Source organism: Leptodactylus fuscus, chromosome 1 (assembly GCF_031893055.1).
Source record: "Leptodactylus fuscus isolate aLepFus1 chromosome 1, aLepFus1.hap2, whole genome shotgun sequence".
NCBI lineage: Eukaryota > Metazoa > Chordata > Amphibia > Anura > Leptodactylidae > Leptodactylus > Leptodactylus fuscus.
Window position 1 is genome coordinate 315027389 of NC_134265.1, and position 72089 is coordinate 315099477.

The window sequence follows — 72089 nt, forward strand, 5'->3', positions numbered from 1 at the left end:
CAAATCCAGTACCTAATGGCAAAGGTCCACGGCCTATATATTCTGCCATGAGGCAGGCCAAGGGTAGGAGGAGTGCAACAGCTAATGTCAGTCATAGGTCAGGGAGGGAGTTGTCCACGGAGGATCGTGTCTGGCTCACTCCTCACCATTTTCGTCTCCGGTCCAGAGACGCGTGGCGTCGTTGCGCCGTGGAGAGGGGGGAAGTGTTAGGACTGTTCAGCAGGTGCGGCCATGATATTAGCATCACAGCTTGTTCCGCTGTAACGTTTCAGTCCAGCATGCATATGGTTAATTCTCTTCCAGCCGATGGGGTGGTCAGTGTGCTGACTGACAGTGGTGTCAACTTATGGACACCTGGCTTGAGCACATGGGCTGGTTGTTCAGAACTGCCTTCCATCCATTTAAGGAGGCTGGTTTGGGCCATCCATGCTCTAGCCTTAAACTTGTATACCACATGCTGCACGTCTGTGCAGTACTTAGTTTGGCAAAGTGCTGCCTTAGCTAGGTATGGCTTTAGTCAGAATTGTCCCTAGAATTGCAGAGGGAATTCCCATCTAGCTAGCTTTACCTCTGTTGTTTCATGTGCTGTGGCTGTGTGTTTGGCCCAGCACAGTTATATGTTCACAGTCTGTCAGTACCTTAGGCAGGCTGCTATCTATGGTACTCCACAGCGGGGGGCAGTGGTGTGGGTGTGGCCCAGTAAGCTGCAGGGAGCACATGGTCACTTGTGTTGTCTAGTGGTGAAGTAACCACTAAGACTTAGTATTCATTTAGCGGCTGCTTGTCCTGCAGTGGCAACTTCCCTTCGAAGTAACAGGGAAGCCCCTAGTTTGAGGTGTAGCCTGGCAGTGAGCTTAACTGTCGGGCCTTGTTCATACCTGTACGCCCTGCAGTTCAGAGCCCAGTGGGCTCCGCAGGATATTTGTTTATTTTAGTTTTTTTTTAATATATCCTGCGACCCTAACAATCATTTAGTTGTCTGTGAGAAGAGATGTTGATAATACAGCCCGACTGTGGTTGGAGGACACGAGGAGGGAGGTCACAGTATGTGGCATAACAGGCAGAAACAGGTTTTTTTGCAGAGGTTGGGGACATATGGAGTTATCACGATAACATGTGGTAGTTCCTTTGGTAGGTGGTGAGATCTCATACTCTCACAGCTGATAGTTCGATATCTTGGATAAGCACTATTATTCCTTAACCACAAAAATGTCCCAAAAAGTGCCCCATCCTTTGTCGCAAGTTCTCCTCCTATATTTTTACCACCCAAAGAAGTCTGAAGCCATCCAGATAGACAGGGTGCTGCTCTCCTGCCATGCTTCCTTAACTCATAGGGGAGAAGATGGTACGTTCCAAGGCTGTAAAAGAGTCCCACATGTCCACAGTAAAAGAAAGAAATACCAGTCAGCTGACTGTAGGCATTAAGGATTCAGTAATGACTGGGTCTGTTCCACAGGATTGGCACATAGCAAATATGGTGCCAATTTTCAAAAAGGGGTGTAAAAGTGAACCTAGAAACTATAGGCCAGTAAGTTTAACTTCTGTGGTGGGTAAGATATTTGTGGGATTTCTAAGAGATGCTATCCTGGAGTATCTCAATGTAAATACGCTTATAACACCCAATCAGCATGGGTTTATGAGGAATCGGTCCTGTGAGTCTAACCCTCTACATCTGGAGAAGAGAAAGTTTCACCAGCAACATAGAAAGGGATTCTTCACAGTAAGAACAACGAGGCTAGGAAACTCTCTGCCCCGGGAAGTGGTGATGGTGGACTCATTGTACAAGTTCAAAGAGGGCCTGAATGTCTTTCTGAAAGAGAACAACATTGCGGGTTTTGGTTTCTAGATTTTAAAGACCAAAGCTTCAGTGTTTTATTCTCATTGACAAATTGGTAAACATATTACCCCTGATATGGGGCAATGGGCATAAGCCTCATGGATTTTTTTTTTTTTTGCCATTCTCTGGATCAACACTGTAGGCTTATAGGTTGAACTTGATGGACCAGTGTCTTCATCCAACCTTATCTACTATACAACTATGTGTGATTGAGAAGCAAAGCATAAGATAAGCATAGGGCATATTAATGGGAAGTGTCTAAACTAGACAATCCCTTAAATAACCATCTTTAAATAGTATTTTATTTCTTATAATCCAAAGTAGATGGAAACGGGACATACATTTTATGAAAATGGATTATCTATGTTATGTAGCTGGAAAACCCTTGAATATATGTATTTGGAGTCCTATAGGGTCAGTATAGTTAAGCGGTGAGCTTCCTCTAGTGGCCACTGCTGGCAGACAGGATTCTTCTCATTTTAGTGGATGGCTGTGAGATGAAGCAAAGGGTTTGTTGCTCTGTCTTGGAAAAAGAACAGAATTTACTAAACAAACACCAAAAAAGGATATTAAAGTACATGTAGAAAGATGACACAGTGATTCTTATCATAAGAGCAACCTTATGTAATAGTAGGCAAAAACCTGTATATATATATATATATATATATATATATATATATATATATATTTATATATGTTTGATCCAAGTCGATAAATTGTAGGGTGAACCTTTAGGGAACATTTTGCAAATTTTTGATAGTAATTGATGTTTAAGATTTTGGAATGATAGCTTTAAAGGAAGGACAATGCATTAAAATATTACTTAGAGATAATATTAATGGGGCCTTAGCAGACAATATTTAAATGGTTAATGCAAATAGAGAGTTAGAAAAACGACTGAAGTAAACATAAAATTAAGCGAAAAATAATATATATAATTAGGTGAGTCCATAAACCAATATATACAGTCATGTATGCTGGCAGTAAGTGCTGCTTAATAGAAGAACGGAAACACTTGGGGAAGAGTTCCATCTTGTGGACAGATCTATAAATCATTTGGAAGTCTGCTACTATTTGCCATGTTTGTCTATCTATCTATCTATCTATCTATCTATCTATCTATCTATCTATCTCTCTCTCTCTCTCTCTCTCTCTCTCTCTCTCTATCATCTAATTATCTATCTATCTATCTATCTATCTATCTATCTATCATCTATCTATCTATCTATCTATCTATCTATCTATCTATCTATGTAGTAGTGTAATTAAGTCAAAAATTCAATTCTCTACAATAGATATCCAGATTTCCAACTTCTTATCCCCTTTCCATCACAGGAATTTTTCTATTTTCTTTTTGACTCCCTGCTTTCAAACCCCCAAACTTTTTTTTATTTTTTTCCATTCACAGAACTGTATGAGAGTTTAAAGGGACTCTATCAGCAAAATCATGCTGATAGAGCCCCACATATGTGTGAGTAGCCAATAAAAAGGCTATTCAGGCACCGTAAATGTTGTATTAAACTACCCCCCCAGTTTTAAAATAATACCCTAAAAAAGAATGTGATCTACTTACGCATCGTGCACGATGGGCGGGCATTCAGGGTCCGCCGTCTTCTTCATCCACGCCTCCTCTTCCTCCGATGTCCTCGGGTCCCGTCCTCCTCTGGCGTTCGTGAACTGACATTGATAAAAAAAAAAATGGCCTGGGCGCATGCGCGGTAGCATGCGGCTTCTACTACGGCTACTGCGCATGCGCCCAGGCCATTTTTTTTAATCAATGTCAGTTCGCGAGCGCCGGAGGAGGACGGGACCTGAGGACATCACAGGAAGAGGAGGCGTGGATGAGGAAGACGGCGCACCCTGAATGCCCGCCCAGCGTGCACGATGCGTAAGTTGATCACATTTTTTTTAGGGTATTATTCTAAAACTGGGGGTAGTTTAATATAACAATAGCCTTTTTAAAGGCTATTCACGCATATGTGGGGCTCTATCAGCATGATTTTGCTGATAGAGCCCCTTTAATGTTTGGGCATTTTGATTTTTTTCACACTATGGTATTCATCATTTAGGAAAAATATTTTTATAAACTTGTAGATTGGGCATTTTCAGACACATGGATATCTTGTGTGTGTGTTTTACATTTTTTTGGACCTTTATATGTGTTCTAGGAAAAGGAAGATTATTTGAAATTTTATTGTATTTTACTTATTTTACTGCATAGAGCAGCATGGAATAGAATGCATACAATGACAAGCCTGGGAGCCTCATGTCTGTTATAGTAATGGATCATCAGCCTTGGATCTCACTCCCGAGGTCGGCAATCTGTGGGAAAATGGCACCTCAGTTAACTTTGCGGAGGAATTAATGTCCACGATCAGTAATTCAGCGAAACCCTGGTGGCTATGGCTATGGTAGATATCAGGAATGGAATAAAGGGGTTTGTGCAAGAATTTGGTATTTATGACTTATGCTCAGGGTGAAGCAGTTCATCCCCCACCTCAAAGACTGTGAATCTGTGGAACAGCCTACCCAGGAGTTGATCACAGCAACAACAGCTGATACCTTCAAAAATTGCTTAGATGCCTTTTTACCACCAAATAGCATTGATGCTCATAGAAATATATAGAATACTTATTTTCTAGATTCCTTCAGATATGAGATCCCCTTTTGAGAGGAGAGTCACACTAACCCTGCAGTCACAACCAGTCATTGATTTTATTGTATTTGGGGGGATAAACAGGGTGAAATTTTTTTATCTGTATCAACAGCTACCAGGTGCCCATTTTCTGAGACACTTCTTGAACCTTGCGAGCAGGTGTTGGATATGATACACTTAGTTTTCCCATCAAAGGCCCAATGACTGTTGCAACTGGTATTCATAAGTAGGGTTTAAAAGACCAAAATTGTTCCATAGAATGGGTATCAGACGAGATTCTAGATCTATAGATGATTCATGAAGATGTAACAAGAAGGAGGCAAGTTTGATACATGTGTATAGAGATGAGCGAGTAGTATTCGATCGAGGAGGTATTCGATAGAAATAGAACACTACGGTATTCGAAATACTCGTACTTGTTGGAATACTACTCCTATTCGCAGTAAAGATTCGATTTAGAATCAGCATTGATTGGCCAAATGCTATACACTGTATAGCATTCGACCAATCAACGCTGGTTCTGTAGCAGGCTCGTCTTTGCTAGTCGGGAATGCTGGCAGCTTTTGGTTATGTGGCAGCTAACTTTTTCTCATAGGAATGCATTGACCAGCATTGATTGGCCAGTGTACAGCATTCGGCCAATCAACGCTGGTTCTGCCGGAGGCTCGTCTGTGAGGAGGCGGAGTCTAAGATCTTACCACAGCAGTCTCCATTGTGGTCCGATCTTAGACTCCGCCTCCTCACAGACGAGCCTCCGGCAGAACCAGCGTTGATTGGCCTAATGCTGTACACTGTATAGCATTTGGCCAATCAACGCTGGTCAATACATTCTTATGAGAAAACGTCAGCTCCCGCATAACGCAAGCTGCCAGCTCTCCTGACTAGCAAAGAAGAGCCTGCTGCGGAACCAGCGTTGATTGGCCGAATGCTATACAGTGTATAGCATTCGGCCAATCAATGCTGGTTCTGCAAGACGAGTAAGTTCACATTAGCAGTTGCCTCCCGTCCGGAAGGAGTCCACAGGATGACCCCCCGAACGGAATATCAGTGCAATTGCAAGCGCTGTGCAATTAAAGCGCACATACCCGTTATAGTCTATGGGGTCCGTGCGCTTTAACTGCACAGCGCTCCTCCTAAACACTCTCCTCCTGCTACACGTGGACTTGGTGACTCTCCTTTAGTCGAATAGTGGTTTCCCCTGAAACGAGCATTTTTTCCAGTAGACTATAATGGGATTCAATATTCGATCGAATAGTCGAATATTGAGGTTCTACTCAAAACGAATCTCGAATCTCGAATATTTCACTACTCGCTCATCTCTACATGTGTACTAGGAGTGCAGTGCTATGGGAGACTTTTGAAGTCTTTTTTAACCTTATTAAAAAGATATTAGGGACAGATCTGCCACTTGAACCAAAGACCTGCCTCCAGGGGATCTTTGTGTCGCCAGTGTGGATGGTATGACTTCTTTGGGCATACAGAAGATATTATATCAGACACGTAAATGTAAATTATATCTCAATGCAATAATGTTTTCAGATTGAAATGGAGTTATGAATCATAAATACATTTGAGGCCATTTATTGGAATCTGAAAAAAAATTCACAAATCCTGGAAGCCTTACCCCTTTATTTACATGCGCCTTTGTTTGTACATTCAATCATTTTGGTTATTTGTTCTCCCTTACAGAATAGTCTTATAGAATTGTCCAGGATTTTTGAAAAAATGGTCTTGAAGCGAGAAATGAAATAAAATAACAGGAAATCAATTACTAACCTGGTAAATCCTAGTTGGTCTGCTAGTCTTTGTCTTTGACCAAGAGATTGTGATAGGTGAAACCTATTATTGTACATGTAGCTCAAGCATGACCACTGCAGCCACTAGAATAGTGGTACGCACACTGACGTGGTATGTCTACCATGCCAATGGGTGACTACAGATAGGGCGGCCTAGTCACTGGCTCCCTTTATGGCTCTGTAGTTGTAGGATGTGTGGCTTTAGAGGAATGGGTGTAATATCAAAGTATACATAATATGGGTTATCAGTATGGGGCTATCAGCAATCTACAGCTTCTTCCTAAATGTAATGTGTCCTTGTTAGGGAATTTGCTTAGATGACAATTCCCCAGTAGCTGCTGGAGAACCCTGGAGGAAGGGGCACAAGAGATAGCGAGCCCTAAGCTGAAGCCCCCCACTGTCCCTTCCTCTTGCCAGGCCTTATCCTACGTAATAGGCGGCAACTTGGAGACGATCCCTTCCTATATATGTGACACACAAAATGCAGACAAGACAAACAACAAAGGGAGGTCAGCTAGCCAAGGTTCGGTAACAGTCGAGTAATGCAGTGCCAAATCAAAGTCCAAAAGAATAGTGAATAGGAAATGCCAAGGTCAGGATTAAGAGTACAAGTAAAATAAAGCAAGAGAAAGCCAGCAAGCATGAGGCAATAACAGGCACCAGTGTGAATGTGAGCCAAGACTAAATAGGGGAGTATGAACCCATCCTGGACCTGACAGGAAGTCAGGCTGTCAATCACAGGGCAAGACCAAATTTAACTACTTCATGGACAGAGGCAGACAAGGGCAAAAGATGGGTGTGGTGCAAATTCAATTACAGAACTAGAGCCATGTTCACACAGTGCAACCAAAAACTCTAAGCAAGGAACTAAACTGCACACGCCTCCTGCACCGCCGCATGCGAGCAGAGGGTGGCGCAGTGACCTGAACAGGCAGAGATGTTACAGTCTTAAAAGAGAATCTCTGAAATAGCAATTCATTAAGATAATGTTACTTTTCAAATCCAATAGGCTGCTTCCATGTTAATATACTATATTAAAGGGGCTCTATCAGCAAAATCATGCTGATAGAGCCCCACATATGCGTGAATAGCCTTTAAAAAGGCTATTCAGACACCGTAAATGTTATATTAAACTACACCCCCCCCCCCCCCGTTTTAAAATAAAGCCTTAAAAAATAATATTATCTACTTACGGATCGTGCACGCTGGGCGGGCATTCAGGGTGTGTCTTCATCTTCATCCCCGCCTCTTCTTCCTCCGACGTCCTCCGGTCCCGTCCTCCTCCGGCGCTCGCGAGCGGACACTGATATAAAAAAAATGGCCTGGGCGCATTTGCAGTAGCATGCTTGCTGGCTATTCACGCATATATGGGGCTCTATCAGCATGATTTTGCTGATAGACCCCCTTTAACTATATGTTGTTTATGATTTTAGCCAGTTTTCCGGGGGCACCAAGATACCTTGCCCTGGCCAGTAAAGCACTCTGCTCATAAATATAGCAAACTCAAAGCCATATTGAAGTTGACAAACCTGACAGGTCATGACCATATCATTTAAATGTGGGATATAAGACCCCTGTTCTTATAATTTATTGGTGGATTCAATCACCAGACACTCAGTGATCAGACAGGTATCCAGTAGATATGTTTATTGTGTTTAACAAAACCTGGATAATCCATTAATATTCTTGAGTGTCATTCCATGGGAGATCTATAGGAACCACATTTCTGTCCATCAGCTCTGTCAGCAGTAGACATCTTAGCTGGCTTCTGTATGGTTCCTCTGGAAGGAGATGTGCTGGTTCTTGGCCTATATCTCTGAGCTCAGCAAATGTCCTGCTATACAACTGGCGATCTGCATTGATCTACATCATGTTTGTGCTCATCATCCGGATGTAAGATAAGCAATGCTCCCAGAACGGCGTCTCAGAGTTTCCCACCATGAATGGCATCATTGGGTATGTACAGGGGTGAACCTTCCCCTTTCGCCGCCCGAGCTAACTGCAGAAAGCCGCCCCCCCCCCCCCGCCGGGAGGAGGGGGCGGATCGGGGCGTGACCGGGTGGATCGGGGGCGTGGCCGGTGGATCGGGGGCGTGGCCGGGCGGATCGGGGGCGTGGCCGGTGAAGGGGCGGGGCTTAGTCCCGTTCGCCGGCAGAGAGTAGGCCCGGAGACTGCCTGCTCTCTGCCTGAGCGTGAGGGGAGGCTGCCGGAGCAGCGCTGCTCCAGTGGCCTCCCCAAACCACCGCTCGGTGATAAGCCAGTCCAGGACAGCTTGTCCTGGACTGGCTTAGGTTAGTAAAAATGCCGCCCTCCCTGAGGCCCTGGCATAGTGCCGCCTGAAGCGCTCGCTTCAGGTCGCCTCATGGGAGGTGCGGCGCTGGGTATGTAAGGCCATGTCCAATGTAGCTGTAGGAGAGGTAGAGGATTGTGAAGAGGGCTGCTTTTAGTTCTTCCACGCTGTCTACTTCTGGAGAGATGAGGTCCCAGCACATCATACAGAGGAATATCACACCATACCTCCCAACCGTCCCGATTTCCGCGGGACATTCACGATTCCGGTGACATGTCCCGCGGTCCCGGTTGGAGGCGGCTGAAGCAAGGCTGAAGCAAGGCTGAAGCAAGGAGCTGACACAGGTCAGCTCCTTGCTTAGCTGCTGAACGCCGCCTACTGGCTTGTAGACGCCACATCGCGTCTACAACTGTGCGCCAGTGAGAGAGAGAGGCTCGCAGAGTGCAGCGGGGGAACGAGGAGAAGGTAAGTGTAATGTGGAGGTGGAACATGAAACTGGGGGCAGATGAAGGAGAGGACGCCATGAAACTGGGGGCAGAGATGTGGGGACATGAATCTAGGGGCAGAGATGGAGGGACATGCAACTGGGGGCAGAGATGGAGAGGACATGAATCTGGGGGCAGAGATGGAGAGGACAGCATGACACTGGGGGCAGAGATGGAGGGACATGAATCTGGGGGCAGAGATGGAGGGACATGAATCTGGGGGCAGAGATGGAGAGGACATGAATCTGGGGGCAGAGATGGGGGGACATGAATCTGGGGGCAGAGATGGAAGGGACATGCATCTGGGGGCAGAGATGGAGAGGACATGAATCTGGGGGGCAGAGATGGGGGGACATGATTCTGGGGGCAGAGATGGAGGGACATGAAACTGGGGGCAGAGATGGAGGTTACATGAATCTGGGGGCAGAAATGTAGGGACATGAATCTGAGGGCAGAGATGGAGGGGACATGAATCTGGGGGCAGAGATGTAGGGACATGAATCTGGGGGCAGAGATGGAGGGGACATGAAACTGGGGGCAGAGGTGGAGGGGGGACATGAAACTGGGGGCAGATGAAGGGTGTATATGAAACTGGGGGAGAGATAGAGGGGGGACATATAACTTACGGGTGACTGTAGGAGGATTATACTGTGTGCGGGCACATGAAAAATCAATGAGAATGGGCGGAGTCAACGCAAAAGTGGGTGTCGTTAAATGTGCCACGGCGCACTACGCGCGCCGCACATTTTGTCCCTCTTTCGGTTCTTCAACAGTTGGGAGGTATCCCACACTACCTGAGCTGAGGAAACTCTCACTACTCTTCCAAGTACAGACAACGTTGTCAATTTCTTTTTGCCAAGTCACAGAATGTTCAGGTAAAAATTGTTCCAGCTTATAACATCTCTGATACAGAAAGTGTCCAAGACAATTCAGTAGCTCGCTGGGAGGTGTGTACACCACAACATGAGAGGACTGGAATGCACACGTCTGACCAGTCGGGGCTTCAAGTCGACGCGACTGGGAGGGGAAGTCATAGGCGCCATGTTGTCTCTTCCCAGACTCTTTAGGTCTGTTATCCGCCATTGCAACTTCCTTCAAAGACAAACAGATACATTATATCATTTACTAAAGGATACATTTGGAAGAGAACAAATGGAAGAGAACTGATAGCAAAAAAGCAGATGAAGTCAATTGACCTTTTACCAGACACATTCTTCTCCATTTTTCAATTTGACAGACAGATCAGAAAAATAATGTAAATAACAGAGGTAGTGTGAACAGGGCCACAACCAGATATCTAAGTACATATTACGGTATATTAAACTCATTATATGAGGGGGGGCCCAAAAGTTTCCAGAAAAGTTGTTTTTGAAGTGTTTATTTATTTATTTTTTCAAAATTCCTTCAATCTCCTTCAAAGTACTCTCCTTTAGCAGCAAAACACTTGGCAAATCTCATCTGCCATTGTTCAAAACATTTTTTAAACTCATCTACTTTGTTGTGTGCAAGCGCCTCCATCGTTTTCCTCTTCACCCCCTCCTCATCGGCGAAACGCTTCCCCTTGAGGTTCCTCTTCATTCGTGGGAATAAAAAAAGTCACTGGGAGCCATATCGGGTAAATATGGTGGGTGCCATGCCATTTCTTGCCATGAATCGGTCACCGAGATGGCAATGTGGGCTGGGGCATTGTCGAGATGGATAAACCAATCACCAGACTGCCACATTTCGGGCCTTTTTCGCCGCACACTGTTGCACAACCTCTTGAGAACCCCCAAGTAGAAAACCTGGTTGACGGTCTGACCTGTTGGAATGAATTCTGAGTGCACAATCCTTTTTGCATCGAAAAAACAAATGACCATTGTCTTCATATTGGACTTCACTTGACGAGCGACGGCTGGACAAAACAGCTCTTGCAAGAAAATTCACTGCGGGTAGTCGAAACCTTCCGCATCAACACCGCTTGGCACACTGACTGAGAAGGCGTGGTTGAACAAATAACTAGCTGCAGAATTGCGTACTACGAAGACTGTGCGTGCGCAGCAGCCTCATTCTGGAAACTTTTGGGTCCCCCCTCGTATTGTACTTACTTGCTCCACAGACTATTTTGTCGTAGTAAAAAGAAGAATTGTAGTACAATTTGCTAAAGTAACAGTAGATATACTTGGACGTTTACTGTCACTTCACCTGTAAGAATGAAGAGTGAGGAAACACTGCAGGAAAGTCTCATGGTCTAGGTCTCAGTGTTCTCGAACCTCATACACAACAACTGGGATTCCTATGCAACCTCACCGCTCATCTCTTAACCCCTTCATGACCGGGCTGGTTCAGCTGTTTTGTTTTTTCCCCGCTACAACATTCATGGTATGGGAAAGATATTTTTTTATAAATATGTAGTTTGAGCATTTTCAGACACAGCGATACCTAATGTGTGTGTGTGATTTTCTCTTTATATCTTACGGTATCTAGGGAAAGAGTTGTAATTTAAATTTTCCACTGTTTTTATTTTTCATAACTTTTATTTTCAGTAATACAGTGCTAATGCATTGTAGTATATTGTAAAATACATAACAGTCTGTAATAGAAATACACTAATGACAAGCCTGGGAGCTTTAAATAGGCTACCAGCTGTCATAGTAACAGGTCTCCACCCCCAGATCTCGTTCATCAAGATGGTAGCATGCACATGCTAACACCGGTTAGTAGATTTCTGACGTTTGACCGAGACATCTGTAAGCTTAATGATCATATTAGTTTAAAACGCCGACATCCACCATAATAGTAAGACGGATGTTGGGAAAGGGTTAATGTCCTATGCCCTATAATGCGCCACTGCATATTTAACTCCACCCACTTATACACTGACTCCGCCATTTCTCATCCATTTTTCCATGTGCCCCCACAGTATAATGCTCCCCACACAGTATAATGCACAGTCAGCACAATTTTAAACCACGAAAAAGATTCAGCTCCCCCGAAAAATGTAGACCTTTATATACAAGATTGTGTTCCTGGGAGGCTCGGAGTACTGGTGGGACTTATCCAGTAGATAAATAGAAGTAAATCATGGTAAAAATCCAGCTTCAAACCAGACAGCACGGTGAAGAATTATTTAAAATATAGCTTTTATTCGTAGATTCAAATAAAAATGTTACATAGTAACATGAAGTAGACAATCAGTTTATCGCATAAGAGAGGCTACGCGTTTTCAGACATAGCGTGTCCCTTCTTCATGGCCTACTATAATGCACAGTCACCCTAACATTATATGCCTACAAATTATAATGTTGCCCCACAGTATGAAGTCCCTCTCCTGGTGGGGGAAACTAGAGGGGGACATTAAACTGTGGCAGCTGTAGGGGACATTAAACCGTGGAAGTAGTTGCATCGAGACATTAAACTGGGGGCAACTAAAGGCAGACATTTCCCTATCCAGTTACTCCCACAGTTTAATGTCCTCTTCCAACTTGCCCCCAGTTTAATGTCCTCTTCCAACTTGCCCCCAGTTTAATGTCCCCATCTAGCGACCCCCACAGTTCAATGTGCCCCTCAATTTGTTCCCAGTTTAATGTCGCCCTCCATCTGCCCACAGAGTTTAATGTTCCTCTTCATCTCCCCACAGTTTAATGTCCCCCTTTCATCTGTTGCCAGTTTAATATCCTCCTTCATCTGTCCTCAATTTAATGCCCCCTATATATATGCCCCCAATTTAATGCCCCCCTTCATCTCTCCCCAGTTTAATATCCCTTTCATCTGTCAAAGTTTCCCTCCACGTGCCCCTAGTTTAATGTCCCCTTCATCTGCCTTCAATTCAATATCCCCCCCTCCATCTGCCCCTAGTTTAATATGCATCCGGAGAGGACACTAATAACTTGATACCGGGATATACCTTCTGCCAACCGGGACAGAACCCAGTATCCAGGACTGTTCCACTGAATCTGGAACGTTTGAGAGGTATGGCAGACAAGTACAGTATGATCCAAGGAAAGGATGTTTTGAGAGACAAGTGAAAAGACTTGTACCTGCAAAATAGTCTGTAACAGGAGGAACAGCGAATTTTCCTATATCTACCCTTTACCTGTTATTACAGGGGTGAATAATCTTTAGGGTAGGTCATCACTGAAGATCAATGGGGGTCAGACCCTTGGGACCTCTGTGGATTAGCTGTTTGACATGGCAGCGGTGTTCACTGAACTTTTGTATCATTTCCCAGGCCGTCACATTCATTGGTCAGATGAGATCACATTATTCAAACACTGTGGTCTTTTCAAGCATCTGATCTATGGGGTCTTGGGTGTCAGACCCCTGATAATCTTCAATTCCTGATAGATCATCAATTATTAATCTTGACACTGAAACCCGAATATTCTAAATTGTTTGGGATTTGAGATTCGCCTTGGACAAACTAAAATGGCCATTGATAGTAATTTATTATACACTGTTGTCTCTCCAGACCCCAGGGTATAATAGGTGGAGGCGCAGGGGTGGTGTAAAAAATAAAAAACATTCATACTCATCTTCTGTCACCTCACCTTGGCCCCCAGCTATTATACTCTGGGGTCTGAAGAGACATCAGAGTATAATAATTCACCTTCTGATTCTATCTGAACAAGGATGAAACAAATCTTCTGAGGTCGTCCCATCCTTACATACAACCGATTCGTATTATAGGTAACACAAATAAGTGGGAGAACTACTCAAACAGTTTCATTTGTTATATTGCCAGTTCAGACTTTCAGTGACCATTCCAGTAACATACTGAAAATTGTAAGTTTGTCCACTAGATGGCAAACCATGACTGGTGCCTGGTTATACATAAAACCAGAACATATCTGTAATATAAAAAGCCCAGTATATCTGTTATATTGTGTTTTATGTAAGTATTTAATGACCTATTTTATATTTAGTTTAATTATCCAGTGCAATATTATCTGCATAAAATTCTAACTATACTGGGCTTAGGTGATAAAGTCAGGAGATAAAATGACCTCCAACGCATACTATTAAAATATGGGGATTTAGGTTGTTTTTGCAAAGTAAAATACACTATTTAACATGAATGCAGACTTGTAATATAAGCTAGTGCCCCGGTGCTTGGAAAATAATAAGGGCTGTCAGTTAAACTTTGTAAAGTAAAACTATCGATGCTAAGTATAGGAACAAAAGTCTTATTTTACTGTGCACGTTACATAAGGTTGTCATGTCAGTCTTCAAAGCAAACCTCCAAAATTGTCTGTTCATATATATATTTTTAAATACATTTTTGCTTTTTATAAATCGGGGTCTTTAATATGGCCCCCACATAGCCATAAATGCAACATTATCCAGTCTGTCTGGGATTACATGAAAAAAGAGAAGAATTGGCGCAGCCTTCATCAACAGAAGATCTGTGCTTAGTTCTCCAAGATGGCTGGAACAACCTCCCTGCCGAGTTCCTTCAAAAACTGACTGCATGTGTACCTTGTGGCCCCTGAAGTGTAGGGAAAGGGGCTGGAACTGCAAGGCCTAGAATTTATATTTGAAGTAGCCTCTGCCCACGGCTTCATCTGCGTGTTGTTGGTGTTGTTGATCCACCTAAATTCAGCAAATTGATGGTTTGCCCGCTCCAGCGTATTGGCAGCTCTCAAGCTGTCCTGCTGCTGAACTTGCTCCTCATGCCATGCTTGTGATTGTTCCGGCATCTCCACAGCTCGCTAGGACACCATATAATGAGCGTGTTGTTAGCATTGATGATCCACCTGCTCCGGCATTTTGGCAGCACTCAAGGTGGCCTGCCGATGAACTTATTCCTTGCACCGTGCCTGTAATTGTTCTGGCATCTCAGCAGGTCACTGAGATGCCATATAATGTTGTTGGCATTGATAATCGGCCTGTTCTGGCATTTCAGCAGCTCTTAAGCTGAACTCATTCCTCGCACTATGCCCATTATTGTTCCAGCATCTCAGCAGCTTGCTGGGAAGCCATATAATGAGTATGTTGTTGGCGTTGATGATCCCCCTCAGCTGCGCTTGAGGAGCACTCTGTTGACTTCTGGCTACGTTCATAGCTCTTGTTGTTTTAGAATTTGCGACAAATTAGATTTTCTTTTTCCCAGAATATTTAAAAGTAGCAAACTGCCAATTTGGATTAAAAGTATTTTCCCATCCAGTGTGTCAGCACTACCTGGAGTAGATCAGATAATATGCAAATACATATACACAATGGACTGAGGGTTAGCTGAGTGTTTACATAGAGATAACGGGCCTGGTTTTATCAGCAATATCAGATAAGCTGCAGCCAAGAGCAGTGTAATATAGTATGTGAACATACATTCATAACAATTGTGAAGCCATGTCATTTACTGGGATAAAAAGTAGCCTTTATGTTAATCGAGGTTACACTCTATCTGTGTGCCAAATTTCATTCAAATCCGTTCAGCCGTTTTTGCATGATTGAGGAACAAACATCCAAACATACAAACTTTCATATTTATAATATTAGTAGGATAGGATAGGATAGGATATGAGAGAGAGAGGATTACCAAAGACAACCAATAGCAAGTCAGTATCTGAGGGGACAAGGAGTCAGTAAGGATCAAAACTTTGTAGAACACAGGATGGATTTATCTTCTTTGTAGGATAGGTCAGAGGAATATCCAGCCTGCCTGCCCCCATGGTGTTGCTTTGCTGGCTTGGGTTGGTGTGTCTGATTGAGTTAGACATTGTGTAACCTCTCTGCCTGTTCTGGTCTCTGCGCCACCCTCCACTCGCACGTTGCGGCGCAGGAGGCGTGTTCAGTTTGATTCTTTGCTTAGTGTTTTTCATTGCACTGTGAACATTGCTCTATTTCTGTAATTGAATTTCCACCACATCCATCTCCTGCACCTTGTTTCCTTCTGTTCATGAAATGGTTAACTCTAGCCTTGCCTATGTGACTGACAGCCTGTCTTCCATATCAAGCCTAAGGTCTTTGGCTTCCTACATACAGGACATTAGCCCACACAGACTTGCTGGCTATTGTGTCCTTAGACTTTGTCCCTGCTAAGCTCCTCTTCTACTACTATTGTATTACTGATCTCTGACCCTTGGCTTCCCTTGTGACTATTCTCTTGTATTTCGATTTTGTACTGCATTGCTGAACTGTTACCAGACCCTTGACTAGCTGACCTCCCTTTGTTGTTGTTTGTCTTGTTTGCGTTCTGTGTTGTCACTAATATATAGGAATGGCTTGTCGACCAGTTGTCGCCTGTTGCTTAGGACAGGACCGGCAGGAAGGGACATCGGGGGTTTTCAGCTGTCTTATTGTGCCCCTCCCCCAGGGTTCACCAGCAGCTACTGGGGAATTGCTCTGCTAGCAATTCCCTTACACATTGCTTGTGTTTTGATGCTTTGACTCCATGCTCCTCTTCGGCCTACATGCCCACAGCCTCACATCAGTTTCAGCATTCAGACAATGGATGGAAGAGAATAGAAGAAGGATACCTGAGCATGGAAAGATTAAGAATTCAATGGTTACTTTTGGGTTATTGTTTTCTAAATATAAAGCTTTAGCAAACCCCCACTTAACCCATATGGTTTTAGGTGTATTATATTTGTGGAATGGTAAGTTTGGGAGTAGAGTCACAAGGTGGTTCTTGACAAAATGGAGGAAGTCCTTGGAGTGAAGAATTGATGGAAGGGAAAGGGATGAGATGGGATTTAGATTAATCTTTTGTTAATTTACAAAAATGAAACTACTAACATTTACTTTGCAGAATTTGTTCCAAACCTGCTTAAAACCTTTGCACAGACATTGGCACTCAACAATATTCTGTCGTCCTTCTCTTTTTGTAGAGAAGCGCTGAATGGTTAGGCTCTGTTGTACACTTTGTTTTATATAGATACCTGGAAATTTGATGGTGTATACAGCCCGCTGCACAGGGCCATGTGCGGACATTTGTGTGCCATCTGTGCACTGGCACTGGCCAATGAATCGGGACGTGTAAGCATTACCGCAAAACCAGACAGGAACAGGACCTGGCCTGAGTTTTTCATCTCACAGTGTCGGCCCGCACACTAATACACAGTCATGTTTTTGGGCCGACAGAAATGAATGGATCAGTGTGCAAGCCGGGAAAAATATGCATAGCACACTGACCGAGCCCATAGTTGTGTGCAAGGGGCCTTAGTTAAACGTACCCGTACCCACATTTTTTCAAACTCAGAAGATTTGCCCATTCATCTAGTAATCCTAGAGGTCTCCTATTTTGTCGGGAGCCTCCGGGATGTTCTTGGAGAGTTGGCAAGTATGATTTAAGTGTGCTTTGACTGCATTTTACTTGACTGACTTGGATGTAAGGATATAGGTATATATAGTACATAAAGTACAGCATAGATATAAATCTAAATATTATAAGTAAAAGTCATCTTTATACAAGAGTTACATATACTGTAAGTGGAAAAAAATGAAAAACATGCACGCAAAAAATAAAAGCAATTTTTTGAAATAAGTAAAGATTATGCAAAATAAATCCTAAGACACCAAATAGCATTGACATTTTCAGTATCCCCAGAGCAATAATGTAGCTGTATAACATCATAGAGTTAAGGTCCGGGACACATGTACGTTCGGGCCATTCCATCTCCCTATCTGCATGAAACATGCGGAGAGAAAAGTCCTACAAGCAGCATTTTTCTCTCCACATTTTTTATGTGGAAACCACACGGACCCCATTATAGTCTATGAGGTCCACCAGTTTCTTAAGGTAACTGCTTGTTTATGCGGATTAAGTTTCCTTTCCGGGGATCCCCAAACGGAAATCCGAACACAGATGTGAACCGGGCCTTACATCCAATTAAACATGTCTAGATCTAAATAGTTAAATTGGAATAATGCATCAAGTTACACCCTACAGCAATGAGATTTTTCCCATATATAATGATAAACCTAGCTCTTCTGCACTGTTCTGCTATATCTAGTACACTATATCTGTATATTGTCAAATTCAATCTAAAAAATCAATCATAACAAAGATAGAAATAATAATATATGTAAAATGTTCTGTTATTGTTGTAACCAGTGGTGACCTTTTAGGGAAATCCCATACATTTGATATCTCAGTCATCTGTGATTGATTTCTATAACATCGAGGGATTGGTATATTTTCGGTGCCCTTTGTCCACCATACAAGTCACAGATTTAATTTCTAAAGAAAACACAGTACAATGTTTCCTAAAAATTTCCCAGTCTGTTCTCAATGATAATCCAAGACCCTGTGTCCTGTATTATATCTGAGAAGCTGATATTCCCTTCCTTGACTTTTTTTTTTCAGATGGGTTTTCCCGAACACAAGTAACTATTTCACAATATCCTCATAATTTGAAGTAAACAGATGTAAAATGTCTTGTAGACGGCCAACATTTTTGGAACAGTGCAACATTGAGCTAAGGAAAACTTCTAACAAAAAAGTTGGTCATACACATTAGATGTATTGTTCAAATTTGCTGACCTTGTATTGGCCAAACTTGCTAACCTTGGAGGGATCGGTCATCCTGGTATGTATGAAGTGTCCAGTCAATGTTTGTTCAGAATATATACCTGAATTTCAGGTTATCGAGCAAGTGGATCCCCCTCTCACCAGTGAAAACACATGCATGCATGGATGAGCCAAGAGTTTATGTCTATTGGACATTTTATAGAAATAGATGTTGACTGAACGAGTGTTTGGCCAACAGTTACTAAATTTTTGTGGCCATAAAGGCAGAGAGTTACCATCCAATAGAGGGAACTCCCTTTAACATCATGCCGACCTTCTCAGAGGTCTTTGTTTGCAATGATGTTGGGATTTTACCAGATACAGTCTCTCAGCCAATGACAGCTGTTTCGATGTATTTGCATCTCATCAGCATAAATTGATTAGCGACACAGCAAGAACCAACCAGGTATATCAATGTAAATCTCATCAATATTTGGTGTGACCTTTGCCCTTCGCCTTCTATCATTTCTTCTTGGTACTTTCAGACAGTTTTTGAAGGAAATCGGGAGGGAGGCTGTTCCTGGCATCTTGGAAAACTAAGCACAGATCTTCTGTGGATGTAGACTTCCTCCAATCCTTCTGTTTCTTCATGTAATCCCAGACAGACTGGATGATGTTGAGATCAGAGCTCTGCGGAGGCTGTATCATCACATATGGACTCCTCCTCCAAAGGGCGGTCACACCAAATATTGAAGGGATTTAGATGTCACTTTTCTTCACTCACTTCATTTTGTAAATTGACAAAAATAGATTATTAAAACTTCTATTTCTAAATGCATTTGCAGCATTTTTACCTCACCTGCCTAATACTTTTGCACAGGACTGTAGATTAGATGCTCAGGCTGTCCTGTTTAAATCAACAGTTAACATTCTTCCAATGTAAAGGCACCTTTAGCCTGACTCTCTAGACCAGGGGTCCTCAAACTTTTTAAACAGTGGGCCGGAGGCAGAGCAGGTCGCACAGACATCGGGAGCGGTGCCCTCCAGTAGGTAAAGTGAAGTGCGCTCCATGGCCTGGCCCGAGCTCCTCAGAAGCCAGACAGAAGTGCTTGGCGGGCCGCATGTGGCCCTTGGACCGCAGTTTGAGGACCCCTGCTCTAGACCATTGTCGAATCTGCCATTCGGACAGTCTGTATAATACCTATTGGTGTGATATATTAATGTTAATGATATACTAATGATATTAATCTTTAGAACAAAGGGAAACATAATACACTCATTTTATAATTCTGATAATTCCAGCCCTGCTAAATCTTCAAAATTCTAAATTTCCTCAAGACATTAGATTGTATAACAGTAAAATCCGAACTATTTTGGGAAGTGTGAGACAAGCCTTCTGTCCCCATGGACATGCACAGAATTGTGAGTTATCAAGGTCCTTCAAGCAGCAGGTTAAAATCAACTGGGCTGGCTTAACATGGAAGCAATTAATAGTGATGTCCCTTAGGGCCACTTCATTAAGGCTCCATTCTCTTTCATGTGATGATAAATGAGGTGTCATTACCTAAATGGGGATAAATGCTCATTGCTTGTTTTGTAATTAGAATAAAAGCCGAAGGATTGACGGGAAAACTGGTCTATTGCCTATACAGATATATTCAGGTATTTCCACTGATACGGTTACAAAAAGTTTAGATAATAAATGGCCTTGACATCGTCTTTACAACTCTCATTTGTTATCTGGTAAGAACCCTGTGTGAAAAACCTTGACATAAATATGAATTTGTTTTGCTGTATATATTTTTATTTTTACATGTGTACGGTGTTTTTTGATAAACATATACCATATTCTAGACAAGCATTCTATATACTTAGACCAGGGCCTTGGTAATGATAACTTATATTGTTATGTTATATGCATGGGATATGTGATAAATACAGACAAAGCAATGGCGTGACTAAAGTCTGGTGGACAACGATGCAAATTTTGACTGGGGCCCACTACCCCCTCCCTACAGCATATTTGTGAAGGCTATGGTTATGGGTGCAGCAGTATTCCAGATACTTGAAAGGGATACAATTGTAGTACCCACAACGGTGGCTATCAAGAATAGAGTGAATGAGTACCATAGCACCCAGTATGTAAACACTAAAGGGATCTGCGTGCTGTGGGAAACAGATGATCTGCAGGGTCCCAACAGTCTAAGAGATCAGTGGGGGTCCACCACCAGGACCTCTTCTCAGCAGCTGTTTAACACGTCGGAATAGCCTTAAGAAAGGCTATTTGTCTCCTACCTTTAGAAGTGGTCTCTGGCCCGCCGTTCAGTAGAAATACCGTTTTTTACCAGTATGCAAATGAGTTCTCTCGCAGCACTGGGGGCGGGCCCTTGCGCTCAAACAGCACTAGGGGCAACCCCAATGCTGCCAGAGAACTCTCCAGCGCCACGTCCATCTTCTTCAGGAATGTCGTCTTTCTGTGTCTTCTTCCGGAGCAGGCTTTGAAAATTGTAGGCCTCGGGCAGAGCCTACTGCGCATGCCCACGGCCACAAGAAAAATGGCCACTTACACAGTAAGTAAGCGGCCATTTTCTTGTGGCCTGTGGGCATGCACAGTAGGCTCTGCCCGTAGCCTACAATTTTCAATTTTTCTTAAGACTATTCCGTCGTGTTAGGCAGAAAAAAATTACTTCTGAATGATAGGATCCCTTTAAAGATAAGATTTATGGTGTCACATAAAAGATGTGTTTGTTTGTTTGTTAGATGATCGTAGGCACCTTTATACCCATGTGCACCAGGGATTCATTCTGGGGAATCAGGGACCCCCATTCTCATTACTGCAGGGAATCTGATAATTGTCCCCTTTGTACAGTATAAAAGATAAGTGTCATCAGTGGAAAAATCCCTGAAACTGATCATCCAAAATGCATACCTCCCAACTTTCAAAGGACAGAAAGAGGGACAAAATATTCAAATGTAGCTCCACCCACTTCTAAATTGATTCCACCCATTCCGATCCATTTCTCTTTGTTCTCCCCACACAATAATCCTAATATTATATGCCCCCACAGTATAATGTTCTCCTCAAATTGACCCCACAGTATAAAGTCTCTCTCCTGTTTCACCCACACTTTATTTTCCCCCTCCAACTTCCCCAGTTTAATGCCACCCTCCAGCTGCTCCATAGTTTCAATGTCCTCCTCCAGCTGCCCCGGTTTAAACTGGGGCAACTAGAAGGGGGCATTAAACTGGGGTAGCTAGAAAGAGACATTAAACTGGAGGCAACTAAAGGGGGACAACTGTGTAGATAGCTGGTGGGGACATTAAACTGGGGCAACTAGAGGGGGGACATTAAACTGTGGGGAAAATTGTAGGGGGACATCTGCCAACATTTAAAATAAAAAAAAACACTGATAATTACCGCTCCTTGCTCCCCTGCTGCTCTGTCTCAGTCCCACAGTGTCTGTCTCCGTCCTGTAGTGTTGATGGAGCTGAAGGTACGATGTGAGTAATGTCATCACATCGCGCCTACAGCTTCCAGAGCCGGAGCACATATGGAAATAGTGGTTAGACAGGAGCTGTGTCCGCTCCTGCTTCACCACTGTATTCAACTCCTCTGCGTCCTCTCCGGACACAGAGGAGTTGAATCCGGGACATACCTCCCGCTGACCGGGACTGCGGGACAGGACCCCGAAACCAGGACTATCCTGCAGAATGTGGGGTGGTTGGGAGGTATGAGAATGTGATTACCACCAATGATGTACCTAAAAGAAACAGGGCCCCCATTCCTGGTGTCTACTTAGGGCTCATTTGTAAATCAAGTTTTTAAGGCTATAAAATGTCACAATTGTGCAAGTGAGAGACTAATGAGGGGCTGCATTGGAAATGGAGTATTTTGCTGCTGCATGTGCTGGGGCCTCTTTAGAGTGCAAAATCCCCCCCCCCCCCCCACCCACACACAGGTTCCCTTTAAAAGCTTTCTATAAAGTAGAATTAGCTATTATGTGCTGTATGGAAGATGTCAGCGAGTCAGCCCTGCTGTGTGCTAAGTTAGGCCATTTCAGTGTAATGTACAAATGATATAAGCAGAAAAAGGTTCATGCCCTAAATACCAATTTCTACATTCAGTGCAAATAAACAGAGACATTCATAGTAAAATAAACTTGGGCACTGAAGAACTAACATAACCTCCTAAATTACAGCTGCATGTGTTGCATTAATACAAATATCCCCATAGTAAATGACACGAGTCCAATAAAATGCTTGGCTTAAATGGTATCATTAAACTGTTTTCAAACACAGTCACAAAAACCACATTCTGTGCGCCAAGGCAAACATACCCCATAGTAGCAGAATTTCACCAGATCAGCAGTAACTGGAAACAGACAAATACCCATCACAGGCTGTTTTTACTAAATCTTCCAGAATATGGAAATACCATTGAGTAACAAAGAACAAAATACAACATTTCTCAAAAGAGTTTAAAGGGATTGCCTACTATGGGAGAGATCTGTAGAGGGTTGTAAGGCTGTGGACAGAAGTGTAACTTGAAACTCTTGAGCCTCAATGCAAAATTTGTAATGGGGCCCCTACCTATTTGGTGCCATATAGACTAATGGTATGTTTTATGTGGCTGAGGGTCCCTTAGCGGTCCCTTCAGGCTGCAGGGCTTGGAGGCGAATGCCACTGCTGCACCCTCTATAGGTATGCCATTGGCTGTGGAGTTGGAGTCAGACTGGTGAAGAATTTTTTTTTTAAAGTTATCTTCTCCAAATCCAGCTTCAAAATAAAACAATTCATTATTTTTAATTAAACTATACAATTATTAATATTGTATAAATAATTCATTAGATACATTGTTTGTTACATATTTACTTTCAATTAATTCACTCGATAACATTTTAATGAATTACAGGAGTTTTACTGCTTCAGACTTACCATGGGTGTCAACAATTTGGTTAAAAGTAAGAGCAAAAGTCGAAAATAGAACAGTCGAAGTTGGTGGTTTGGCCTACCTACTCCACAGCCTGGATCACAGGATATCTTGTTGTGGTCACTTCTAGCTATCAGTTAAGCTGCATGCACATGGGGCAATCTGGAACAGAAGCCAGAAACAGCATCTAAGGGGTTAACATTTATACTGTCACCTCCAATGACTGCCACAACACAATTGCCTAACAATTGCCTCCATGGGTGGCATCTATAGAAGTCATAGACTGTGTCAAATAGGCAGCCCGTAGTGTAAAAATGCAATATAGAAGTATTGTATTGTATTACAGTACACCATCAATTGATGCAATATGTTTAGAGAGGACCTTTCACCACCTATACCAAGTCCAGCTCTTTACATCATTTAATAGCTACTGCTCTGCTGATTCCAGCACAGTTGGAATTTTATCTTTACCCTCCACCGTTCCTGAGCAATAGATGCTGTTAGTTTTGGTGCCTGATATACTATTTCGTCTCTGTACTGTCAGGAGGGCGGTGTCAGGCAGGAGCAGACAAGGGGTGTGACTATGAGCTCTTACACTGGCTGCCTCTGATTGGATCTCTGAATCACATCCCCCTGCCTGGCACCGCTCTTTTGACAGTACTGAGCTTTCATAGCACATCAGGCACCAGTGCCTATTAACATATGCTAAGAACTTACTTGAATTGGTGGAGTTAGTAAAGGGTCCTCTTTAAGTCTCCTAATGGGACTAAAATGAAAACTAAAGATGCTAAAAAATATTAAAAAAGGAAAACTGAAAAGACAAACAAAACACTTTTTTACATTAAAAAAGCTTTATTTTAAGAAAATGATGCCATATTATAATGCAAAAACAATCCCTCCTACTCCTCTGGTGATGGAAGAATAATATAAAGTGGATTGCAGAATATGGAGACACAAAAACCAACAATTTTTTTATTATATATACAGAAGTGTTTTACTGTGCAAAATGAATACAAACATAAAAACCTGCACATATTCAGTGCCATCATAAATTTACTGACCACAGAATAAAGGTATCATGAGTTTTATGCCACAAGGACTCGCTGACCAAAAAAAAATATGGTTCTTGAATTACAAAAAATAATAAAAAAAAAACAACAAAAAAACCCCAATAAAAATTGCTTGGACATTGAGGCTTAATTAGCCTGATGGTTATGGGTATTGCTCATACAAGTCCTATTTCTTAATTTAGATACTCATAGTCTCAGGAATGTTCCAGAAAACATATTACAATGTTATCCTCACATTAGATCATACTTTGCATAGACAAAGGGGGATGCAACATGAATTATAAGCCACCCTCTGGCGCTCTTGTACACTAGGTGCAAATATATGGCAGTCCCTGGGCTAGCCTAGATTCTGAGGGCATTTATGCAACTTTGTGACCTAAATTTTCATGGATAGTGTGATAAAATGGCAAGGTCAATGCAAAATCTCCACTTATCACTATTTTAGTCACGGTGGTCTTAAATAGTTACACATCATTGATTTTCAACTATCTTACTCCTCTTTTCTGGCTTACGGGATTTGATGAATCTGCTCCAAAGTTTGGGTCTGATCCTAAAACATCTAAGGATTCTGCTCGGCTCTCATCCTCTCTTCACACAACTGTCTCCAAGATTTCTCCCGTGCATCCCCATACTGTGGAACTCCTTACCAAGACACATAAGACTGACCCCCATAATTACAGGCTTCAAGAAGGCCCTGAAGACTCACCTATTCAGGAAGGCCTACAACCTCCAATAACACTATCACCACACCGCCATCTGTACAGTCTCCCCCTCACCTTCTGTCTCTATCCCTCTCCCCTCATAGAGGACCCTCTATCCCGCTGTGCCAGTCAGTCATTCTTAGCAATATATTTGTTTGTATATTTTGTGTACTGTATGTAAACAAATATAAAGCACCATGGAATATAATAATGTGCAGCAGCATGGAATTAATATAATAATGTCCAGTAGCATGGAATTAATATAATAATGTCCAGCAGCATGGAATTAATATAATAATGTACAGTACCATGGAATTAATATAATAATGTACAGCGTCATTGAATTAATGGCTATATAAATAAATAAATAATAATTTGCAGAATGAATAGGCTCTGTATCTTCATCTTCACCACAGCCTATCTTCATCTTCACCACAATAGGCAGCACTATACCCTGACTTATTATACATTGATGACCTATCCTTGTGGACTACTGGACCATATCAGCCTCTATAGTTCCACTGATTCCTAGAGCAATTGTAATTTTGTCTCTAGCCCCCAATGTTCTCAAGCAACAAGTTTTGGTGAATGATGTGCTATTTAAGTTCCTTACTGTCAGGAGGGCAGTGTCAGGCAAGGAGTGTAATTCAGAGCTCCAATCAAAGCAAGCCTGTGTCAAAGCTCAGAATAACATCACTTGTTTGTTTCTGCCTGACTCCTCCCTCCTGACAATACAGATCCTAAATAACATATCTAATAACATATCTAACTAATAGCATTGATTGCTAAGGAATGGTATGGACTAGAGAAAAAATTCCAACTGTACCGGAATCAGTGGAGTGGTGCCCATTAAAAAAGGCTACGACCTCTAGTTGGTGGAAGTGCTAAAAGGGAGTCTGTCTCTTTTGAACTATAAGCACAGTCCCATAGCCAGGTTCACATCAATAAAACCTTTTTCTGCTTCCTGATTGGAGCCTTGAGATCAGTGGCGTAACTAGGAAAGGCGGGGCCCCGTGGCGATCTTTTGACATGCCCCCCCCTTCATAACTGACACCAACGAACTTGACCGACCGACCCCCCCCCCCCGCCGCATTCCTGTGTGCTCTATTATGCCCCATAGTGGCCCCTGCACACTGTTACTTACCTCTCTCCGGCTCCCCTGCAGTCCTCGGCAGTGTCGGCAATCTTTAATGCCTTACGGACGTCACATAACCCAGGACGCAGGTCCCGGTCATGTGACGTCAGAAACTAGGCCCGATGCCTGTACGGAGCATGGAGAGGACACCATGTACAGCTTCAGTATCAGCTAATGAGGACTCGTGTGTGTTCAGGCAAATGCATTGATCAGGTGCACGATCGGGCCCCTGACCAGTGCATCTGCTTTGGCAAAATGAGGACAGTCCGACCCTGCGCAGGCGTAGCGGCTGTTGCCGGGCCACTAATGTCCCGGGCCTTGTGTCAGCCGCTACCCCTGCTACCCCTGTAGTTACGCCATTGCTTGAGACCAGTTTTTAACCCTCAGAAGTCAGATGAGGTGTTTTGACTTCCTGAAGCTTTAACACAGAATTTGGGTTGACCTCCAAAAATGTTTGGAGTTCAGAAGCTGAATTTTTTGGAAGATAGAGGAAAAACTCAGTTTGTTCATGTTGAGGTTCAGTCACTCTTCACATGAAGGTTACTCCATGACAATGACCGCAGTCTTTCTCCTGATGTTTGCCCTCCTCCTGGATGCAAAAACATTTGTGAAAATCTTACGTAATATCAGCCACAGTCATGCTATTCTTTGTGTCCAAATGTAACAGAGGTAATGAGAAAACACTGTTGGAGACAACTATTGGACTAAGTATTAGTAATGCCACAACTAGCAGTCAAAACTTGTTGGTAGAGCAGTACATGATATTTCATAGTAATGATGTCCAGGCGGTGTCCTTTTATGTTTATATGGGCACCTAGATATACAACATATGGCAGTGCTTAAGAGTTAGAATAATTTATTTTATAGTCATTGGCTTAGTGGCTACGGGCACTTGTTCAGTCTTGACCATATTAGCACTCATAATGTAGTATACATTGGAGAACATTTTCTCTTGATCTGGCATAGCCCCATAGTAAACCTATAACGTCTCCTAGATGTAAACATATACATATTTACATATGCATACAGAAAAGTCATTAGTAGCGTAATGATCCATTATATGGCTCCGTGGAGAAAGTAATTCATATTTCCATAAACAGAATTTTACAGTAATTGAAGTTTCTCTGTTGTCAATCATACTGTCGATTGCCTTGTCACGCAGAGCGAAATGTCTTCAAATTACCCATGTAATTCCGGTTCTAGTCATATATTTAGTTTAGAGAAGAGAGTGGGATAGAAATGTGTTTAGCTTGGCTTAGTATGTAGGTAGTGCATACTTTATATATAACTTACAACATAGCACTTGCTGGAGATTTAGGCTAAATTCAGATTTGCTTATTTTCAATCCATTGCTCTAATCTATAGGATCAGAACAACAGACTGGGGTAGATTTATCAATCCGTCTATGCCAGTTTTCTGGCATAGGGAGATAATATTGTGGCCCACTTTTGGCACAAGGCCCAAGCAGCACAACCCCTGGTAATGTCCCAAATCGCCCTGTTATGAAGCCACCAGTGCCCGCAATAATAATAAAAAGGCTTTATACTCACCCTGTACTCCTCATGAAGGCGAACTTCTTCACTGAAGCGAGAGCAGAACACCTGGGCTTAAGTGTACTTTTTCTGTACCTCCGGTACTAGTGCAGTGAAGTCAGGATCAGGGTGCACATCTTCGGCTTCACTGAGGACTATGATGGTGCTCACCATAACATTTTCTACAATGCACTGTGGCTGGTTTATATTAAATTCATATTAAATATCCTGGTGACTTCTTCTGGTCACTTCTGGCCACCTGGGTGACCTAATGTGGTCTAGGGTCACCACTGCGGCCTGTGATTGGGCCACAGCATTCACATAGGGCATGCTGTAATCATGACGCAAATCATCATAAGTGAAGAACCCCCAAAGTTTTGGGTTCCAACTAACCCCAAAACATTTGGAAAATTTGGGTCCAATCTGGTCATTTCTGAAATGGTTCACTCTCCTCTATGGACAATGACCGTGTCTTTTTCCAAACTTGTTTGCTCATTGATCATATAGCCCAAGCGGCAGCATGCTCTAGAGGTGGAAGAACTGAAAAGACTGATATATAGCTAAGTGGAAAAATAAATCTTTCCATTTTGACTCCTGCTTATTACCTGCCTAAGAGTCCAGTAGATGGCCCTACCAGTGACTGATAACTATCTTTATAAGTACACGTAACAAGGTTGTCAATCATCAATAAGACCACCCAATGGTATAAGCCCAAAATGAGCCCGGAATGAAAGGAATGAATAGTATGTTGTACTAAAAATTTTCCTATAAAACTATTTTCCACTCTACCTAGCTGCTCCTGTTCTATATCATGCGAACCACAGATGGGACTGCATGCTCAACATGATGAGTTCCCTTTCATCTTTGAGGATACGCCTTCTTGGAGATGCCTAAGGCTCCCTTGAGGGCAAGCAGGATACATACTGTAGTTATTATAAGATGCTTGCTTTTGCCTGTGACATGTCATGGTGAGCTTACCACCTCTGCTGCTCTTTGATCTATGGGCTGCAGTAGTGGTCACCTCATCTGCTCAGCTTACATTCCCATGGTTGGCTGAGCTGGTAGAAAGGCCTTTGCTTCTTCTAAAGGCTTCATAAATGGAGCAGTAAGGTCAGCCACCGAGGGACATAAAAGATTAAAGATGATTTTGTTAGCTTGCTCTATGTATTTGCATTTTAGAGCTGCTAGTTGACCCTGGGATGTTCTGTGCAACCCCCAAATCTGTCTTAGAAGAGTTTCTTTATACTTACTTATCTTGATTCTTTAACAATGTGAGCATCTATTATGTTTATTTATATATCTATATACAGTGCTGTGCAAATGTTTTGGGCAGGTGTGGTAAAACTATTGCAATGTAATAGTTTATAGTATTAATACTTTTTATGTCAGTTAACATGAATGAACAAATACATAACATCTAAATAAAATCAATATTTGGTGTGAACCCCCTTTCAAGAAGGAGTCCTGGAAGTGATGATTAGAGATGGGGGAACGTCTCAAGATCTCTTTTGTATCAGGTCCGGGACCAAGATTAATTTTTGTTTGAAAAAGTTTGGTATGAACCACACCTTAAATTGGCTTAAAACGCAGTGCAAAATACTCTAAGGGGTCCTTGGAACCTATCTATAAAACATAGTGTAGAACACTGTCAGGGCTCCTAGGAACCTATCTATAAAACATAGTGTAGAACACTGTCAGGGCTCCTAGGAACCTATCTATAAAACATAGTGTAGAACACTGTCAGGGCTCCTAGGAACCTATCTATAAAACATAGTGTAGAACACTGTCAGGGCTCCTAGAAACCCATCTATAAAACATAGTGTAGAACACTGTCAGGGCTCCTAGAAACCCATCTATAAAACATAGTGTAGAACACTGCCAGGACTCCTAGGAACCTATCTATAAAACATAGTGTAGAACACTGTCAGGGCTCCTAGGAACCTATCTATAAAACATAGTGTAGAACACTGTCAGGGCTCCTAGGAACCTATCTATAAAACATAGTGTAGAACACTGTGAGGGCTCCTAGAAACCTATCTATAAAACATAGTGTAGAGCACTGTCAGGGCTCCTAGAAACCCATCTATAAAACATAGTGTAGAACACTGTGAGGGCTCCTAGAAACCTATCTATAAAACATAGTGTAGAGCACTGTCAGGGCTCCTAGGAGCCTATCTATAAAACATACTGTAGAACACTGTAAGGTTTCCTAGGAACCTATGTATTAAGTTTCTAGTTCCCTAAGGAAAACACAGGCAAAGTTAGGTGAAAGTGAAAGTGCCATTATTATACTCTGTGGTCTCTCCAGGCACCAGACTATAATAGGTGAAGGTCCAGGGGAGGTGTAAAGCAAGAAAAAAAAAACAACAACATTCATACTCAAATCTGTTACCTCTTTTGGGCCTCCTTGAAGCATCTGATGTTCTGTCTGCCTCATTGATCTGGTGCTCTCCTGTGACGTCATGGACCCAAGGTCACCACTGAGGCCTGTAATTGGGCCTCAACGGTGACATGGTCACTGCAAATGTCATGGCGTCATGATGCTAGGCATGCCCATGTGACCACTGATGGGCCAATCACAGGCCTCAGCATTGTCCTGGAGCACATGTCATCACAGGAGTGCACCAGATACTGCAAGGAGACCCAAAAGAGGTAAGGGAAGGTGAATATGAATGTTTATTTTTTTTCACCTCCCTGAGCCTCCACCTATCATATTATACTGTGGGGTCTAAAGAAACTTCAGAGTATAATGCGGTTTTGTATGTTCAAAGCGAATCATCATTTCGTTTCATTTAAAACCAAACATTTTGGAAAAAAAATTTCAAAGCTGGTTCATTACAAACTGATTTGCCCATCTTTGACCCCCACAGAGCCCTGATCTTAACATCTCCCAGTCTGTCTGGGATTACATGAAGAGACAGAAGGATTGGGGCAAGCCTACATCTACAGAAGATCTGTGCTTAGTTCTCCAAGATGGCGGGAACAACATCCCTGCAGAGTACCTTCAAAAACTGTCTGCAAGTCTACTGAGATGAATTGATGGAAGGCAAAGGGCAAAGGTCACACGAACTATTGATGGAATTTAGATTTCTCTTTTCTTCATTTGCTTAATTTTGTTAATTAACAAAAATAAACTATTAACACTTTTATTTGTGACAGCATGCCTGAACCTTTTGCAATGCTCTGTGCATCGTATGAACATTTAGTTGTAACCATTCTATTTTTGCAACCCGCAGACTCAGACTCATAGGTAGTGAGGATTTACCACCTGTGGCTCGAGACGAGATAGACCAGATAACTGGAGTTTCTCTTGACATTCATTATTGATCAATCTCTTTTTTATGTGAACTTTGTTTGCACTTCAAACTTTGGTTCTGCTTGGGATTCATGACAACACAGAGAGATTAACAAATCCCACTGACTTCTTATAGGTCCATTTATTTTTTCTTTAACCATAGATCTCATTGTACCTTTACTTCAAAGCAGTTATTTACAGAGGAAATTCATAAATCTCTCCCAAACTAGAGCTTCATTTTAGTACTTCATTTGACTTTATTTTCTTCTCTTTTCCTGTATTTTTTTTAATAAAAATTAAAAAAAAAAAACTCAAACAAGGGGGCACAATTGTAAATTAGTTGGGGGTAAGATTAAAAGCAAGGGAGGGGTGAAGGAGGTACTTTTTAACAGGTTTTCCATTTAAGTCAGCGCATCAGATGTCAAATTGGTACCATGGAGTTTAAGCCAGGGTGCCCAGATTTTTTTAAAATTTGGTGTGAACGCCTCTAGACCAGCTTAACAACTCCTCAAATTGGGCTATCTGGTGTGTTTTTTCTATCCAATGTTCAGTTGGGGGAGTAATGGATTGCAGCTAGTAGTGTGGGATTGTGGATTTAGCTGTCTCCATTATAAGAGTAGTAAGGTCTGTTTTCTTGGGTGTCAGATCAGGTTGAGGGAGAGATAGGAGGACAAATGCAGGGGTCAGTTTAATGGGATTAGAGGTGAGACTGTCTAATGTCTTTTGGACTTGGGCCCAAAAAGGGGTTATCAGGCTGCATGACCACCACACATGAAGAGGGGTGCCTTTTTCCGATTGACATCTCCAAGTGTCTGACGAGGCTAAGCCTCTAATGTATAGCCAAGATGGTGTCCTGAGTTTCCTGTAGTTTTACACAGGAGTAGAATCCTTGGGAATTCCTAAGGATAGTTTCCACATCTTCATTTGTGAGTGTAATCTCCAAGTCTTTCTCCCATGAGAAAAAGTAGGCTAGTTTATATATATTGGTTGTGTGGAGGCGAGTGCTTTTTTACAGGTGGAAAGTTTCCTCATCTTGGGGGAGCGCGAGAGAATTAGCCTTTCAAATTGTGTAAGGGGTCGTCTCAAACCGGGGATGTTTGGGAGTGAGGAAGTACACCATTTAAAATGTTCGTAGTGTAAGAGGGAGGCCTTGATGTTTGGAACAAGTAGTTTAAGAGACTCAAGCGTGAGAGGTTTGTCGTCTAAATAAAGATCGTCAATGTACTTACCTTTTAACTGTTTCCAGAAATCTTCCTGTTGGTTAGTCTTTTTGCCTAACATGTGTGGAAGAAGCTCGGTGGGAAACACTCGAGAGGGGTGTGGAGCTAGTTTCTCTCTTAAGTTGTACCAGGTCTCGCATGGGCCCTTTAGAAGAAAGTCACTAGTCTGTGATCTAAAATGTTTTGTGGAGGGAGTCCACAAGATAGAATCAAGTGAGCCGCCGTGTTCGCATTTGGCCATGGTTTGTATGAGTGAGTTCTCTTTAGGAGCGCTTAATGCCAGTCACCTGGCCAGCATGTTCGCTTGGTAGTATGATGTCATATCGGGGATTGCGATGCCTTCTTTGTCTTTTTGTTTTATTAGTAATCTGTATGGGAGCCTCGGGGGTTTGTTTTTCCAAATGAATCTGTTAAATAAGGTCTTCAGCGACTGTAGGAAGGGTTTGGGTAGTAGATAATGGAATTTGACTGAAGAGTAGCTGAAGTAGTTGAACAAACTTTCAGCAGATGAGACTGAGAAATCTACAGTAAGGCTAAGTTCACACTACACTAGAGCTAAGATTTCGTTGGGGGTTTTCGTTCCCAATTCCACTAGAAAAATGCGGACTTTTCTCAAGCAGGACTTTTCTGACTGCATTTTTCAGGCGGAAGCCTGGCGGACACCATTATAGTCTTTGTCTATATGTCTATAGCCTATAGGTTCTGCAGATAACTGCTTTTTAAGTGGATTAGGTTTCTGTTCTTTGGGTCCTCAAATGACTCGAAGAATGAAAAGCCAAATGTTAGTGTACAGGTGCGTAACTTGAAGGGGTGCAGATTGTGCAGTCACACCAGAGCCAAGGAGTCTAAAGGGGCTCATAAGCACTGGCATCAGTATTCAGATTGCAGCTTCCACCTGGCCCATAAGCCAAGGAGACCCACAGATTACCCAAACCACACTAAGGTGGATTAAACTACTTAACATCCGTAACCATCACTATCAAGAATTCACTGTAGGGTGAAGTAGGGGGCCCAGGACAAAAGATTGCAGCGGGGCCCACAAGACTTTAGTTACACCACTGCTAATGTGAACCTAGTGTAAGTGAATTTATTCAATTCTAGGATAAGATGAATACAAATAAGGGCAGACCAGATGGACCATGTGGTCTTTTTCTCCCGTCAACCTTCTAAGTTTTTATGTTATTCTGGTATGAGAAAGTCTAGTATAAAATACAAAAAATATTAGAACATTTACATACCCTACATTGTAACAGATCTTTGTTATCTAACATTGTGTGTTCTGTCACCAGTCGTGAATAATTAAACATTCAGTAATTTGTTCATTTAGGTTTAATTTCTATTTATTTACTTTGTATCATTTTTCGTCTATAATGTAGTTAAATAACATGACTATTTTTATTGGAACGAGTGCAGCCATGTCTTTGATGTCGACGTATCAGACGCTGCTCTGGTGTTTTTGTCTTGAAATTAAGACTCATTATTGTGTCAGAGGAGCAGGACCTCCCAGTCATCAATGGACAAGCTACAGAAACCCAGAAGTTACAAGCCAAAGTACATTTTTAACATTCTCTTGTACAAGAGTCTGCATATGTTTAAAAAGATCCTGTCATCACTTTCGCACTGTCCTAACTATGGACAGCGTGAAATACCTTCAGACTCCCTTTTTACAAAGAATTACGTTTATTCTAAAATGTTGAGTTTCCGAGAAAACATAGTCTGAAAAAGAGCAAGGCATGGAAAGTATCTGCTAGGTGGCTATTGGTTCACCCTTTACATTAGACACCTTGGAGAAGTCAAAAATTATTTTCTTCTGCCAGGTGGAAAGGGTGGCCAAACCAGAGAAACATTATATTGCCCCTTGTTTTCACATTATGGACCCATATTTGTCACATACATGCTAGTCAAGCTAGAAACATAGATTCATATTTTGTATGGTTTCCCATCTTAGACATTTATGATATATTCAAAGGATATGCCATAAATGTTTATAGATACGTGTCCCACCCATACCATCTCTAAAACAGGGGTCAAGTCCTTGTGAACTGATAGGTAACCAAGCTCAGCTATTTTCCAACTCCCATAGAAGTGAATTAAACAAAAAAGGAATGTCACAATCTCCATTTACGACAATCACCATACAAGGGTCCCAAATACCCATTTTTGAAATACTGTAGGGAAAGGTTTTAGGGGGGATCCACATCTACAATATATGTCAGAGGTGGAAAAACATCTTTAAAGGGAGGGTAAGCTTTATTAATAATATACACCCTGGTACCCTGGAGCTCCAAAGTTAACTGTGCAAAAGCCATCTGTGAAGACCAGAACTCTTGTTGCTCCTCTCCAACTTTCAGTAACGTCAATGACTCCTGTTCGCTTGTGCCCCAGGCCTGTTGAGTAGAGTGGTTCACTTGGAGAGTTGGAGTGTCAACATGGGAAAGCAGAAAAATGAGAGTTCTTTACTCCTAGCTACTGTCTACAAAGGTAGCGTCTGGGCTCTAGGGGGATGGGGTGTTTATTATTAATAAAGGTTATCCAGTGCTCTGGTAAGTTTTATTACTCCCCAGACAACCCCTTTAAGTCTTAAGACTTAATAAGACATAAATGCACCAAATGCGGTATGTCTTTGTATGAGAGGTATACCTATTGCCAAAATCCATGGCCTTCCTTATCTGGTTGGATCTTCTCTACCAGACAACCCTCCATAAAGGTCCCCTAAAGGTCTATAGACAACTCTTGACAAATTGAATTTTTGTTAATAGAGAAGAACAACTCAAGATCTTGTCTAAGAGTATAGCCAGGGGCGTAACTTGAGGTGGGGCAGAGGGTACAATCGCACCTGGGCCCACGATCTTCAGGGGGCCCATAAGTACTGGCATAACCTAAAGGGTTCTCAGTGGTCTCATCTGGCAATTGGGTCCATAAGTCAGGAAGTCCATAGGTGCATTGTAAATTTACTTCCATTGTCAAAAGGAGAAAAAAAAAAAAACACCTTTTCAAGCCAAAAGGAGAAAATGCTCAAAATGTAGTTTAGGACAAATTCTGCAGGTGTAGCACAAATAGATAGGTAGCTAAGAAAGCCCTGTAATACAGTGTACAGTAGGGCCCTGGAGTTTTAAGATACCCCACTGATGTGGCGGCTAACTAACGGCTTTTTTTTATTTATGGGAAATGCTAAACTTAGCTTTTCTAAAACTTGAAGGTAAAGGTGTTATGTTAATTCTTTATTCTATCAATGAAAACAACTGAAGAGGAGTGAGTCACTGTTCTGTGCTGTTTGCACAATTTTAATTCATTCCATGAAACATGATGATATTTGACAATATTTTCTGATACGTGAAGTAGGATACGTTTCATTATACAAACTCCTTTACATGAAGCAGAAGTGAAACCTAGCACCGTGCCCGGAAGAAATCTTGGACCCTACAACATCAACAGATGTCTCAAATTTGTCAAAACAAATGAAGATTAAATATGAAGTCCATGTTCCCTCTGACACTTTTGTTTCCCAAATCGATGTGTGGATTTTTATTAAGAGTGTCAGGTCTTATTTACAGGGTGGAAATCTCAAATGTTCCCATTCCCCGTATAGTAGAAAATCAAGGGAATGATTTGTAGTCATTCCAATTCATGTAAACAATATAAGGGTCAGTGGAAAAAACATAACTTATAGGTCACTGCCTGTTTATCATTAGATGTCTTCCAGTCACATAAAATATTACATTGTAAAATATTACGAGACAGCGCTTTAATTTTACATGACATGTTAAAGAGGAAAACACAAAACGGATGGATAAAATTAATTTAATTACTAAAAATAAATTTAATTTAAAAATTTGGTATCAAGATTTGTAAAAAATATTTTTGGCCACAAATAAGTAAAGATTACCTTCTCCTAAAGGAAACTACCATACTTGTAGAGTATAGTGTCAGGGTCTGGGGTTGCTAGGTGGGGTGGCATAGACACACAAGTCCAGTTTCTTTTAGTCCAAAACAAAGGTAGAGTTTATTTTCACTCAAAAAGATAGTGCAGCAACAAAAGGAAACAATACAAAAATAAATCCCTGCCCGGCTAGGCTCTAACTAAACATAGAATAGGTTACCTCACCTAGAAGAACAGAAATCCAAAAGCCAGTAGAATCATTCAGGACACAGCTCCAAAAATATGACCTCTCTGTCAGCTCTCCAGCCAAACTCTGCCAAAGTGTTGCTGCTGGAGCTGGCTTCTTAAGTCTCCTTGATGAGGAGACTCTCTGCAGCTGAGTCGCTGCCGGAACATCCCCAAGGTGTGGACTGGAGGGGGGTGGAATGACAGGTCCCACTACCAAACCTACCTGTCATTCCCAAAAATCCAGCCCAATACTTAGCACTTACCAAAATGCTCAGCAGACGAAAGCTGTCTGCTGAGAACAAACATTCCTGGAGTTTTCTCATCTCACCCACCTGAGTAGTCTGGGTGACATGTACACCCCTCCATTACCTGACCAGCCATCGGCTTACAATAGTCAATATCTGAGCAGATATATTCTCTGTCTCTGACACAATGTTGCTAGGTTAGAGCAGGAAACTCCAACTAACATGGTTCATGGACCAGGACAAGGCCATGGGGTTTTTTTTAGCTGGTCTGGGGGGCGGCAGGCTACCCTCAGTCTTAGTTGGATACTTTGCGCTAGGCCATGTTGCTATGGTAACATGTAAACAATAGATTAGCGCAGTGTCCTGTAAGGACACCGCGCTACACAATAGTTTACACATTACCATAGTAATGTGGCCTAGAAAGAAGTATCCAGACTCGGTGTTGCTTACCATAGCAACGTGGCCTAGTGCGAAGTATACGGCCACGGGGACTGGAGGGACACATAACCAGCAAGCTTACCATATGAGCAGACTCCTATATATAATAAACACACTAGACCATTTTAGTGCATAAAACTGGGGGTTGGCCACAGCTTATTTATTTATAATATAACATAAAATAAACAAACAAAACAAAAAACCATGCCCTGTAACTTTGCTCAATGCCTTTCGTCCAAAATGCCGGACCGCCTTCCGACAGCGGGCATGCGGACCGTCAACTCTCTGGGGCAGTGGCATAACTAGGAATGGCGGGGCCCCGTGGCAAACTTTTGACATCATGTAGCAGAGCCGAATGTGTCATCATGTGTGAATGCTCCCTTACATCATGTAGCAGAGCAGACCCTGTTCAGAATCCCTGCCCTGCCCCAATTATCAGCACTGCACAGCACAGCACTGTGAGGAAAGAGTTCGGGGACCCAGCGCATACCTGGCTGATGGCTGGGTGCTTGCTGTGCTCTGCGCGGCGCCACTAAACATGGCCCGCTTCTTCTTGAGAACTAAGTCTCCGCCCCCCAGCGTCACCCCGCAAAGGCTAAAAAAACAGGTCACTTACCGCCGATAAGACTGAACCCCCCCCCTCCACTCACCGGAGAGGAGGGGGAGGGCCCGAGCTTCTAGAGGAAAAAAAAAAATTTGTCACGTCGGGGGCCCCAGGCCCCCTGACGTGCCGGGCCCTGTGGCAGCTGCCTCTGCTGCCTCAGCGGTACTTACGCCACTGCTCTGGGGCATGGAACCTTCGGCCAGCTGTGACGACTAACAACCTGAAAGAAAACACAGTTAACCAAAGAAAGCGAAAAACCGTGAGGGCAGGGTGGGAGGGAGATCCGCTCAGCAGCACCAACACTGAGAGAAGGTGCTTCCACTACCACGTGCCCCCATATTTAATAGAACCACTCTTCACCATAGCAACCGATATCCAATCCAAACTTAAAAATAAAGGAGTCTCCAATCATTTTAAACATAAATTAAGTTCACCACCCGCCCTCCAGTCCTAGCCCTTCTCTCTATATGCTTCAAGGGCGACTAGTCTAGCAATTTGTCATGTCTGCTTAGATGCTCATGTCACAACCGCCTGCCCCGCAGAGCATCCTGACGGAGAGCCTTCCCATCCACACGGTGGATCCACCTAGAACACTCCCCATAAGACCAAAGCCCCACCCCTGCTGCACACCCCACCCCGCCCTGCCAGGCCATAGAAAAGTGTCCTTGCTTGAAGTCGGTCCCTGATGCAAATAAGGTTGGAGACCACTGAGTTAAAGGATAGACAATGGACAAACAGGTCACCAAGTATTGCGATCAATCAAACTATCCACAGTTGTGACCATTACAGCAGACAAATGTAAGTGGGATAACAATGTTGGATCGTAAGGATGAACTGAAACTGGCAGGAGACTGGGCAAGGGGAAAACAGGAATGACAAGGGATCATTTATGTAGTGCTGATATACAGTATGTGTTGGATAGAGAATATCATCACATAGATTTGCAATGTCTCAGGCTATCAGGATGGAAATGGCTTTCAATTACATCAAAATATGGTAATATAAATAATCAACTTTATGTGGTGACTAACCATAATGCATTTATACATTTATCTCAGAAATCCGTAAGTACACCACATGATAACCCAAAATGTGGCATTGATATGTCATAATAGTACATACAGTACTCTATGTAGTGCGCATATAGTGCCTCACCCAAGTGTAACATGTATGTGATGACATCATCACTATGCTTAGGTCACATTACATCACAACTACACAGTTTTGCATGGAGCTCAAATGTTTTTAAGCAGCTTTTATCTTACATTATTTAGTGTCTCACTTTAATAAAGTTCTGATACAAAAAGGTATAATAAAAGTCTGTAGTCCTGCCATATAAAAATATGGCACAGATTGAAAGCTTCAGCTCTGGCAGACTCTGGCAGCTGGGCACCGTATGGGAAAGATAGAAGTGTGTTTTAAGAGACTGGAAACAAAGAACAAACCACTGGGTGCTCAAAGACTGAATTACCATTACCCAAAACAAAATGCAGCCACAAGAAGATATGAGAGAATTCAGTTTAATTCCAGGTCAATAAAGTACCCCATGATTTTGTTAACATTTATTTAGAGAAACGTATGCTTTTTTTTCCTTATAGAAGATATATATTCCTCTCTCTCTCTCTCTGTATATATATATATATATATATATATATATATATATATATATATATATATATATCAAGATAGATAACTGGATAGATAGATAGCTAGATAGATAGATAGATAGATAGATAGATAGATAGATAGATAGATAGATAGATAGATAGATGGTTTCAGAAAGGCCGCAGAGCTTTTGAGAGTTGAAGTGTCGCAAATGAAATAAATTCGACCAGATTTCATGCTTATTTTTGGAGTGTCGCCTACTTCTATATTTATTTACCATGGATTTTGGATCAGGAATCTGTGCCTGAGCACCCACTGTTTTATGGTACTTCTGTGGAGTTTGATGATAGATAGATAGATAGATAGATAGATAGATAGATAGATAGATAGGAAAAGAGAGTATGAGCAGCACAGTATAAAAAAAAAACAAAAAACGCTGCAATCCAAAAAAGAAGATGGCAAGTCCTCAAAAGTACTTGTCTTGGATTAAACCACTTCGATTTTTTCACTTATTTTTGGTGTGCTACCATTTTTCCAGAGATAGATAGATAGATAGATAGATAGATAGATAGATAGATAGATAGATAGATAGATAGATAGATAGATAGGAGAAAGATTAGATAAAAATGAAATATTCATTAGGTAGGTGCTGAAAGACTGAATTACCAGTGACCTGACACATAGTTCATCAACATTTGGTTCTATAATTAGAAATGGGTGATTATTAGAGATGAGCGAATACCGTTCGATCAAGTAGATATTCGATTGAATTTTAAGGTATTTGACATATTCTATTCCAATCGAATACCGTGCGATAAACACAGTAAAAATTTGTATGCCCTCCCACCTTCCCTGGCGCACTTTTTGCACCAATAACTATGCAGGGGAGGTGGGACAGGAAAGAGGAAAACATAGGCATCGAAAAAAAAAAGGAAAAAGTCATTGGCTGGCAAAATCAGGTGACCTGGGATCTATAAGAATAGTGGCAGCCATGTTCATGTCTTTTGCGGCTGGATAGATAGGGAGAGACATCGTGCTGAGGGTCAGAGAGAAATTTTAGCTTCTGTTAGGCAGGAAATAGTCTGAAAACAGCAACACTGCTTGATGAGTCTATAAACACCATCAGCTTATAGGCTCATCCTAGCGCTGGTATACAGTATATACCTGGGCTGAAGCAACAGAATGGGGCTGAGACTGTAAACGCTGCTTTGGCAAGTCACAATTGAAAAAAGGGCTGAAAGAATGCCTACTGGGGGTTGTAGGGCTGAATTGGTACAGAGGGGCAGAAGAAAAAAATCTCTGCTTGTGGCCTAATGCAAAAGAATGGGGCATAAACTTGAAATGCAGGTGCACAAATCTAAGTAGACCTGAAAAGAAAGCATAGACACCCAGGTTCTATCATGAAGTTACAAGTAGAAGAGTGGCTCAGTGGCTCAGCAAGTGACAGTTGGGGTTCATTGTGTACACTCTATGCCACCAAAAAGGCTAACTGGGGGGCCTACTTGAACCCCCTTGCCAAACTCACCCAATCTTCAGCTGGGGAAAGCCTCCACTCACCCCACGGGCCACAGGTCCAACTTCTACACCCAGTACGTGTAAGGCGCAGAGGGACTGGGCTGTGTATACTTTTCCCTCCTGGTGACACTTGGCCGGGGGGGGGGGGGCATTAATGTGTCCCACTCCTTGGACAGTGTTCCCCAGGTGGTTGTGCACCGGATGGCAGTTGTTAGCCTCTTTGAGGAAATCTCCTCTCTGCCGCCAGCGAGGGTTGACGGAAACATTTCCATCATATTCTGCACCAGGTGCTTGTGGCAATCATTTATGCGATTGTTCCTCTCCCCTACCAGAACGAAAGACGGAGATGTTATTTTTATACCGGGGGTCGAGGACTGCAAAAATCCAGTATAGATTGTTGCTCTCCATGATGTGAACAATGCCTTTGTCTCTGGAAAAGCAGCCCAACATGAAGTCAGCCATATGTGCCAGAGTGTTACTTGGCATGACTTGGCTGCCCCCATCGGAAAGGTCACTCTCCATTTCCTCCACTTTCAACTCCCCTTCACACCATCCGTGCTGAAGCAATGGGATGCAGTGAACTTCCCTGCTAGCCTCGTGTGGGACAACGACATCAAATACCACTTCATCCTCCTCCTCTTCCTTCCAACGGTGAGAAGATGACAGCAGTGTGCTCTGAATGTTTTCTGGCTAGCAGCGGCTACTTTAGGCTTACAAAAATGGCCACACTTTCACCAGTTTATCAGGCACAATGGGGTGGTTTTTAAAAACCTTACCGCCAACAAGTTGAAAACGTGGGCCATGTGTGGACTATGTTTGAGTCTGGCAAGCTCCAGAGCCGCTACCACGTTCCGGCCATTATCACACACGACCATGTGCACCTGGGCACGACCACTGCCCAGGTGCATCGGCGAGAAAGACATTGCCGTTTCATCTAGGATGGCCATCCCTCACCTTGGGGGCAGTGTGTTTTCTGTTGGCCAAGCTGAGCTTTAGCACAACCTGCTGACGTCTCCACACGCCAGTGCTTCAGCATTTACAGCTCACAGGAGCAGTCGATGTTGCAGCAGAGCAGCAGGCTTTTTGAGAACCCCAGGCATGAATTTTGGGCTAGGAGAGGAGATACGCCGCCCCAGTTTGCAAGCCGGGCCCAGCCTCCACTACATTCACCCTGCCTGTCATTATAGAGAAGCAACGTCCCTGACCGCATGCGCTTGTCCATGCGTCGGTGGTCAAGTGGACCGTAGAGCAAAGCGCGGAACTCAGGGCCCGACTGATGTTATGGGACATGTGCTGGCATAAGGTGGGGATGGCACACCAAGAGACGTAGTGACGGCTAGGGGCAGCATAGCGAGGTGCTGAAATCTGCAGTCATTTTTCAAACCCATTCATTAGACACAGAGTCGGACATGCAGGATTTTGTGTCCAGTTTAAAAACAACGGTTTCACCGCGGAGAGCATAAAACACTCACCAGAGCTCATGGCCGGACCTGGTCTGACCGGTTTCCATCTTCTGCATGCAGAAGGTGGGAACCTCAGAACGGAGATCGAACTCTGGTGTGAACACAGCGTCAGATGCCCCCAGGCATGCTTCCCCTGCTGTCCCAGTTGCATTCCAGAGGTGTTGGCATCATTTCTTGGGGTGTCATTGTGGACTTGGTGACTCTCCTTTTTTTTCAGGGTTTCCCCTGAAACAAGCATTTTTTCCCCTTAGACTATGATGGGATTCGATATTCGTTTCGAATAGTTGAATATTGAGGGGCTACTCAAAACGAATATGGAATACAGAATATTTCACTACTCATCTCTAGTGATTATATATAGGTGATTAGATAAATAAATACATAAATAAATAGATGGACAGATAGATAGATAGATAGATAGATAGATAGATAGATAGATAGATAGATAGATAGATAGATAGATATGAGAAAGTTGGGGGTTTATTTTCCAACAAAAAGTAGCATTTTTGTATGGGACAGTAAACCCACAATTTTCAGAATTATCTAAGAAATGCCGCCTATTTTTACATATTGGGATTTGCTTGCACCTTAGGGCTGACACCCTTGTCTTACTGGTGCTGTCTTTGTTTGGACATTTAAATAGATAGATAGATAGATAGATAGATAGATAGATAGATAGATAGATAGATAGAATATTCATTCTCTTTGTCCTTAAAAAGTCTATGGAACAAATGTTCCCCTTTAAAATGCTAAATCCACTTATCAAATGCAATTTACTTGTTACATTATACTAAACAGATCAATATAAGCTATGAACTGTGTACTTTTTGCTCAGTTTATGCATAAAAATTACCCAAACAGCTGAGAAATTCTGATCTAATCGTACACAGCCCGCTGGCAGAACATTCCATATTAACTGAAAATGTGTTATATTTTGACATTTGATATTTTGTCCTTCCCGTGGGGGATCATTTAATGTTTCTGTTCTCACCTCTGGGTCCAGACCTACCACCGGCACATTATAAGATAGCAAGCTGTGAAGATTAGGAACACAGACTCTTTAAATGCTTTCCGTAATTGAGGTTTAATAATCCCGGCTCTGGCTGTCTCTTTAATAACCTGGCTGTCTCTATAAGGCAACAGAAAGAGAACATTTCAAAAGAAAAATAAATGTCAGCATTATATGTTCAGGAATGTTAAATACTGTGCCGGAGAAAGGGAACAAAAATGTAATAAGCTGATTAAGTCTTCCTATAAGGCAACCTCTACTCACCTCCAGCCATGCCATGTTACAACAAGGTACAAAAGTCATCTCATGGGGGTCAAATCTTAAGTCCGTAATGAATGGGCTGTGTCAATTTATGTATAGACTAATAAATGGACAGATATAGGTAGCGATGGCTTAAAGGGAGTCTGTCAGCAGAACCCAGTATATCAACCCAGCCCTGCTGATAGATAGAAGAAGGGTCACAGGGCTGAAAGTGATAAACCGCAGTCGCTGGTCCACAGATAGAACAACCAGAAGGGTAAACCTGGATCCTTTATTGCTTAACAGCAAAACAACGCGTTTCAGGGTATATAAAGCCTTTTTTCTAGCCAGATGCTCATTCTGGCAAAGACTTTTATGCACTTTTATATTACTTATCATTAGAGATGAGCGAACAGTAAAATATTCGATATTCGTTATTCGTTTTGGATAGCCGATCAATATTCGACTATTTGAATGAATATCAAACCCTATTATAGTCTATGGGGAAAAATGCTTTGTTTCAGGGGAACCCACCATTCGACTAAGGAGGGTCACCATGTCCACTATGACACCTCAGGAAATGATGACAACACCTCTGCAATGCAACTGGGACAGCAGGGGAAGCATGTCTGGGGGCATCTAACAAGCCCAAGTCACAGTTTTACCCCACAATTACAGACTATCAACTACACACTTTCTACACTCAAAAAAACCTCTATCAAAGTGGGAAAATACCTGGAAACCTTCTTTCTTCCCCAATTTGATGGACAGAAACCCAAATTTAAGCTAAAGAATCATTAACAAGCACCCCTTTAAATCACTTTGCCCATGACAACCACAGATGGAATAGGCAATGGGAAATCCAACAGTACCCACCCTGAACTGTCATTGTGGATGTGTGTGTGTGTGTGAGATGTAGTAAGACTTTCCAAAATTCACTTTTCTGGTCCTTCACGTGAGCCCTTCCAAATTAAGTTAGAGGCCCTTAAGCTGAGCTACCAGCAGAGAATGAGGCCCTTTAGGTGACTTCAGGCTTTTACCTGCAGAGTTTTAGGCCCTTTAACTTAGTTCAGCCTTGCACCAGCAGAGTTCTTTGCCCATTGGGTGAGTTGAGCCTTGCACCAGCAGAGTATTAGCCCCTTTAACCCCTTCCCGCCGATGGCATTTTTTGATTTTCGTTTTTCGTTTTTGACTCCCCTCCTTCTAAACCCCATAACTTTTTTATTTCTCCGCTCCCAGAGCCATATGAGGGCTTAATTTTTGCGGGACAAATTTTTCTTCATGATGCTACCATTAATTATTCTATATAATGTACTGGGAAGCAGGAAAAAAATTCAGAATGGGGTGGATTTGAAGAAAAAATGCATTTCTGCGACTTTCTTACGGGCTTCGGTTTTACGGCTTTCACTGTGAAGCCAAAATGACATGTCCCCTATATTCTGTGTTTCGGTACGGTTCCAGGGATACAAATTTATATGGTTTTATTTACATTTTGACCCCTAAAAAAAATTCCAAAACTGTGTTAAAAAAATTTTTTTCTAAAAGTCGCCGTATTCCGACGGCCGTAACTTTTTTATACGTAAGTGTACGGTGATGCATAGGGCGTCTTTTTTTGTGGGGCCGGGTGTACTTTTTAGTTCTACCATTTTCGGGAAATGTTATTGCTTTGATCACTTTTTATTCAAATTTTTATCAGAATCAAAACAGTGAAAAAACGGCGGTTTGGCACTTTCGACTATTTTTCCCGCTATGGCATTTAGATTTGTAGAGCGGGCGATTTCGGACGCGGGGATACCTAACATGTACACTCACCGGCCACTTTATTAGGTACACCATGCTAGTAACGGGTTGGACCCCCTTTTGCCTTCAGAACTGCCTCAATTCTTCGTGGCATAGATTCAACAAGGTGCTGGAAGCATTCCTCAGAGATTTTGGTCCATATTGACATGATGGCATCACACAGTTGCCGCAGATTTGTCGGCTGCACATCCATGATGCGAATCTCCCGTTCCACCACATCCCAAAGATGCTCTATTGGATTGAGATCTGGTGACTGTGGAGGCCATTGGAGTACAGTGAACTCATTGTCATGTTCAAGAAACCAGTCTGAGATGATTCCAGCTTTATGACATGGCGCATTATCCTGCTGAAAGTAGCCATCAGATGTTGGGTACATTGTGGTCATAAAGGGATGGACATGGTCAGCAACAATACTCAGGTAGGCTTTGGCGTTGCAACGATGCTCAATTGGTACCAAGGGGCCCAAAGAGTGCCAAGAAAATATTCCCCACACCATGACACCACCACCACCAGCCTGAACCGTTGATACAAGGCAGGATGGATCCATGCTTTCATGTTGTTGACGCCAAATTCTGACCCTACCATCCGAATGTCGCAGCAGAAATCGAGACTCATCAGACCAGGCAACGTTTTTCCAATCTTCAATTGTCCAATTTCGATGAGCTTGTGCAAATTGTAGCCTCAGTTTCCTGTTCTTAGCTGAAAGGAGTGGCACCCGGTGTGGTCTTCTGCTGCTGTAGCCCATCTGCCTCAAAGTTCGACGTACTGTGCATTCAGAGATGCTCTTCTGGCTACCTTGGTTGTAACGGGTGGCTATTTGAGTCACTGTTGCCTTTCTATCAGCTCGAACCAGTCTGGCCATTCTCCTCTGACCTCTGGCATCAACAACGCATTTCCGCCCACAGAACTGCCGCTCACTGGATGTTTTTTCTTTTTCGGACCATTCTCTGTAAACCCTAGAGATGGTTGTGCGTGAAAATCCCAGTAGATCAGCAGTTTCTGAAATACTCAGACCAGCCCTTCTGGCACCAACAACCATGCCACGTTCAAAGGCACTCAAATCACCTTTCTTCCCCATACTGATGCTCGGTTTGAACTGCAGGAGATTGTCTTGACCATGTCTACATGCCTAAATGCACTGAGTTGCCGCCATGTGATTGGCTGATTAGAAATTAAGTGTTAATGAGCAGTTGGACAGGTGTACCTAATAAAGTGGCCGGTGAGTGTATATGTTTCACAGTTTTTAACTACTTTTATATGTGTTCTAGGGAAAGGGGGGTGATTTTAACTTTTAATTCTTTTTATATTTTTTTATATTTTTTTTAACTTTTTTTTTTTTTTTTTTTGCATTTATTAGACCCCCTAGGGGTGTTGAACCCCAGGGGGTCTGATCACTAATGCAATGCATTATAATGCTAATGCATTGCAATGCATTGCAAAAAAGCATCCTTTCTTTTGCAGGCTGCATAGACCAGCCTGCAAAAGAGAGGATTTGCAGACAAGCCTGGGAGCCTGTACAAGGCTCCCGGCTGTCATGGCAACGGGACGTCAGCCCTGGAGCATGCTCCAGGAGCCGGCGATCCCGGCCAAAATGGCGGCGCCCATGCGCCGCTGGGAAAATGGCGCCTCCGGCACCTTTGACCGCGGCGCCGGAGGGGTTAATGCCTCCGATCGGTCCGGGGACCGATCGGAGACATTAAAGCCGGTTGTCTACTGCTTAAAGCAGTAGACACCCGGCGGCTATGGCGGCCACCCGGCTCCCGGGCGGTCGCCATAGTTACAGACCCGACATGCGCCGTACTATTACGGCGCATGTCGGGAAGGGGTTAAAATTGTTAGCCCCTGAAACGGTGGTTCCAGAACCATCACTCTCATTGTGTGGGATTGATGCAGTGGATTGGACTAGGGACCCAGACATTGACCTTTATTTTGATTGGGAAATTGATCACATTTTGGCATCAAGTCCTGGGGTAACTTTTATTTAGAGGACCGCAAAGGTGGAGAATTGGCTGCAACCACTACTACCGGTAATGGTCCTTTAATATCGGACTCTACATTACCACTACAGGGTTCTGATCAGGTGTTAATATTCCAAACAACATGCTCCAGTCCATTAGATGTAGAGCAGAAACCACTTTCCCTTCCAACACCACATTTAACCAAGCTTCACCATCATCATCCTGCTGAGATGGAGCCACTAAAGGAAACCTTGCCTTCAAAGGCATGTTCTGGAGCTGCAACTGAGCCAAATCTAAACACAGAGTCCTTTGGAACTGAACAAAGTTCACCAGCAGTGTTTGTGGCCCTTAGGGTGAGTTGAGACTTGCACCAGCGTGTGTCCCGTAACATCAGACAGCCCCTAAGTTCTGCGCTTTGCACGAAGTTCCACTTGACCACTGACACGTGGACAAGTGCATGCGGTCAGGGTCACGGAACACTGGCTGAATGTAGTTGAGGCTGGGACCGGGTCGCAAACTGTGGTGGCCTGCCTTGTCTCCCCGCCCAATATTCCTGGCAGGAGTGCTAAAACACCACCCTCCTCCACCGTTAAATCGACCCCAGCTACGAGCTGGAAACACTGCAGCACTGGCGTGGGGAGATGTCAGCAGGCCGTGCTAAAGCTCATCAGCTTGGGGGACAGACAGCACACTGCCTCTGAGGTGAGGGATGCCATCCTGGATGATATGGCAATGTGTTTTTCCCCGCTGCACCTGGGGCCAGGCATTTTTGTCGTCTGTGATAATGGACTGAACCTGGTAGTGGCTCTGGAGCTTGCCAGCCTCCAACACGGTCCATGCCTGGCCCACGTTTTCAACTTATTGGTGCAATGGTTTCTACTGGAGCTACTGGTTAAAGTGCCCCCACTTTGGCAAGTCTGCAGTAGCTGCTGCTAGCCTCAATTCCTCCAGCAACGCCTACATCGGCCCGAAGCACTGCCTGTTGTGCGAGGTCACCACACGCTGAAACTCTAGATACCATATGTTGAGCAGGGTGTGTGAGCAGCAGAGACCTTTGATGGAGTTCCATCTCCAAAACCCAAGGGTTCATCAAGGTAAGCTCCCTCAGTTTCCATGGATGACTTATGTGAAATCCTATCCCATCCTTTCCACTGGACAAGAAACATTAGCATGTGCTCATCACAATTCCTGATATGACAGCTGTGTTAAGCAGGGTACAGGGTACAACGCAGACCAGGCCCAAGCACCAGGAACAGGTGTTACAATGGCTAGCAGATAATACTTCCAGCTACTTTTCCAGCAGCCAGTCAGCCACTACCTGCAGTCGTGTTCTTACCCCAGGGTCTGCCCCTCCTTCCTCCCAACATGCCCAATCTTCCCAACAGAATCATCCCACCCTTGCCCCCTCCCAGGATCTCTTTTCGGGTCCTTTGACTGTCTCTCCCTCTGTTGAACCACTTCCCAAATCCCAGGAGCTACCAGTTGACTTTGTGTGTACTGATGCCAAAACACTGGAGCATCTGCAATCACCTGGCGATTTTGTGGTTGTGGACCAGCAACCAGCATTTTCCATTCTCAGTGATGATCATGAGACACAGTTGCCATCAGGGCAGGCTGTTGTCATGTGCGGTTTGCAGTAAGAGGAGAGTGAGCAATTGGAAGAGGACTTGGTGGACGGTGAGGCCACCGACCCTAAATGGACAGGGGTGATGTCTAGGTGCGAAAGAAGTGTAGATATGGAGGCAAGCTAAGCAGGAAAAAAGGTGGCTAGAGGCAGAGGCATGGACTGGGGTGATGTCTAGGGGTGAAAGCAGTGTAGATGTGGAGGCAAACTAAGCAGGAAAAAAGGTGGCTACAGGCAGAGGCATGGACTGGGGTGATGTCTAGGGGCAAAAGTAGTGTAGATGTGGATGCAAGCGCAGCAGCAAAAAAGGTGGCTAGAGGCAGAGACATGTCCAGAGGCAGCAAGGTCAAATATTTTCCGTGTACTAGCCACTCATGCAAAACTTGCCCATGTTGCCAGACTTATGCGAGATCTCTCCGTGTCTTTGAGAAGTCCACCAAGAGGGTCAGCTGTGATGACACACTCATGAGTGTTACAATCCCGCCCCTGTGTGTGAGGTGAGAATCCCTCTTCGCCATTATGGATAACGCATTGTACGCTGAGGAGTCAGGCATAGGAGCAGAACCTACCAGCAGGATAGTCAGTGCACATTCCTGTCCGCTTCACAGCGTATATTGAGGGGGGAAGAGGAGGATGACGAAGTGGCAGATGATCTCATTGTCACACAGGAGGCTAGCGGCACCCCCTGGCCAAACTACCGCCACTGAGATACCTAGTGTCACCAGTTACGTGACAAATTTAGTGCAGTTTGGAAACTTTGCAAATCTAAACTGAGTAGGGGCTCTGAAAAGAGCAACCTTACCACCTTTTGCATGCGCTGTAATTTGGAAGGCAAGCCCTGGGCTCCGTGGGAGAGAGCAAACGCAGGACAATCGTCGCCCGGCCTTGCTGACACTGCCTCTTCCACTGTTTACAGTGCTGGTGCTGCAGTCCAGACCACCAGCCTGGACACCTACACATCTGTCTCTGACACTTTGGGGAGTTCACCCTCATCCGCCATTTTTGTCTGTACCATCATGTGCCTCTTCCCAGCCACTCCCCATCTCCCAGGTGTTTCATTGCAGGCAGAAGCACAGTGCAAGCCACCCACATGCCCAAGCTTTCAACGGCCTCATCTAAAAACTGATGGCCCTGGAGATGTCGGTGTTTATGCTTTATACCCAGGCCTTCCGTCACCAGATGGCAGCTGGGGCATCTTCCTATGCTGGGCCTAGCAGTTACTACTTTTCTTTGTGTCCTGTCCCTGCCTTGCGCCTGCACGTGTCCCATAACATCAGTCGGGCCCAGAGTTCTTACCTTTGGTCCACTTGACCACCGACGCACGGACAAGCACCTGCAGTCAGGGATGCTGTTTCCCTGTAATGACAGGCCCGGGTGAATGTAGTGGAGTCTGGGCCCAGGGTGCAAACTGGGGTGGCCTATCTCCTCTCCCAGCCCAAAATTCATGGCAGGGGTTCTCTGAATGCCTACTCCTGCACTGCAACCTCCACCCCAGCTACGAGCTGGAAATGCTGTAACACTGGAGTGGGGAGATGTCAGCAGGCCGTACTGAAGCTCATCAGTTTGGGGGACAGACAGTACACTGCCTCCAAGGTGAGGGATGCCATCCTGGATGATATGGCAATATGGTTTTGCCCGCTGCACCTGGGGCCAGGCATGTTTGCATATGTGATAATGGCTGGAACCTGGTAGCAGATCTGGAGCTTGCCAGACTCAAACACGGTCCACACATGTCCCACGTTTTCAACTTGTTGGTGCAAATGTTCTTTGAAACCTACACCATTGTGCCTGATATACTGGTCAAAGTGCGGCCATTTTCGTAAGTGAAAAGTAGCCTCTGCTAGGCTGAAAACATCCAGAGCACACTCCAGTCATCTTCGCACCGTTGGCTGGCGGAGGAAGACGAGGAGGATGAAGTGGCATTTCATGTCACTGTCCCACACGATGCTTGAGGGTGAAGTTCAGTGCGTCCCATTGCTTCAGGACGGATGATGTGAAGGGGATTGGAAAATGGATGAATCGGAGAGTGACCTTTACAGTTGGGGGCAGCGAAGTCATGCCAAGTAACACACTGGCACACATGGCTGACTTCATGTTGGGTTGCTTCTCAAGAAACAAAGGCATAATTAACATCATGAAGTCAAACAATACTGGATTGACCAAAAATTGGATTAAGCTTATATAACCTGACTGATTTGCTGTGCATCACACTTAGCTTTTGGGGGTTTGACCTCTAAAAATTGGATTGAGTTTATATAGCATGACTGATTTGCTGTGTATCACACCTAGATTTTGGGGGGTAGACTCCTAAAAATTGGATTGAGCTTATATAGCGTGACTGATTTGCTGTGTATCACACTTAGCTTTTGGGGGGTAGACCCGTAAAAATTGGATTGAGCTTATATAGTGTGACTGATTTGCTGTGTAACACACTTAGCTTTTGGAGGCAGACCTGTAAAAATTGGATTGAGCTGATATAGCCTGATTGAATTGCTGTGTCTCCCTCTTAGCTTTAGGGGGTAGACTAGACCTTTAAAAATTGGATTTAGCGTACATAGCCTGACTGAATTTCTGTGTCTCCCAGGTAGGTTTTGGGGTTATACACCATGGATATGTGGATTGAGCGTACATAGCCTGACTTAATTTTGGTGTATACCACAAAGGATTTCTGGTTACACACCGTGGATATCTAGATTGAGCGTACATAGCCTGACTGAATTTCTGTCTCTCCCACCTAGGTTTTGGGGGTACACACCGTGAAAAACTGGATTGAGCGTACATAGCCTGACTGAATTTCGGTGTCTCCTTCCTAGGTTTTGGGGTACACACCCTGGATATCTGGATTGAGCATACATAGCCTGACTGAATGTCGGTGTCTCCCACCTAGGTTTTGGGTCGACACACCCAGGATATCTGGATTGAGCGTACATAGCCGGACCTAATTGCTCTGTATCCCTGTTTTGGGGTTACACACTGCCTGAAAAGCTGGTTTGCACATATATATATAGCAAGAACTAACTGCTCTGTATTCCTGTTATTTTGTGGTAGGGACACCCCTAAGAAATGCTGGTTTGCACGTATATAGCCGGTTCTAACTGCTCTGGATTCCTGCTATTTTGTGTGGGGGGGCACCCCTAATAAAAGCTGGTTTTAACGTATATAGCGATAAGTAACTGCTGTGGATTCCTGCTATTTTTTTTGGGGGGGGGGGCACCCCTGAGAAAAGCTGGATGGAACGTATATAGCAAGAAGTAACTGCTGTTGATTCCTGCTATTTTTTGGGGGGACACCCCTAATAAAAGCTGGTTGGAACGTATATAGCAAGTAGTAACTGTTCTGGATTCCTGCTATTTTTTGGGGGGACACCCCTAATAAAAGCTGGTTGGAACGTATATAGCAAGTAGTAACTGTTCTGGATTCCTGCTATTTTTTGGGGGGACACCCCTAATAAAAGCTGGTTGGAACGTATATAGCAAGAAGTAACTGTTCTGAATTCCTGCTATTTTGTGGCGGACACCCCTAACAAAAGCTGGTTTGCACGTATATAGCAACAAGTAACTGTTCTGTATCCCTGTTTTCCACCGTCTGTAGAAAGCTGGACTCCTCTCCCTGCAGTTTATAACTCTGAGATGAGCTGTTGTTGTTCTTTGTTTTTTTTCCTTGCCTATCTGAAGCTAATGCCTATCTAGCCCTCAGCAGATATGTTTCTCTCCCAATCTCTGACCGCAAATCTGACGCATATGGCGGCGGCTGTTCTTATGAATGGGAGGTCACATGTTTTCGGCAGCCAATGGGTTTTTTAAATTTTTTTTCGATGGCTCCGTTGTCGTAGTTCCTGTCCCACCTCCCCTGCACAGTTATTGGTGCAAAAAAAGCGCCAGGTGGGAGGGCATACGAATTTTTACTGCGCATGCCGCGTGGTATTCGATTGGGAACGCATGCCTCGAACGGCCTGATATTTGATCGCATACCTTTTCGATCGAACGGTGTTCGCTCATCTCTACTTATTATCCCTGCTGGTTTTCTATCATTTAGACGGCTTTGCAGGTCAACAGAATAATATCTGGAAAGCAGCATTGGATTTGTAGAAATGTGAACGTTCTACATTGTTAATAAATAGGATGGAGAATTGGTTCAAGGGTTATGAACCTGGCCCTTATGCCTTAAAGAGATTGTCCATGAATTTTATTTTATCTGTCCTTAGGAAAGGTGATAAATATGTGATCCGAGGGGAGGTCAACAGCAAGCACATCAACGCCATGCACTGTATAGAACAGAGACTGAACATACCCCAAACAGCTGATGTGTGGTGTGGACCTACAATCATATATTTATGGCCTATTATAAGGATAGGTCATACATAAAACTTTCCTGGAAAGCCCATTTGAGTAGTAAAAGAGCTATAATGGGTACGTAATGTTTGCTATCTTCCCTGGAAGATTGGAGGACAGAAAGATTGGAGCAAGCCTACATCCACAGAAGATCTGGGCTTAGTTCTCCAAGATGGCGGGAACAACCTCCCTGCCAAGTTCCTTCAAAAACTGTCTGCAAGTACCAAAAAGAAGTGATAGAAGGCAAAGAGTGGTCACAGCAAATATTTATGGGATTTACATTTTTATTTTCTTCATTCAATTCATTTTGGCAATTGCCAAAAACAAACTATTAACTCTTCTATTTCTGAAAGCTTTCTTACTGTGTAACATTACAGTACGGTATGGCCATTTGTCTAAGTAATTAGAAAGAAAAGTAATTATTAGCAGAAAAAGTCTCTATGACATTGGTGTTGTACTGAAGAAGACTATTTACTCAAATGTTTAGTACTGAGGCCCATGACAAACTTTCTTATAAGTTTTTGGGCATCAATTTAATTTTTGACTTCACAAAGTTGTCCCTCGAGCAATGAGATTGTTTCTGACGCATATACTTATTTTCATGCATGTTCTTATTCAATATAAGATCTTTCAAAATGTTTCGACCCTTCAACCAATCTGTTCTGACGACCCCAATGTTTCAAAGCAGCTTCTTCTGCTCTCACATCTCTACAGGATACCTCCTTAAAAGAAAACGGAGCACCATAATGAGAGATGAAAAACTCACATGAAACAAATTCATTTATTTTATCTTTTATATCAACATACTCTCTCTTCTTCTTCACTGAGCAGATTCTCAGCGCTCTCCCTAAGGTCAGAGACATCAGTTTTGTGAGCTGTCACATGTAATTACTGGTAGTTATCATACTACACTTATAGAGGTCTTCCCTGTCACCTATACATTCCAGTCATGGAAGGTCAATGAGGAACCTGGAACCATTTACCGATATACAAGTATGTTACGTTAACATCTGAAGGCAGATTTCCTTTGCTTCTCTATTGTTAAATGCCATATCTTCACCTCAGCTCTGGGACATGAACTTGAGAGATGAAAAACGACGTTGTATCTAACACCAGGGGGAGCCATTGATCTATATCTGCTGGTTTGCTATAACATAAATATTTACATTAGTGTAGATACCATTAAGACTACTTCCTTGTCTAATTTGAACCATCAACCTGAAACTTTTTGCCTCTTTAGGCCGGGACCCCACAGTATAAATAATTTATATAAGGGGTTATTGGAAACATAAGAGGGATTATTTATAAAAGGGGGCATCATGAATATTATTTTATTATTTATTATGCTTACTTATATAGCGCCATCATATTCCGCAGCGCTTTACAGACATTGACAGTCACTGTCCCATATAGGGATCACAATCTACATTCCCTATCAGTATGTCTTTGGTGTGTGGGAGGAAACCGGAGTACCCAGAGGAAACCCACGCAAGCACGGGGAGAACATACAAACTCCTTGCAGATGTTGCCTTTGGCAGGATTTGAACCTAGGACTCCAGTGCTGCAAGGCTATAAAACATCATATTCGTAATGCCCCCTAATGATCCTTATATTCATAATACTCCCTTATATAAAAGATTCCTTCCTATATTCATAAAGCCTCCTAATGACCCCTTTTATAATGCACAGTAATAAAGACGGATCATGTATATAAGAGGCAAAATGAATGTAAGGGGTCACTAAGGGGGCATTATGAATATAAGGGGGGAAACATTTATATAAAGAGTTGTTGTTATGGGGGTAGCATTTATCTCAGGGGGCATCAGAGGCATGATATAAGGACGAAGTTAGGCTTTATTAAATGAAGGAGGAGCTTAGGCTCTATTAAAGGGTTTTTCTAACTCTCTTGTAGTTCTCTGGCATTTTTATTTATATATAAGCAGTGTTCTGATACTTGCAACCCCTACTGCTCTGCTGTTTGAAGGGACCATGGTCATATGCAAGCACAGCGACCCTTTCTCTGTTTATATCACATGCTGTCTGTAGCGACCTGTAATGTAATTCCATCCTTGTCCCATAGAAGTGTATAGGGCCGCTATAAAACAAATGATATAATGTAAACACAGAAGGGGTCATGGTGCTTGTACAAGTGCTGTGGTCCTCTTCAAATTGCAGGGGTCCCTAGTGTTGTAACGCATTATTTGTTTTTATTAATGACATTGAAAACCCTTTACTTAAGAGGTGCACATTATTAATAAGAAACACTATTTAAGGGGGAACACAAGGATATTATTAATTAAAGTTGCACTTAGGGAATTATTCACTCCTGGGATGGAGTCAAATCATATATTTTATAATTGGGGATAGCAGAAGGTTTGGGACTTTGTGTAGATGAATGTGGGTCAGGTGCTTGGAAAAGTGAGGAGTCAAAGATGTCTGTGCTGCAAACTTTACAGGGACAAGTCACAGCTGGAAGAAGTGGTCATGGTTCAGATGAAAGAAACAGGAAATGTGAATGGTTACATTCAGAGACGTCACCTATAAGTCACTGAATGTTTCTTACACTCTATTCACCTAGGTCATCTGCAGAGCCCTATGTAAAGCCAACTTCTACCACTATATGGTCAGTGTACCTGAGTTGGGGACCCACTTAAATGTGTTTTCCCATCCATCCAAGCCCCATGCATTCATGCACTCTGTTGGGAGATACCTCTGAAGATATTTGGGGACTGGAAAAGTCTTGGAATTCAGTTTTCAACACCAGTCTTCATAACCCCTGAGCTTCCAGAGGGTTGCATCATTTATGAAGAGGCTTTATGTCAATCATGGCATGCTACCTGTATCCAACCATGTGTAACATCTAAATGGAATTTTTTATGTTCTCCCCCTGTCTGAGCGAGATTCTTCTGAGTACTGGTCTCCTCCTACACTTCAAAATCATAGTGATATGGCATTTAGATAGTGCCCTATTAGAGATAATGAGTGATGATGTCTGAAGAAGCTTTGTAGAATATGGTAATATAGTGAAGAAGGTAGCTCGGACCGGTACACAAACTGTGGTGCAAACAGGTTTATTTTAAAAAAAAACCAAAAAAACAGCAAAATAAATAAACTTTAACGTTACATACAAAATAAGCAAAATAAAATACAGCCTTAACTTCATGCAAAACAAAACTCCTGCTTGTCCGAGCTTTAACTATTACAGAATCAGGCTAACTATACGTGTGGCTTGCTTATGGTCACACGATCAAAGAAAACACAAGTCCCAGTTTGATCTCACCTAGACCCAGGCGCCTCCTCTCACTCCCAGGATCTGCCCTGAAGTGCAGGCTCTGCAGTCTTTTATGGGCTCAGTAATGAGCCTAGGACCCACACCTGGGCTGAAGCCTACTCCAGACCCACCCTGGACCTCACATGGGTCAGAAACCTGGGGGAGATATAGTGTGACTCCAGCACTCTGCCTGTCACCTTATTATGACATATATCTATGTGCTATGAAAGCAAGAGAAATAAATAATAAATGCCATAAAATTTGCATTACCTACAGTATTCGGAGACTAGGTCTTGGAGGGCATAGACAGTATATAGACCAGGCGATACCCTCTGGTTAAAAAAGTATGCAGTTTACCTCCAGGAGGAAGAAAGCTGTCTTTCTAGTGTTATCTCCAATAGGTGGCAATAGAGAACTTATCTGCATACTTAGCATTTCTAGTACTGTATGTGGCCTTGACACTAACCGTGTAGTGATATACCAGCAAGCAACATATAGTTGATGTACAGTACAGACCAAAAGTTTGGACACACCTTCTCATTCAAAGAGTTTTCTGTATTTTCATGACTATGACAATTGTAGATTAACACTGAAGGCATCAAAACTATGAATTACCACATGTGGAATTATATACTTAACAAAAAAGTGTGAAACAACTGAAATTATGTCTTACATTCTAGGTTCTTCAAAGTAGCCACCTTTTGGTTTGATTCCTGCTTTGCACACTCTTGGCATTCTCTTGATGAGCTTCAAAAGGTAGTCACCGGAAATGGTTTTCACTTCACAGGTGTGCCCTGTCAGGTTTAATAAGTGGGATTTCTTGCCTTATAAATGGGGTTGGGACCATCAGTTGTGTTGCGCAGATGTCAGGTGGATACACAGCTGATAGTTCTACTGAATAGACTGTTAGAATTTGTATTATGGCAAGAAAAAAGCAGCTAAGTAAAGAAAAACGAGTGGCCATCATTACTTTAAGAAATGAAGGTCAGTCAGTCCGAAAAATTGGGAAAACTTTGAAAGTGTCCCCAAGTGCAGATGCAAAACCATTAAGCGCTACAAAGAAACTGGCTCACAGGAGGACCGCCCCAGGAAAGGAAGACCAAGAGTCACCTCTGCTGCGGAGGATAAGTTCATCCGAGACACCAGCCTCAGAAATCGCAGGTTAACAGCAGCTCAGATCAGAGACCAGGTCAATGCCACACAGAGTTCTAGCAACAGTTCTCTACAACAACTGTTAAGAGGAGACTTTGTGCAGCAGCCTTCATGGTAAATTAGCTGCTAGAAAACCACTGCTAAGGACAGGTAACAAGCAGAAGAGACTTGTTTGGGCTAAAGAACACAAAGAATGGACATTAGACCAGTGGAAATCTGTGCTTTGGTCTGATGAGTCCAAAAACCATGTCTTTGTGAGACGCAGAAAAGGTGAACGGATGGACTCTACATGCCTGGTTCCCACCGTGAAGCATGGAGGAGGAGGTGTGATGGTGTGGGGGTGCTTTGCTGGTGACACCGTTGGGGATTTATTCAAAATTGAAGGCATACTGAACCAGCATGGCTACCACAGCATCTTGCAGCGGCATGCTATTCCATCCGGTTTGCGTTTAGTTGGACCATCATTCCAGGTGTGGTCTGACCAGGGAAGAGTACAGCGGAATAATGACCTCTCTTGATCTAGATTCAATGCTTGTCTTAATACAACCCAGAATTTTATTAGCCTTTTTTGCAGCAGCACCGCACTGTTGGCTCATGTTGAATTTGTGATCTACTATTATGCCCAAGTCCTTTTCCCCTATGCTATCACTTAGTTCTATTCCTCCCATACTATATATGTTTTTTTACATTTCTGTTACCCAGATGTAGAACTTTGCATTTGTCCCTGTTAAATACCATTTTGTTCACCTCCGCCCATTGTTCCAGTGTGTCTAAGTCCTTTTGAATACACTCTCTCTCCTCTCTAGTGTTGGCTATTCCTCCTATCTTCGTATCATCTGCAAATTTTATGAGTTCCCCAATAATTCCATCGTCCAGATCATTTATAAAGATATTAAAAAGTACTGGGCCCAGAACAGAGCCCTGCGGCACCCCGCTTTTGACTTTCTTCCAGTTGGATGTGTAGCCATTTAGTATTACTCGTTGTGCCCGATCATTAAGCCAGTTGTGAATCCACCTAACTGATTTTTTGTCAAAGCCATACTTAATCATTTTTTCAATAAGAAGGTTATGTGATACTTTATCAAATGCCTTACTGAAGTCAAGATATACTATGTCCACGGCATTCCCTTGGTCCAACCATTCAGTGATTTTGTTGTAGAAGGAAATCAGGTTAGTCTGACAAGATTTATTGGTCATAAAGCCGTGCTGGCTCTGGTTAATTAATGCCTTCCCATCCAGGTACCGAAGTAAATGTTCCTTGACAATTTGCTCAAAGATTTTTCCTGCTATCGAGGTCAGACTTACCGGCCTGTAATTTCCTGGATCGTCCCTTTTCCCCTTTTTGTAGATGGGGACAACATTTGCCCTTTTCCAATCTAAAGGGACCACTCCTGTTTCCCATGACTTACCGAAGATTATAGCAAGGGGTTCTGTTATTTCCTCTGCTATCTCTTTCAGGACTCTAGGGTGTAAATCATCTGGTCCTGGGGACTTGGTTTCCTGTAACTTGGCTAAGTGCTCTCTTACCAGACCTTTGCTTATAGTCAGCTTGGAGTCCTCCTTCCCCTCATCTCCATCACCATTAATGTCGATATTTCCATTAGTTTCTTGGGAGAAGACGGATACAAAATATGAATTTAGTAGCTCCACCTGCTGTTCCACCATGTTAACTGTTTCTCCTTTGTCATTCTTCAGGATCCAATGGTCTCCTTCACTTTTCTTTTGCTTTTAACATATCCCCAAAATCCTTTTACCTTACTCTTTGCCTCTTTTGCAAGCTTCAATTCGTGTTCAGCCTTAGCTCCTTTTATGCTTGTCTTGCAGAGTCTGCAGACTGCTGTGTACTCTTCCTTAGGTATAGTTCCCATCTTCCACTTTTTGTATGTTTCCTTTTTCCTTTTTAGCAGGTTATGTAATTTTTTGGTCATCCATCCTGATATTTTTAGGTGCTTCCCATTTTTCTTCCTTCTAGGTATTGTTAGTTCCTGTGCTTTAATGATTTCCCTACGGAAGATTTCCCACCCTTCATGTGCATTTTTGTGCTTAAGAATTTTGCACCATGGAATTCTGCTAACCCTTGCCTTCAGGCTCTTGAAGTCTGCCCTGCTAAAGTCGAGCATTGAAGTCTGTGTCTTCTCAGGTCTTCTTCTTCTTGCAACCCCAAACTCAAGTATAGCATGATCGCTGAATCCCAGTGTCCCTGCTACCCGTAGTCCCTTAACCATGTGCTCTTTGTTGGTTAGGACTAGGTCCAAAATGGATGTTCCTCTCGTGTTTTCTTCTACTAGCTGAGCAATGAAGTTGTCTGCTAGAGAGGATAAAAATTTGATGGAGCCTTTACTCTTGGCTGTGTGGGTTTCCCAATGAATGTCAGGGTAATTGAAGTCTCCCATGATCACTATTTCATGTTTCTTTGAGAGCGTGGTCATTTGCTGTGAAAAAATCTCATCCATGTCTTCTGTCTGACCTGGTGGTCTGTAATAAACGCCTAGTATGATGTCCTTATCATTGTTTTTCCCTTGAATTACTACCCAAATAATTTCCAGTAGATTATTATTCTGTAAAACTGTAATTTCTGTGGAGATGTGTTCTTTTTTAACATACAATGCAACTCCACCCCCTCTTTTATTAGTTCTATTCTTTTTGAATAAGTTGTATCCTTCCATCTGTATGTTCCAATCATGCATGTCGTTCCACCAGGTTTCTGTGATGCCGATGACGTCATAGTTTTCCTTGTGTATCATCAGCTCTAGTTCTCTTTGTTTGTTTCCCATGCTTTGTGCGTTTGTGTAAAATCATTTCAGATTGTGCTCTGTTGTATCCTTTTTCGTAATTTCCTTCTGAGTATCCTGTCTTGGGTCCTCTTTACCACATCTAGTAACCTTGTTTAGTATGTCTTTTAGCTGCATGTTCTTGTCTTTCTTTTTTCTTCCCATCCCCTCTTCTTCTAGTTTAAAGCCCTTCTGATGAGTGTGGCAAGTCTTCTGGCAAATATGTTTTTCCCAGGTTTTGTGAGATGTATCCCGTCTCTAGCAAGGAGTCCATCGTAGAGGTAATTCACGCCATGGTCCAAAAATCCAAATCCTTGCTCTCGGCACCACCGTCGAAGCCAGGTGTTTACCTCTAGTATTCTATTCCATCTCCTGATGCCATGACCATCAACTGGGAGGATTGATGAGAATACTACCTGCGCATCCAGTTCCTTCACTGTCTTCCCCAAATTTTCAAAGTCTTTATAGATAGTTGGTAAATCATTTTTTGCTGTGTCGTTTGTACCCACATGTATCAGTAGGAATGGGTAGTCGTCCTTGGAGCTGAGGAGGCTTGGTATCCTATCGGCCACATCCTTGATTTTTGCTCCTGGGAGGCAGCATACTTCTCGTGCGGTTAAGTCTGGCCTGCAGACAGCTGCCTCTGCGCCTCTTAGCAGTGAGTCACCCATAACCACTACTCTTCTTTTCTTCCTTGCAACACCATTTCTTGTTGCTCCTGATTGTCTCTGGGTGACTTTTGTTTCTTCTTTTGCTGATAGGTTATTTTTGTCATTTTCATCCACCTGCATGAGAGTTTCATATCGGTTACTTAGCTGTGTGAGTGGTGATGGCCTTGTGATCCATTTGCATCTCTTGGTCACATGTGTCCAGTTTTCTGCCTCTGTAGGTTCTCTCAAGTATTCTTCCCTTACTGTATTTGGGGGACTTGCATCAGTCTCTGCAACTGTAGGCTCTCTAGCACTTTCATCCCCTACTGTGTTCTGGAGGCTTGCTTCAGCTTCATCAATGAAGACCTCACTTTCTTTGATGCTTCTCAACGTCACTATTCTTTCTTCCAACCTCTGCACTTTTTCTTCTAAAAGGGCCACTAGTTTACATTTCATACAGGTGAAGTTGGCTTTATGGTCCGGCAGATCTGTAAACATATAGCAAGTGTTGCAGCTCACCATGTGGGTTTTCTCCTCTTCCATGTTGCTCATTAAATTTGGATGAATGATCTTGTATATGTTTGTTTTTTTTTCCTCGTCTGACGCCGTCTACGAAGTGTCGAAGAATCTAGAATATAAGACATATTTTCAGTTGTTTCACACTTTTTTGTTAAGTATATAATTCCACATGTGTTAATTCATAGTTTTGATGCCTTCAGTGTGAATCTACAATTTTCATAGTCATGAAAATACAGAAAACTCTTTGAATGAGAAGGTGTGTCCAAACTTTTGGTCTGTACTGTAGTTAAGTGATGCTTTAATGCAGGTTATCTTAGGTTATTTTACAGTATAACAACTGATCCGCCTGCATCTTTATGCTCAGCCTCTGATATGAGAGCATATATCTGCATTATTTTTTCCCCGCTATTATACTAAGCAGCTACAGACTATCTTTGCAACATTTAATTGGTGCCCTAGTGGCAGCATGGCTATATTGTCTTGTGAGCTCTCTATCTTCTGTAATAAACCCTTTTATGGCTTAATAACAATCCTAGCTATTGTGCTATCTGCCTGGTTCCATATACCCGGAGAGAATTGATGGCCTGTGATCTCGTACGCTGCTTGTTTGCATTATAAAGCCTGACAACAGAATGTAATCAGCCATTGTCTTCCTAATAATCGCAGATGATTGGCATCCACTTGTAAAAACGTATTATGGTCGTCATCTTATAATTGAAGGCTGCGTCTTTATTCTGCATAATTGCTGTTGCCCAGGTTGTTTATACTTTTAAGACACATTCTCCCACACTCAACCCTCCGACCTTTCGGCTGTAGGGACAACAGGAGTTCTGGTCTGTTCATTGACGGAGGGAAAAATCAACTACAAGGGGAAGTTCTTTGAAATGAACAATGGCTTTCAATCAGAAAGTCAAAGAGAAGCGTCATATAATGAGAAGAGGATAGCAGAAAATAATGAGCACACCCAGGGCTCCTCACAGTGGTGCATACTTACCACCATGCTGGCCAACCTCTTGTAGCCAGTGCTATTATACACGCCATTGTCTATGGAGACAGACTGGTGCTGTATGACTGATTTATTTTAATTCAGATGGAAGATAAAGACATAGAAAAGGATGTGTTCTAGGACACACTAAGTCATTTCAGGAAGTGAAGACTATATAAGTGACGATAAGTACCATATAAGAGTAAACACAATGGCCGACAATTACTAAGTTAATTCTGTAGCATAGTTTTTTTAGTCTTGAATGTATGTAGGGTCAGCACTTGTCAATCTTTTGGGTGCATTTATAAAGCTGATCCACAAAAATGTGGTGCACACCAAGAGTTGGACTAAACTTTTAAAACTTAACATGAGCGAACTGATTCTTAACAAGCCAGGTTCATTACGAGTTTTCAAAAAAGTTGAGCCTGAGATTTATGACGTTCACTAGCCACAAAGTATTATTATACTCCAGGTCTCTTCTGCACTCGGAGTGTAATAGAAGCTCAAGGTACTAACAGAAAAATAATTCACACTGATACTCACCTTTAGAGATGGACGAATCGGTCCCTACCAAGCCAGGATCAACCTGAATATTCCAAATTGTTTGTTTTTATACCAAGCCAAATAGAGACTTGTGTCAGGCAAACTAAAATGGCCACTGAATTATATCCTGGGGTGTCATGATGCTCAATGTTCCTATATGACCACTGGTAGCCTTAGCAGTGACCCCTGGCCCATGATGTCTCAGAACAGTGTCGGACATCACCAGGAGAGTTCCATACTCCATGAGGAGGCCATAAAGAGGTAAGGAAATGTGAGCTACAAATTAGATAGATTTTCTATTATTACTATTTTTAAGCCAATTGAAGGCATAGTTTGTACTGAACTTGTTCGACCCAAAATGAATCATGAACCCGAGGCACCTGAACCCAAAACAAAATAAATCCTGGGGGGTTCTACCATCTCTACTCAACTTTCCTCCCCTCTTCTGAGCCTCCTTCCTTCATAGGTGTCTGCTTCTCTAGGTGACGTCAGGATAGGTCATCAGTATTTAGTCCAAAGGCAGAAAACTGTATATTATAAACTGTATTTTCCATAGCGGTGGATATAAATCATTAACCTTTGTGTGTCCTCTTTTCCTCCTGGGTGGCATACTAGATATGTGCTCTCGGTATCACACTGTATCCTGGGAGTTCTTGCATACCATTGCTTCACTCAGTGATAGCAGAACCCGTAATATCTTACATAAACATTTTCTTATGAGGCTGTTGTCAACATCTTCTCAGCCAAGATTCATTTTTCTTCAATGTGTGCACATGTATTTTATTCCAATGAATGTACGATGTGTAGATTGTTTTTATTTTTGCTTCCCTTTGACTTCTTATATTATATTCCTTGATACACCAGTGGTAGGTCCAGCTCTCAAGGGAGGAGTTGTAGAAGGTCCCTTGTCCCCGATTCCTAAAATTCAATTGGTACGAAATGGAAAATCATTTACTTGACCCATCCTTGCTGAGAAATCCATTCCATTTTAATTTATTATAGACTGTATACTACAAACGCACATATATGCTTTGCTCAAGGTAACTTTTAGAAAGATTCTGGGGAAGAACGGCATCCATTGGAGAGTTTAAGGGAATTATCCAGGATTACAAACCATGGCTTCACTTTTCTCATCACGTGACCATGCTATAGTTCAGTTCCATTCATGTGCCATATGGCTTGTGGTAGACAAAACTCCTCCGTAAATATGGTGTTATGCCAAACATTGATAATACATTTCCTTGACTTTCTTCCACAGATATGTTGTGCTTACAGTTGACCAGCACTGGAGAGAAGAGGCGGCATCAATACCTTATAATGGAGATTCTACCAGTCCATATACACTATACATAGTATTTTGAACTCAACATCCATGGAGGGCTCTTGGTCGGATTCTTTCACCGTTACTCTGGTTGCATTGGCGTCACATTCGACCACGCTGAACTGCTGTCCCGATGACAAGAGATTTATCATAATATAGAGAACTGAATAGACAGCCTGACATGAGATCAGAGAGTGGATAAAGAATGAGCATACTGAAAATGTGTTATATTAGTTTACCAGTGCTGCAGCTTAGTATATTGCTACATTATGACAAATTCAGCTCTGCTACATTTGTATGATGTATTCATGTGTGCCATCCAGATATAAACTATATAGACATATATAACTTATGTACTGTATATGATTTTATCTATAGAGTTATTTATTTCATTTCATTCTTTATTTTGCACTTTGTATACTTGGTTCCTGTAATATTGAGTACATGTAATATGTTTCCTGCTGTACAGGAGATTCTGCAATGCAGAGCTATGAAATCCTTCTCTGGTGTAGTCGCTCTTCTTAGCAGCTCATTCCCATGAATACTCAGCCCATTTCTTTAGATATGATCTTATTCATATGACCATACTTTTGTTCCTTGTGCTGTATGTACAAGGAACTGCACATGGACTCATAATACTGGAGAACAGTTTTTCCACAATGCAGCATGCATTAATTTAAAGAGGACCTTTCATGTCCTTGGACACATACGGTTTTATAAACTGCTAAAGCCGACAGTGCACTGAATTCAACACACTGTCGACTTTTCTGTTATGTGCCCCGCTGCAAGAAATATCCGTGCCCTTACTGATATCTCTTTACTGTCAGAAGGGGGTTTCTGACGGCTGGGCTGAGAGGAACGCCCTCCCTGACAGTATTGTCCATAGCTCTGTACTGCCTAGGAATGACGCTAAGCTGTGAAGAACGTCCCCCTGCTCCTGACAGTACTCGCCCATAGACTAGTACTGGGAGAGGCGTTCCCCACTGCTCAGTGTCATCACTGGGCAGTAAGGAATGTCCCATGTGACGGTACAGTGCTATGGACAGTACTATCAGGATGGGTGTTCCTCACAGCCCAGCTAGACTGTCAGGAATGCCCTTCTGACAGTAAAGAGACATCCTTAAGGGCATCGATATCTCCAGCCCCGGGGCACATAATGGGAAAGCCGACGATGCGCTGAATTCAGCACCACTGTTGACTTTCTAACTTTCTATATACACACGTGGACAAAATTGTTGTTTAATGAAATAAAACCCCACAGTGGTCACAGAAATAACTTGCATCTGACAAAAGTAATAATAAATAAAAATTCTATGAAAATGAACAAATGAAAGTCAGACCATGCTTGTCAACCATGCTTCAGCAGAATTAAAAAAAAAAAAAAAAATAAAACTCATGAAACAGGCCTGGACAGATATAGTTCCCCTGAAAATAATGTGACCAAAGGGACATGTTAACTCTTGGTGTGTCCACAAATTAGCATCACAGTTGTCTACAATCTTGTAATCAGTCAGTGGCCTGTATATGGGGCTACAGATACTCACTGTGCTGTATGGTGACATAGTGTGTACTACACTCAACATGGACCAGAGGAACTGAAGGAAAGAGTTGTCTCAGGAGCTTAGAAAGAAAATTACAGACAAGCATGTGTAGCGCCCCACAGAGTGGGTCACTACAAATGTCATCTTATGTGATCTATACTGTGTACTGTGAAGGTATAGTGAGATCCAGTCAACCTGTTAGCATACACAAAGTTCCACAGCCATTATCTCTTCCCTTTAAGAAAAGGGGAGGAGCTACAGACTGGAAGAGGGTCTCTCTTTCAGTTCCAGTGCAGGAGTGTGGAGGAGAGAGCAGAGGTGTGGAGGTGCAGGGTATGCTGCAGCCTCATGGTGTGATAGAACAGCACAGGAGGCCGGAGACCTGCAGAGGTGAGATGAGACCTCACAGGCACGGGGATGCAGTTATAGGACCATCAATTCCTAACTAGTGTGAGAAACACTTAGAAAATTGAGAAACTCACTGGACCGAGGCCTAGTGAATGCAAGATTCCTGGAGGTTTAGTAACACACAGAGTTGGGGTGAATGTGTGCATGCAGAATCCCAAAGAACTCGCGTTACCTGCTGTCCAGAAGGGGGATCGACCTGGTTGTACTTAACCTCTGAGCTCCTGGAACCCAGGACCAGAGGAAATCTATTAGAGAGTTTGAGCAGCAATGGAAGGCTGAATCATACTAGTGGTAAAAGGAAAGACTGGCATCTCACTATACTGGAGCAAGGTGAATTCTCCTATAAAATCTGTTATCTCCTGCTGACTACAGAAGTAAACTGTAAGTGTTTGGTTAACCCCTGTCTGGACTGTATTCTTTCATTGATCCTCTGTTACTCCTCCTGGAAATCTCCCCTTCTTCACCTATATCATATATCATCCGGCCCTGGGACCTGCCCTGGTTGGGAAGGGTATAACATCTGGCACTGCATCACCACCTATTCCCAGAGGCCCTATCTACAGTGCCCGGCTTCACCTCAAGCCGAAACTCCAACTGGCGTCACGACAAAATTTTATTTTTCTTTATTTTTCTTTAATCCATTTTTGCTGAAAACTCCCCTTTTTCAAGGCGCTGCCGCCCCCGGTGTCGGGCCTGCTCACACCGTGAATCCACATAGGCTGAGCCGGGGCGACTCACCTGTTAAAGCTAAAGGTTATAAGACCATCTCCAAGCAGCTTGATGTTCCTGTGACTACAGTTGCACATATTATTCAGAAATTTAAGATCTATGGGATAGTAGCCAACCTCCCTACACGTGGCCGCAGGAGGAAAATTGATGACAAATCAAAGAGATGGATAATACGAATGGTAACAAAAGAGCCCAGAAAAACTTATAAAGAGTTTAAAGGTGAACTTCAAGCTCAAGGAACATCAGTGTCAGATCGCACCATCCGTCGTTGTTTGAGTCAAAGTGGACTTCATGGGAGACGACCAAGGTGGACACCATTGTTGAAAACAAATCATAAAAATGCCAGACTGGAATTTGCCAAACTACATCTTGACAAGCCACAAAGCTTCTGAGAGAATATCCTATGGACAGATGAGACAAAAATCAAACTTTTTGGCAAGGCACATCAGCTCTATGTTCACATACGGAAAAAGGAAGCATATCTTGAAAAGAACACTGTCCCTACTGTGAAACATGGAGGAAGCTCTGTTATGTTCTGGGGCTGCTTTGCTGCATCTGGCATAGGGTGTCTTGAATCTGTGCAGGGTACAATGAAATCTCAAGACTATCAAGGGATTCAAGAGAGAAATGTGCTGCCCAGTGTCAGAAAGCTTGGTCTCGGTCACAGATCATGGGTCTTGCCACAGGATAATGACCCAAAACACCCAAGAATAGCTAAGAGGAAATCATTGGACTATTCTGAAGTGGCCTTCTATGAGCCCTGACCTATATCCTATTGAGCATCTTTGGTAGGAGCTGAAACATGCCGTCTGGAAAAGGCACCCTTCAAACCTGAGACAACTGGAGCAGTTTGCTCATGAGGAGTGGCCCAAAATCCCTGCTGAGAGGTGCAGAAGTCTCATTGACAGTTACAGGAATCGTGTAATTGCAGTGACTGCCTCAAAAGGTTCTGCAACAAAATATTAAGCTAAGGGAACCATCATTTTTGTCCAGGCCTGTTTCATGAGGTTTTTTTTTTTTTTTTAATTCTGTTGAGGCGGAACGCAATGTCTGACTTTCATTTGTTCATTTTCATAGAATATTTATTTATTATTACTTTTGTCAGATTCAAGTTATTTCTGTGACCATTGTGGGTTTTTCTTTCATTAAATGAAGGGGACCAACAATTTTGTCCACGTGTGTAAAACCGTAGATGCCCGAGGACATGAAAGGTCCTCTTTAATACATATTTGGAATGACACAGACTGGGAAGACATTGGAGAGAATTGTCTGTTGGCCTCCTGGTCTGTCTCATCCATGGACATGTGGAATGAACTTGCTGGTTATTTTTCTATACGTTCATGTGAATACATCATAAGATTATGTTTTTGGTCTTGCTGAACCAATATTAGATAATTTAATTTCAACATAGAAAAGTAGAAGATTGACAGCAGAAAAAGACCTCACGATCCACCTACTCTGCTCATATATTATTTCCATTTTTATCTTAGAATAGACATGTCTTTATCCTAGGTATGCCTATATTCCCTTACTGAAGATTTCACAACCACTTCCAATCTGATGGAAGCTTGTTCCAAACCTCAGCTACTCTAATATTTCCTGACATTGCTTCTGATCCCCCAACTAATTTTAGAATGTTCCCCTTGTTCCTGTGATTTTTTTTCATTAACCCCTATATGCATCAGGATGTACATGTATATGTTGGCACTATATAAATAACATATATTATTACGTAATTTTGGCAGCACCCTGAAAGTTGTACAAAATGTAGCACAAACAGTTTTTCTCCAATTCCACTCCATGTGGAACTTTTTTCCAGCCTCCAGTACATCGTACATATTGGAACCATTCCATTGAATGGAACTATTGTAGAGTCAAATTTGTCCCATAAAACTTATGTGCTCATACAGCTCAGTGAACAGAAAAAAGTTATGACACTTGAAAGGCGGGGAGTCAAAACGAAAATCAAAAAATGGCTGCAACGGGAATGGGTAAAGGCACATTAACATGGTTTATCTCATAATCTCTCCTATGCTACTGTAAATGTCTACTGTTTCATACACCCAATGCCATAATATAGAGATATTAGAGTTTCTTCTAAAAACATTGCTTTTCTGGCATATGTTTTGCATTGATTGCCATATGAAGTAATGATACACTTGCACTTACTCTGTAGTATGGATCCGCAGGGAATCGCATTCAGGTTCTGCTGTGACCGTGACCCCTTAGGCTGAGTTCACACTTGTGTCAGAGGCACTCTTACCAGTCTGAATACTATATTTCATCACTTTGACAGCAAACAACAGTCAAACAACAAACACCATGAGAAGCCTGTAGATCCCATTGTAAGTCAATGGAGTCCATCATGCACTACTGGTCTGTTACATGCCCTGCATGGAATTTCTGTTGTGGTTGTTGTAGGACAATAATGGTGGCATTGTGTTGTACCAATGAAATATATATAACCTTGATTTGTTGGCTGTGGGGTTGTGATTTGCCTTTCAATTTTTGGTCAAGTGGTCCCTACACTTGAGTCCACATGTAGCATTTTTCCACTAATATTGACATTTTTACTGAAATTTTTTAACTAATTTTTATTGAAAAGTTTTTTTCATAACAAAGTATATAGTAAACAAAGCAGAAACAACAAATTGGGGGAAGGCTAGGCACCAAGTCTGCAAGCAAACAAGAGTCAAATATATACACCAAACAACTTGACCAAAAAGGAAAAAAGAAGGACAGGGGGAAAGGAAAACAACCACTAAGGACAAGGAAAGAATAAAAGGGAGGGAGTGAGGAGAGGGAGGGGGGGGGAGATCAAGGATTAGAGACCATGTAGAGTACAGTATGTGTGCCAGGTGGTGCAGATGGAGTGGAAGGCATCCAGAATATTAATATACAAAAAAAGTATTCAGCTCACCAAACTTTTTTTCTCCTGACTTCCCCTGGGAGACCAGAAAAATGGAATGGACTTCCGACACCAATGTAGCAATAAATATGAATAAAATTCGGTTCCAACCAGAGTGAAGAAAATTTCAAAGATCCAAGGTTGTAACAATTAAAACTTTCCACTTTATTGAATATCCATTAAAATAGTGAAGATAGGTCACAACACAGCTACGCGTTTCGGTGCACCTGCACCTTCGTCACGGCATCCAGAATATTATTGAGACTAGCAGTCAGGAATTCAAGGCTCCTCGCATCCTTCATTCAAGACAAAAGCTCAAGGCCAGAGGGAGGGTTCACACTGGAGGCCTTGCTACCCAGATGTCTAGGAAAGAGGTTCAGGAGATAGACAAGGGGATCTAAAGGGACCCCCTGCAAAAGAAGGGCATCCTTCAGAGTCCTGACCTCCCTCCAGAAGCCCAGAACAAAGGGACATGTCCAGAAAATATGGTACAGAGCACCCTCTGCAGTGCCGCAACACTAGTATTCCGAGGGAATTGCCGGATTCAAGGCATGACGAAGGGCGGGGTGTGATACCAGTGCTTCAACAGTTTATACTGAGCCTCCCTAAAAGTCACACACTGAGAGGACTTCTGAGCCCGAGACCACCCAATTTGTCACTGTCCCAGGGAGATATTCTTACCCATCGCCTCCTCCAATCTAGACATGTAGTGGTGTCTGACAGGAGAACCAGTCACCTGTGGGGCAAGAAGCTGGTAGATGGAGGAGAATAGGCTCCTGGTGGACGTGCCTGCATGGCAAATCTCCTCAAAGGCTGTGAGAAGTGATTCCCTAGAGGATCCAGGGAGGGAGCGAGCAAACTGGGCTACCTGGGAGTAGTGAAGCCACTCAGCAGTTGGAAGGTTCAATTTGGCTGTAAGATAGGCAAAGGACCTGAGCTCCAAAGTCGCAGTGTCAACCATATCAGCAAATCTGGCAGAGGCCCGCCTCGGACCACATCTTGACCATAGCAGAAGTCAGACTATCTGGGAGGAGGGGGTTATACAATATAGACACCATTGAGGATCGCAGAGACATCAGGAAGAACTTAACATTAAAGGCAAACCATTGAAACGGATGGGAGCAAAGAGTTTACTGCAAATTTTGATATTTGTTAATATTTTAAATTCCTGTAAATTCTAAAAATATGTTGATTTTTTTCATTGCACTTGAGAACACCATGCAGCTTTCTAACGTTGTGCCACACATCTGGTACCTAATGATAAGTCCCATCAAAACTTATAAATTACAAAGCAATTGTAAGAAAGAACATATAATACATGAATAACAACTGTATAACACGTAAATATATTTGTTATATATATGTTATTAAACCAGTTTCCTTCTCCACTTTTTAGGCTTCTCTCCTTCTTACATTCACTCAGACTGTTTATTCACATATAGTCTGTCTCTGTACTCAACCTCCCACTCAGAAGTCTATGGAGAGGGGAGGAGGAGGAGGGATGTTAAGTGATTTTTTTTTTTTTTTTTGCCTCATTCTATGAAGAGGTAAAGCCTTATCATGAAATATAGTAGAATCAGAAGACAGTGTAGCAACATGTAGGAGCAGCACTGACTTGTATCTCACCTCCTCCCCGTCCCTCTCCATAGACTTCTATGTGAAAGGTAACTAAACCTGATAAGTGGAGAAGGAAACATTTTTCTTTTCTTTCCGCCATGCTAGTCATTTATAAAAAGTTGCTTTATAATTGGAACATTTTAAGAGGCCATATATAAAGCATCACAAAAACAAGTGCATAAAGACGTGTAGACAATGTACTAAGGATGGTGATGCTATATCTTTATGCAAACAGTTTTGGAGAGAATGAGTTTTTGTTATGGTAGAAGTCAGTGAATTGGTGCCACGAGGTGATCACTCCGACACTGGAGAGGTGGTTAAGGGTCACATTAATTAAGATCCTTTGTAATATTAATT